The sequence below is a fragment of the Mustela putorius genome, unplaced genomic scaffold (genome assembly GCF_011764305.1).
Source record: "Mustela putorius furo isolate JIRA1106 unplaced genomic scaffold, ASM1176430v1.1 tig00000196_pilon_pilon_pilon, whole genome shotgun sequence".
Classification (NCBI taxonomy): domain Eukaryota; kingdom Metazoa; phylum Chordata; class Mammalia; order Carnivora; family Mustelidae; genus Mustela; species Mustela putorius.
The window spans coordinates 15,201,492-15,262,439 of record NW_025421310.1 but is presented as its reverse complement, the minus strand read 5'-3'; the positions used below and the strand labels follow the sequence as shown (position 1 = coordinate 15,262,439).

At 48.3% G+C, this 60,948-nt stretch overlaps 3 protein-coding genes across 8 annotated transcripts in view; all 3 read right to left on the bottom strand.

Annotated features, from left to right (window-relative positions):
- Positions 1 to 1,638: 1,638 nt before the first annotated feature.
- Positions 1,639 to 7,223, bottom strand: LOC101672667 (carcinoembryonic antigen-related cell adhesion molecule 21). The gene is given in 6 exon segments (XM_013064087.2): positions 1,639 to 2,835; positions 2,837 to 2,913; positions 3,914 to 4,050; positions 4,052 to 4,187; positions 5,837 to 6,196; positions 7,006 to 7,223. Coding segments are annotated over 6 exon segments (873 nt in total). The 5' UTR covers positions 7,070 to 7,223; the 3' UTR covers positions 1,639 to 2,736.
- A 9,510-nt stretch (positions 7,224 to 16,733) lies between these two features.
- Positions 16,734 to 40,034, bottom strand: LOC101672382 (carcinoembryonic antigen-related cell adhesion molecule 1). 6 transcript variants are annotated; one of them, XM_045077220.1, is made up of 10 exons: positions 39,847 to 40,034; positions 38,661 to 39,020; positions 36,640 to 36,918; positions 36,012 to 36,266; positions 33,950 to 34,228; positions 19,090 to 19,210; positions 18,221 to 18,273; positions 17,870 to 17,901; positions 17,390 to 17,431; positions 16,734 to 17,087 (listed from the first exon to the last, which is right to left on the bottom strand). In XM_045077220.1, the coding sequence occupies exons 1-10, from the start codon at positions 39,908 to 39,910 to the stop codon at positions 16,773 to 16,775; spliced, it is 1,800 nt and encodes a 599-aa protein (XP_044933155.1). In that variant the 5' UTR covers positions 39,911 to 40,034; the 3' UTR covers positions 16,734 to 16,772. The 6 variants fall into 6 exon arrangements, 5 of the variants coding, with proteins under 5 accessions (XP_044933155.1, XP_012919538.2, XP_044933158.1 ...); XM_045077221.1 differs by having other exon boundaries at positions 17,038 to 17,153; XM_013064084.2 differs by lacking the exon at positions 39,847 to 40,034 and having other exon boundaries at positions 36,640 to 37,023; positions 38,661 to 38,789.
- A 19,548-nt stretch (positions 40,035 to 59,582) lies between these two features.
- CD177 (CD177 molecule) overlaps positions 59,583 to 60,948 on the bottom strand; it is a 6,335-nt gene continuing 4,969 nt past the window's right edge. The window contains exons 7-9 of the mRNA XM_004767714.1: positions 60,599 to 60,787; positions 60,331 to 60,465; positions 59,583 to 60,074 (exon numbers count right to left, since the gene is read on the bottom strand). Of these exons, the coding sequence (XP_004767771.1) occupies positions 59,839 to 60,074; positions 60,331 to 60,465; positions 60,599 to 60,787 (560 nt within the window). The 3' untranslated portion in view covers positions 59,583 to 59,838. The remainder of the gene's footprint in view (positions 60,075 to 60,330; positions 60,466 to 60,598; positions 60,788 to 60,948) is intronic.

The window sequence follows — 60,948 nt, the reverse complement described above, 5'->3', positions numbered from 1 at the left end:
TCAGTCTCACAGGCTTTGGCCAAGGCTGCGGGCACTAATTGGAAACTACATTGTGCCTACCGGCCCCAGAGCTCTGGGCAAGGAGAGAGAATGAAGCATACTCTCAAACAGACCTTGGCAGAGCTAATTCTGGAGGTTGGCAATGGATGGGTGGATCTCCTTCCTTTCTCCCTCCTCAAGGCGCGATGTACTCCCTGCTTAAACAAGGTGACCCCTTTGAAATAATGTTCAAGAGACACCCCCCTGCTCTGCCCTCAGCTACAAGAGGTTGTCCTAGCAGAAATGACTGATCAGTCTGTACTCCAGTCACTGCAGGCATTGCAGTTTGTCTTGGAAGGACTCGCCAACCCAGGCATTTGGTTTGGATGCGCTGCCGCCAAGTGGGAGGCTTGGAGCCTCGCTGGAAGGGACCATTTACTGTCATCCCGACCACCCCCATGGTGGTGAAAGTAGAAGGCCTCACTCAGGGCCTGGATTCAGGTGGGTCATGTCAAATGAGCCAAGGACGAGGTCGCCCCCAGAAGTGGATGCCACTGCCAGTGGACCCCGCCGATCATGGACTAAAGCTAAGACTCAAAAAACAATAAGTTCATTGAGTTCATTGTTGCTCCTATTGTTAAAATATAGGTGGGAAATATAGACAATTAGGGCTTGACATACTATTAATAAAAAGAGGGGGCTCTGCATAGCCCTAAGAGAGAAATGCTATTTTTGGGTAAATCACACTGGAGTCATTAAAAGGGACATAGAATTGGCTGAAAAGTCAAAGATTTGACTAATATTCAAGAAAAGTGGGGACTGTAAGGGCCTATTCAGCCAGAGCAGCCCCACCCGGGTTGAACTGCCATTTTGTTGTAAAATTTAATTTGACTTTGCCCCCCCACCCACCCACCGGGGGAACTTATTAAAAAGCAAGTCCCAGAAAACAGTCTCAGGTAACAAAGTCCAAGTACAAGGGTGGGTCAGGCCACATGGAGGTATTCAGTCAGTGAGGGCGCATACTGTCTCCTAGTTACCAAGGAGTATGGGCCCCGCCCTTTGGGAATCTTTTGACACGAATTCTAACCAAGGTGTGATAGGCTGGTTCAAACGTCTGCTAGGGTAAATTGTAATTCAGTTGGTCGCCTAGCATGACTGTGCAGCTTTCTCTGTGTGTTACAATCTCATTGGCCACCTGTGTGTGGCCAGGCCCAACCACATGGCCTTTGCTTTATAAAGGTTAGTCTGGAAAGCAGGGAGTCGTCGTCCTCTCTATAAGGGGTGGCCCCAACTGATCTGTTTGACGGTTGGCTTGATTCTTAATGCTTGGCACGAAATAAAGCTTTGCTTGACTTAAGCTTTGTATCAGTCTCACTCCTTTAATCCTGGACCCATTATTGGGGTACCCATTTTTGGGGGGACCCAACACACCTAAAACTAACAGTAGACTATATGTCAACTAACTGGAATTTATTTTATTTTATTTTTAAGGATTTTATTGTTGATTTGAGAGAGAAAGGGAGAGGGAGGAAGGACAAGCAGGGGGAGAGAGAGGCAGAGGGAGAAGTAGACTCCCTGCGGAGCTCCACAGGAGGCTGGATCCCAGGACCCTGGCATCATGACCTGAACCAAAGTAGACGCTTAACTGAATGAGCCACTCAGGCACCCCTGTTTCATTTTTAAAATTTTAAAGATTTATGTTTTTGAGAGCAAGGGAAGAGGGGAGGGCCAGAGGGAGAGGATCTCCAGCAGATTCCCCTTTAAGCACAGAGCCCCTCGAGGGGCTCAATCCCATGTCCCTGATATCACGACCCAACGGACCAGTAAGGAGACTGGCAACCAACTGAGCCACCTAGGTGTACCAGCTAACTAGAATTTAAATAAAAACCTAAAAAACTTGCCCACTGATTTACTTTTATGTCGCTAAAATAGTTACACGGCATAAGATCTAGACAACTAACTAGGATGTTCCTCTTGATATGATGTATATAAAATGCAACAAGGATTCTTCCCTCAAGAAATATAACCTGAAATCATTATCCAATTTGTAGGAAATACGGGGTTTGGAGAAGTAACTGAAATGACACCATAAGGAAACAGTCAGAATGTGGGTGATTTACAAGAAAACAGGTCTGCTCTGCTCTTTTTGCAGAGTCTGTATCATGGAAAAAAACTGAGGGGGTAAGAGGACTGTTCAGTATGAACAGTGTTGCTTACTGAATCTTCAAAAATCGAACAAACCCATGTATCTAGCAGCTAGGTCAGGAAATAGAACATTGCTGGCACCCTAGAAGTTGTTACTCTCTTCCACTTATAAATGTCTTATGTTAAAGATTTATTTATTTATTTATTTATTTGAGAAAGGCGAGGGGCAGTGGGAGAGGGAGAGAAATCCTCAAGCAGACTCCCTGCTGAGCACAGGGCCGACATGGGGATCAGTCCCAGGACCCTGAGATCATGACCTGAGCCACAATCAAAGGCCAGCTGCCTAACTCACTGAGTCACCCCAGGTGCCCCCCATTTATAAATTTCTAATGTTGAATCACCATTGCTTTGCTGGTACAATTGGAACTTAGTTGCGGTGTACTGTCTTATTCTATACACTGTTGGATTTCGTTTGAGAATAGCTTGTTTAGGATTTTTGCTTCTCTGTTCATGAGTATGATATTTTCATCTTTTTGTACTTTTGTTGTTCCTATTTCAATTTAAAGGTTTTACTAACCTCAGAATGAGTTGGAGCAATATTCCTTCTCTATTCTATGTATGAATTTGTATGGTTTTGAGATGATCAGTCTTGAAAATTCTGTGGAACTCTGAGAAAACTGTGTGGAGCAGGAGACACTCCAGGAGGGAACTATAGTGCCAGTCCGACCAGGACCCCGATTGCAATGCCAATGGTGGACCCCACAGGGAGGCCTGTGGAGCTTCTTCCATCTGAAATAAAAAGAAAAAGGGAGGGGTATGAGTCCAAAGTCAAATATGTGGAAACCAGGAGTGGCCATGTGGGAAGGGCCTGGTTAGGGAGGAAGGAAAGGCCACTGAGGTCTGGGTGGCATGTGTGTTGTCACCACAGTATCCCCAATCCCCTTGGTTGCTGCATCATTTCTGTTCCTCACAGTGAAACTCTGGACTTGCTTCAATTTTCACATTTTCTCCCCACCCATGGGGGCCAAGGACAGAATCCCGTTTATTTTCCTCTCAGGTTATGCCTCTTCCTCATGTCTTCTGTTCCATCCTCATTAATGGTCTTAGAGGGAGGCCCTTACCTGTCCACTCAACACTGATTAAGGAGAATAACACCAGCTGACTGCGTTCGAGGTCTGCTCTGTGCCAGGCACGAGGGAAATATTTATGTTGACTCATCTGCTGCTTCCCTGCCCACGAGGGGCCAGGTGTCATGCCCACTGTGCACAATGAGCAACTCAGTGTGTAAAGGGCTTCACTAACGAACAACTGAGTGTTTAAAGTGAGTACTGTAATCAGTAAACCAGTGAAGGTCAGAGAGCTGGAAAGTGATCAGATAACACTCATCCCAATTCCCTGAGACATTACAGCTGGCAACAAAAATGTTAATAACCAAAGGACAATTGTTGCTAAATTTGACTGAGCCCCGAGTCTGAGTGTGACTCATGAGTTCTCATGAACTCACACTAACTATACTAACTACTCTCACAACTTCCCTGAGATCCAGCTATTCTTTCCAGTTTTAGAGAAGAGGAAAATGAGTTTCAGGGGGTTGAACGTCTTGCCCCAGTTCTAACTGGTACAAATCAGAACCAAGATGCTAACAAGATTCATCTGATTCTGGGGAATTTTATCCACATTGCCCTAGAGGCCCTGAAGGAGGCTCCCACCTCCTGCAGGCCGCCAACCATTTCACACCGCCTGCCATGAAATATTAGGGAGGAAGGGGGAGAGTTTGAGGGTCACTCACAGCTCACAGCCAGCCTCACAGGGTCACTTTTCCTGGAATCGCCTGGGTTGGAGACCTCACACTGGTAATTCCCGGCATCCTCCTTCCTGACAGGGCGTATGGTGAGGGTGCTGTTGTCTTGGGACAGCATCATCCTCTGTGAGCTTTAGACTCTGGCCATTGAAGAGCCACCCGATAGAGACCCCAGTGTTATTTGTGGAGCCAGTCAGGACCACAGAGTCATCTTCTGTGACTGTGGTGTTGCTGGCACGGAGAGTGGGCTGGGCCAAGGGCTCTGTGGGGAAACCCAGGAGGTGGCTGATGAGAATGGGCCTCAGGCCTGGGGCTAAGTTCCTTCTTCTGAGGTGCCAGCCAGTCCGAGGACCCCAGTGAGCTCTGTGAAGGTGCCCCCGAGGATGGCCCTGTTGTCTGCAGAAGGATGAGTGTCTGTGTTCAGGTGATGATCTGTAAGGAGAGGGCTGTCCCTCCCCCTCTGACCCTCAGGTTCCCTCTGGCCCTCAGTCATGTCCACCCAGACATCATGGTGGCATCAGCACCAGGAACCTCGAGCTCATGTGGCCAGCAGCCTCGGTATCATGAGCAAGAGCCGGACCAATGACCAGCGGAGAGCAAGGGGATGATCAGGGGGCAGGGGAGCTGAGGGAATGAATGACCCATCGTCTCTTCAGAGAGGCATCTGAGGTGCAGGATCCTGGGAAGTCTGACCACCAGGCTCCCTGCCCTTGTTGGGAGAAATTTCCACACCCTTCCCTCCTTCCTTCCCAAACTAAAGCAACTCAACTGAGTTTCCTACATGTGGCCCCTGGGCTGGTTCTAGGGGCATGATGGGGAGCAGAAGGCCAGTCCTTTCCCTGACACCCCAGTGGGAGGGCCAGGAAGACAGCAGGAAACAATCAGATCTCAAGTCTAGAACAGGGAGGTGAGGCTCGGGCATCTGAGGGCGGCCAGCTCGTTCTGACAAAGGGTGTTGGGTTCCAGAGCAAACATGGAGGGAGCCTCTGTTTGCTCTCACCGCGCACACCAGCATCCCTCCCTCTGATGGAGGAGAGGACGGGGCTGTTTCTGCACACAGAACCGGGGTCACTCCCATCTGCTGCTCCTCAGTCTGTGTGACCCTGGTTCAGTGACTGTATCTCCCTGTGTCTTGGTTTCCCCTTAATGCACCAGGAATAATGATAAATGACCTCTACTTGCTAGGCCTGTGAATTATCCTTTAAACAACCCCAAATACCTGACATTAGTTTGGGCTATAGCAGCTGGGGAATCAAAGGGCAGCTGTTACTACTTTGCTCCACAAGAGAAGGTTCCGTGGGCTTGATTCTGGTTGGAGGAGGGGTGGTCTGGAGCCTCTCTTTGCTCTGTTCCTCTATGGTGGTGCTGCCCTTCCTCTGGGGTCCCCCAAGTCCTCCAGAGCAGTTGGCTAATGGACTGGGGGCTTTTTAGGTCTGTGCTGTCCATGCTGAGCCTTAGGTGAAGGACCAGCTGGCCCCTCCCCAGATGTGGCTCTTGAGACTGAACCCTGGCTGAGGACCAGCTTGGGCAGCTAGAAATGGTTGTTCACAGTCAGCTCTGCCCAAGGGCCCCAACCGCATCTTGGCACAGATGCCCCAGGGTCACTAGAGTCAGGAGCCCTGAGACAGTGGTCTGGGCTGAGCTCTGGTGAGGATATCAGGGACCCCCCAAGCTTGGCCCTGACTGACCCTGCAGAGTCTTTCTCAGATGATCCCAGAGTCTGGATTCCAGGAAAGGAATTCCAATCTTAGGAAGTTAGTCTCCACTGTGTGTCCTGCACTAAATCCTGGAACCCTCCCCCAACATGGGACATAATGCAGAGGGGGAAGGAGGCCCAGTCCCAGCCTGTTCATCCTCTGTGAAGCAGGAATTCACCCCACCCAGCACCAGAGGTGAGAGGTAATTACTCACTGAATATGCGGACCTGTCCAGTTACTTGTACCACTTCAAAATTTCTATTTATGAATTGTAGGGTGTAGTATCCTGTGTCCTTCAGGGTGATGTTCCGGAACAGCAGGGATCCGTTGGGGTACACTGTCTCTCTGCCGCTTTGTGCAGGTCCTGAGATAGTTTTTTTTGTATCTAGTATACATGATACGATACGATGGTTCTCCTCTGTTGTGGCCCCTTTGAACCAGTTGAAGCGTCCAGTATACCCAGGCAGATTGTGGACTTGCAGAAGGACGTCCTTCCCTTCGGTAGCACTGGGCGGCACGGACTCCACAGTGACTTGGGCAGTGGTGGGCGGGTTCCAGAGGGTTAAGAGCGAGACTAGGAGGGAAGGGAGCAGACTGATCAGGGTCTGGACCTGGGTGTCGGAGGGAAAGCTGGGGCCCTGCAGACGGAGCAGGTCCGCATCCCCTAGCCCCCTAGCCTCGGGGTGTGTGTGTGTGAGTGTGCACGGGTATCTGTGTGTCTGTGTGTGTCTCTGCTGGTCAAGGTCAGCGGCATGACCGCACTGCTTCATCTCTGAACTTACTTCCTCTGTTTGGAACAACTTCCTCCCATGTCTGTGGCTCACTCCCTCACTGCCCTCAGATACCTGCTCACGCTCAGGGGCTCCTCGGGAGAGGCCTGCCCTGACCGCCTCCTCTGAAGACCCTCTGTCTCCACGTCCTGACCTTTCCCTGTTCTGTTCCCTTCATGATGCTTGTCAGAACCTGACCTCACATTCTAGACGTCTTGGTCCCCACAGAAGTGAGCCTGGGGAGCAGGGACTCGTCTGATGTGTGCTGTACTCCCGTGGTGGGGCAGGCGGCAAATACCGGGCTGAATGAATTGTCCCCAGGGCCCTCCAAGTCTGGCGCTTGTCAAGATCTCAGGTTGGTGGGAAGGGACAGCAGTTAGGGTCCCTGGTTGTTGTTATCATCAGTTTTCCAAATTCAGTGCTCAGTGATGAGTAACTTGGGGAACAGCCCGTGGCTCACCACTTCCAGATTCTGAGACAGTCCTGTCGCTGAGCGGCTCCCCCAGTCCTGCCCTGCTCCCTTGTCCCCTCTCAGAGCCCTGTCCTCCCAGAGACCCCAACTAGCCTCTCTCTCCCACCCTGCAGCCCCTTCCCAGGGAACAGGGGCACTCACCTGCCAGCAGGAGGTCCTTCCAGGGAATACGTCCTCCTCGTGGAGGGCCTGAAGGGGGCTCCATGGTGCCTGCTGCCAGCTCTGTCCCTCCCTAGGTGAGAAGAGATTCTGTTCCAGAAACGCTCAGGAGGGGTACTGGTGTCCTACTGTACCTGGCCTGCCTTCCTTCCTGCCTTTCTATGGTGCTGCACCAGGGGTAGGAAATATGGGCTGGGTCACATGGGCAGGGGCGGGGATTCTGCAAGGGTCCCTCCCCTCTCCTCCTCTACCTCTTACTCCCCTCCCCACCTTCTCCACTTCCTTGTCCCCTACTTTCTTTTTCATTTCTGTCTACATTTCCGTTCTGCGGCAACTGCTGCGGCCTCTCCCTCTTCAAGTGTGATTTCCCAGCTATTTGGGGAGCGCGCACTTGCCCTTATTTGGACAAGCACAAGCTTGTGGCATCGGGTCTAGAAACCGACACAGATTGGGGTTAAGGTACAGGGTCAGCACCCCCACAGCTCTCTCTCCTCCCCTTGTGGCTTTCCCCTTCGGAGCAGGAGCCTGGGGGCTGCCTCAGGAGCTCCTGTCACTGGGATGTCACCCCAACTGTGCGCTGGAATCACCTGTGGAATTGTATCAAGACAGTGAATGCCCAGGGGACACCTAGAAATGCTGCTTCAGCAGATGCACAGCCAGGCTGAAACCCCATGATGTGGGGGTGGGGCCACCTCTGCCCCTCCTGCGCCCACGGAGGGTCTGCAGATCCTGTGAAAATGCAGAGTCTGACTCAGCGGGTATGGAGTGGACCCCAGAGTTTGCCTCTATTAAGCCCTCAGGTGATGCTGACCGTCCTGGCCCAGAGAGCACACTGTGAATAGCAAGACTGAGGGGACCCGGTTCCCTTAGAGGATGGCCCTTCTCCCCACTCCCCTGCTATGTCCTGGTCTTGAGTCTGTGGGCACCACACACAGAGCCCCGGGGTCCCCAAATGAGGTCTTTTTGACCACTTACACTTGTTTATATAGTAGGTTAAATTACCTGGAAAGCAGGTCAAGTGAATAACGATAAGACTTACCTTATGTTATCTGGGTAAATGCTAAAACTGTCCTAAAGATGATATGCATTTCTTAGACTTTTAATATGTTTTAGCCATAAGGTTATTCCTTAACATTCAAATCATTAAAATGTTCTATGTCACAAAAATAATTAAATTTCCTTGTCAATTACATTTCAGTCTTTTGTCATTTACAAAATGAGTTTCATCTTCAAGAACATTCACAGAAAAGACTTTTAGCCCAAAGAGAGGTTTTTGATATCTTTAAAATCCCAAACTAAAATGGGTAAGAATTTCTAGAACTAACTAAAAGCTGTATTTAAACTAAACAAGAATTAGTAACATGGGACTAAATAAACTAAGAAAATGATTATGCTTTGGGGACTGTTGTAGAAAACATTGCTGCTTCTCTAATATTTGGTCTTCCATATTAAGAAAACTTTCTCTTACCATAAGGATAATTTACAGAAATACAATAAAGCATGCATTTGTAAAGAAATGGAGGCATTTAACTTTTCTCTCTACCTGAACCCTCTGAAATCCAAAAGGTCTCAGTTAGCATTCTTTCTTCCATGGCAACTACAGTCATTTGCATGAGTTCAACAAGAATCTGCTCTCCTTGTGATCGGACACCATTGAAAACATTGGTCATTTTACCACGGCTTCGACTGCAATGGCATATTTGAGAAAGACGTGCATAGACTCAGATAGGACCAGACAGCTTTAAGGCACTGAGGTTGACTTTATGAAACCTGGAGCCATAAAGCCCCTTGGAACTGCTGGCCTGATACCTTGCTTCCTGAGTTCACAGCAGTCTCACCAGTTCAATAAAGCATGTCATTTCCTGGCAGGTACAGGAATCTCAGGTACTTTGGGGGCCTCAGGAAGAGGAATTCACCTGCCCAGGTATTGCAGGCACGTCTGAAGTACTAGGCTTGGCTTCGGGCCTGGCGAGGCTGCTGAAAGTTCAACCTAGAGATTCCTTGGAAAAAATTCCAGCAAAGCCAATTTAAAAAGAGCTCCATGGTCAATTGTTATTCTCGCTGAGCTTCTGTAAATAATTAGGACTAGTTTGTTAAAATTGGACTTGTCTTGCAAATACATTAGTCTTGATTCGACCATCTCTGAAAATGAGGGGTATGATAGAGAGAAATTATGTTTCAGTAACCCACCTTTGTGGATGTTAAATCCTAATTCTGATTATCTTGAAATGTTGTTTGCCAGCACTGTGAATTGTCCAAGATGGTTGAATCACAGACCTATACCCTGAAACAAATAACACATTATATGTTAATAAAAAATTTTTGTTTAAATGTTGTTTGCCTAAGCTAGACAAGTGAGATCAACTTTGGAGAAGCAAACACAATAGTTTTGGTTGCCTCTTCGGTGGGACTTTGGAGACTTATGCTGGGACTAAAACATGAAATAAGGCAAACAGTATGTTTAATCAGCAGGGTTCTAAATAAAACTTCCCGGGTGCTAGATAGACTTAACCAAGAAGTAAGTGAAGCCAGAAAGACACTTCTCAAAAACCCGGCCCCTTCTGATTATCTACTATGGGCACACCACTTAGGAAGCAAGAAGGTTCTTCACACATGTTGTTTTAACGTTATAGATAACTCTCACTGAGCATCCCACTTCACAGGGGACAGTTGTGATCAGTTAAATAAGATCAAAATATCCACTGGTCTGTTTGGTAAAATCAATAATTGGAATCTCATGTTAGAGAGATGATCCAGGTTTTAAGCTTCCTATTTGTTTTATGCTTATCCTTTGGCATGTGCTGATGCCTGTATCATCTGCTGTCCATCTTGAACCCGGAGCCGTACCTTGGGCCACTAGACTGACCCTGGATGGATTCAGACTGCCACCACCCCATTTCAGCAGGAAGCAGCCAGAGTGGTGGGTTGTAGTCCCATTCCCTAAGGGCACTTAGGGTGACTCTTCTAGGGGGAAGAATGAATAGGCAAAGGGTTAAGGTACAGACAGGAGGAGATAGGGAGTCCCTGGTTAGGCTCTGAGACTATTCCTGGCAGGCAGATGCACTAAAACAGAGTGAACAAGAGAAGGAAACAGATCCCCTGACCATGGATGGTCGGGAGTAGTTTCTTTGGTGGCTACAGTGTATCACAGAAAATGACCACATCTCAGAGAATTAAATCATGAAGGGTGCTTCCAAAAGTCCATGCTCATTCCAAGATGGCACGAGCATCTCAAGGCCACAGGCTTCTCAGTCTGTTCTCAAGGAAAGACTGCCACAAAAAGCCCTCATGGCAACCCATTCAGGACCCCCTCACTCTAGAGAGCTTCTTTCCTTTCTGTTCTCACCTTCACTTAATAAACTTTATAGTCACTTCACCCTTTTGTGTCTGTGGGATTCACTCTTTGACTTTGTGAAACAAGAACTCTGTGATCTTGTAACAGCATCACATTCATGAAGTCATTGCCGAGACCAATGTCATCACATTTTCCCCTATGTTTTCTTTTAGGAGTTTTATGGGGTCATATATTTAAGTCATTCATCCATTTCAAGTTGATTTTTGTGGATGTGTAAAGTAAGTGTGCAGTGTCTTTCTTTTGCACGTGGATATCCACTTTTCCCCACTCATTATTGAAGAGACTGTCCTCTCCAACTATGTATTCTTGACACCCTTGTCAAAGATCTGTGGACCATATATACATGCGTTGAGTTCAGGACTCTTGCTCTGTTGCATTGTTTTGTCTCTCTGTCAATACTGTTACCAGACAAGGTAACACAGAGTCTATATCGAAAAAGAAATTGAGGGAGTAAGGGGACTGTTACAGGATGAAGTGTTTTGCTTACTGTGTTTTTAAATTTGAGCACACCCATGTATCTGGCAGCTAAATCAGGACACACAACATTGCTGGTGCCCTGAACGTTTCTGATGCCTTCCATGTTTAATTTTCTTTATAGAAAAATATTAATTAATTAATTAATTAATTAGAGATGGGGGAGGGGCTGGAGGAGAGGGAGAGACATCATTAAGCTGACTCCCCACTGAGCTTGAGACCCCATCCCAGGGATAAATCCCAGGACCCTGAGATCATGAACTCAAGAGCCACTTACTTAACGTTGAACCTTGCACGTGCCCCCATTTATAAACCTTTAATGTTCAGTCAGCACTGCTTTCCTGGGACCAACCTGACTTTGTCATGTTGTACCATCTTATTCTATATACGGTTGGATTTGGTTTGCGAATACCTTGATTAGCATTTTTGCCTCTCTGTTCATGAGCATGAATCACCTGATATTTTCATCTTTTCTGTACTTTTGTTGCTATTCCTATTTCAATTGAAGTTTATACTAACCTCAGAATGAGTTGGGGCGATATACCTTCTCCATTCTATGGATGAATTTCTGTGATTTTGAGATGATCTCTCTTGAAAGTTCTGTGGAACTCACTGATAAAAACTTCTGTGCAGGAAATCTTTTCTCTCTTTCCTTAAATATTTTCACATGGAAAATTTCAAAGACATACAAAGAGAATCTGAATACAAACATATAAAAGTGGACTGTACTTCATTTTACTAGAGAGAATGGTATCGTAACCTCCACGTACTCATCTCTAGATCAAAGTATCAACATATGGAAACTTGTTGAGCCTGTCTCCCTTCTGCTCCTTCACCCACTGAATTAAAAATTACAAAGCATAAAATATTCTTTGCAAACACTTTAGTGTGTACTTCTAAAATATAGGTTGGCCCCCTCCAACTAAAAAAATATCAAATTTAGAGAAAACTTGCAAGACTGTGAGAGGGGACTCCCAGATACCTTTCATGCTTATTTACTAATGCCACATTTGTATTCTATCTGTATGGAGCTAATTGCACACATGTGTATGCATTCAAATCCTTTTACAGATAGATAGATATAGATATAGATATAGATATCTATCTATCTGTAAAAGGATTTGAATCATATATATATCATATATTATATATATTATATATATATATATGTTTTTGATGACTTACCTGAAAGTTATACATATCATATTACTTCACCCTAACTACTTCAGCCTGTATCCCAAAAGAATCAGGATTTTCTCCTTATAGCCACTGTATGATAATCAAGCTCCCCTCATTTGATATTAGTAAAACAATATAATCTAATATACAGTCTATTTAGCTTCTTATTACTGCTGTAACAAATGACCAAGAAGACGGTGGCTTTAACTCTATTACAAAGCTATCATCATCAAGACAGCATGGTACTGGCATAAAAATAGACATGTAGATCCATGGAACAGACTAGAGAGCCCAGAAATGGACCCTCAACTCTATGGTCAACTAATTTTCGACAAAGCAGGAAAGAATACCTAATGGAAAAAAGACAGTCTTGGGCACCTGGGTGGCTTAATGGGTTAAGCTTCTGCCTTTGGCTCAGGTCATGATCTCAGGGTCCTGGGATCAAGTCCTGCATCAGTCTCTCTGCTCAGTGGGGAGCCTGCTTCCCTCTCTCTGCCTGTCTCTCTGCCTACTTGTGATCTCTTCCTCTCTGTCAAATAAATACATAAAATCTTTAAAAAAAAAAAGTCTAGGGGCACTTGGGTGGCTCAGTGGGTTAGAGCCTCTGCCTTCGGCTCGGGTCATGATCCCAGGGTCCTGGGATGGAGCCCCGCATTGGGCTCTCTGCTCGACAGGGAGCCTGCTTCCCTTCCTCTCTCTCTGCTTGCCTTTTTGTCCACTTGCGATCTCTGTCTGTCAAATAAACAAATAAAATCTTTAAAAAAGAACACAACCAGTCTCTTCAACAAATGGTATTGGGACACTTGGACAGCCACATGCAGAAGAATGAAACTGGACCATTTCCTTACACCACACACAAAATAGACTCAAAATGGATGAAAGACCTCAATTTGAGACAGAAATCCATCAAGATCCTTGAGGAGAACACAGGCAGCAACCTCTTTGACCTTAGCCATGTTTCTTCCTAGAAACATCACCAAAGGCAAGGAAAGCCAGGGCAAAAATGAACTATGGGGACTTTGCAAAAACAAAAAGTTTTTGCAGAGCAAAGGAACAGTCAACAAACCAAAAGACAACTGACAGAATAGGAGAAGGTATTTGCAAATGACATATCAGATAAAGGGCTAGTATCTAAAATCTATAAAGAACTTATCAAAGTCAACACCCAAAGAACCAATAATCCAATCAAGAAAAGCGCAGAAGACATGAACAGACATTTCTGCAAAGAAGACATCCAGATGGCCAACAGACACATGAAAAAGTGCTCAATGTCACTCGGTATCAGGGAAATACAAATCAAACCACAGTAAGATACCACCTCACATCAGTCAGAATGGCTAAAATTAACCAGTCAGGAAATGACAGATGTTGGAGAGGATGCGGAGAAAGGGGAACCCTCCTACACTGCTGGTGGGAATGCAAACTGATGGAGCAACTCTGGAAAACAATATGCATGTTCCTCAAAAAGTTGAAAATAGGGCTACCCTATGACCCAGCAATCACACTACTGAGTATTTACCCTAAAGATACAAATGTAGTGATCCAAAGGGGCACGTGCACCCCAGTGTTTGTAGCAGCAATGCCCACAATAGCCAAACTATGGAAAGAGCCTAGATGTCCATCAACAGGAGGAGATGTGATACATATATAAAATGGAATATTACGCAGGCATCAAACCCCACAAAATATTGCCATTTGCAACGATGTGGATGGAACTAGAGGGTATTTATGCTAAACAAAATTAGTCAAGAACAGAAAGACAATTATATGATCTCACTGATATGAGAAAGGGAGGGAACAGAGGGAAGGGAGGGAAAAATGAAACAAGACAAAACCAGAGAGGGAGACAACCATAAGAGACTTAATCTCAGGAAACAAACTGAGAGTTGCTGGAGGGGAATGGGGTAGTAGGGATGAGATGGCTGCATTATGGACATTGGGGAGGGTATGTGCTATGCTGAGTGCTGTGAATTGTGTAAGACTGATGAGTCACAGACTTATACCCCTGAAACAAATAATACATTATATATTAATTAAAAAACAAACAAACAAATGATAGTATCAAGCAACTGACATTTATTATCATACAGTTCTGGAGGTCAGAAGTCCAACATAGGTGTTACTGGGCTATAATACAGACATTGGTGGGGTTACATTCCTTTCTGGAGGTTCTGGGAATGGATCAATTTTCTTGCCTTCTCCAAATTCGGGTCAGCCCATACTCCTTGACTTGTGGTCTCTTACTGCTCAGCAGGGAGTCAGCTTGAGGATTCCACCCCTCCCTCTCCCTCTGTCTCCCTCTGTCCCTCTCCCCAATTGTAAGCACACTCTCTCTCCCTCTCTTTCTCAAATAAATAAATAAATCTTAAAAAAAAAAAAAAGAGAAGATTGACACCACTGGATACCAGAAGTAGGAAAAAAGTATGGACTGAAAAAGGTACCTGAAGAAATAATGGTCCCAGAAGCTGAGGGAACCTTGAGCATGATAAGCAATCACAGTAAGACACATGCAAACTTCTGGAAATTAAAGACAAAGAAAAAAGAAATCTTGAAAAACAGCCAGAGAAACAACCCATTGCATATTAAGGAACACTGATTGAAGTGATGGTAGGTTTTGTGCCCGACAGCCTGGGAAGCCAGAAGGGTGGCAGGGTTTTCAAGCTGACTACAAATCCTGATCTGGCAAAATGATTTTCAGGAGGAAAGGGGAACTAAAATAATATTGTGATGAAGGAAAAATATGAGAATTTGTTGCTAGCTGACCTACTATTAAGGAATAGCCAAGGGAAAAGATGTCCAATTAATTCATCCTTCTCTGTGGCTTATGTTTGGTGTCATATCTAAAAGCTAACCAAATTTACTTTGTTTTGAAGTCAACTCTACTCCCAACATGGGGCTAGAACTCATGGCCCCGAGATCAAGAGTCATAGGCTCCACCCCCAAGCCAGACAGGTTCCCATAACCAAACTTAAAATAATTGAAAGAGGAGTCAGTTCTCTGAAAATAGGAATCAAACTAGACACCAGTAATAGAAAGACAACAGGAAATCTCCAAAACACTTAGAAAGCAAGCAGGACATATCAAGGGAAATAGAAAAATAAAGAGATTTTTTTTAAAAAGATCTTATTTATTTATTTATTTATTTATTTGACAGACAGAGATAAGAAGTAGGCAGAGAGAGGAGGAAGCAGGCTCCCTGCTAAGCAGAGAGCCCGCTGCGGGGCTTGATCCCAGGACCCTGGGACCATGACCCGAGCCAAAGGCAGAGGCCTCAACCCACTGAGCCACCCAGGCGCCCCAAAATACAGAGATTTTTAAAAGACTTTTTAGTTTTTTATTTGGTAGGGGAATCACTGAGGGAGAGGGAGAAGCAGGCTCCCCGGTGAACAGGGAGTCCAACACAGGGATTGATCCTAAGACCCTGGGATCATGACCTGAGCTGAAGGCAGATGCTTAACTGACTGAGCCACCCAGGTGCTCCTACAAAATACACAAAATAAAATAAAAACACACACACCCACCATTTGGGGATGCCGCTTATGCTGTACTGAGAGGGGAATTTGTAGTATGAAATGCTTACATTATAAAAGAGGAAATATCTCAAATCAACAATCAGAGTTCCTACCACAAGAACTAGAAAAATAAGAGCAAAGTGAACCCAACTAAAAGCAGAAGGAAAGAAATAGTAAAGATAAGAGCACCCAGGTGACCCTCATGTTGGTCACTGTGAGTGGACATAATGGACCTGAGCCCCACGAAGGGCAGGGCTGGGTCTGTAGCATTAGAGTTGGTTCTGTGGGTGGGATGTGGATGGGAAAGAGGAAGATGGGGGTGACTGTGAGAGTCCTAGCATTTTCTCTTCCTCTGAGGGGGTCGCAGGGAGATGCAGAAACTCTCAGATGTTGGATTCTACCCTGGGAGATCTTCAGGCCCCTTTTGTCCCTTGGGTGGAATGTTTGCTCTGCTGGGAAGGGCAAGCAGATGGCAAAGGACCCTGAAATCAGACACAGGGCTCAGCTAGGAGCAGCTGGGAGAACAGCCCAGGGTTCTGTTCAGCCTTGCTGCCTGGGGGGCTCAGCTGGGGCTTGGGAAACAGGACCCTGTGCTCAGGGATGCTCCAGGCTGGCTGATGGGTGTGTTTCCAAGGTCATGCACCAAGGGTCCGAAGATGCCCATGAAACATTCCTTCCTTATTGTAGACAAGAGAGGAGCCTGGCCCTCAGGGGCTAGGATGTTCCCCCAGGAGGCTGGAGCTCACTCCCAGCCTCCCAGAGGCCACCCTCTGGGGGCAGCAATCAGCCAAGCAGGGAGCTGAAATGGGTGTGCCAACAAGTAACAGCTGGACATGTGCAAAGGGTTTATGATAGAGCCGAATCATTCGGCCTCATGGCATCCTTCTGTAGAACACAAATGTGCAGCCTCTCCGGCACTCCCTCATGTCTCCTCCCAGCTCAACTCCTGGGAGGAGCTTGGCTGGGATACTGTCCATGGTGCTGATACCCCCAGGGCTTGGGAGTCTTGCTCTAGTTCTGTCCCACACTTTCCATTCATGACAAGGAGCCTTACAAAAAAGGAAGGGGTGGGGCGCCCGGGTGGCTCAGTGGGTTAAAGCGACTGCCTTCGGCTCAGGTCATGATCTCAGGGTCCTGGGATCGAACCCCACATCAGGTTCTCTGCTCAGCAGGGAGCCTGCTTCCTCCTCTCTCTGCCTGCCTCTCTGCCTACTTGTGATCTCTGTCTTTCAAAAAATAAATAAATAAAATCTTAAAAAAAAAAAAAAAAAGGAAGGGGTGGAAAGGGCTGCAGGGAGTGTGCACTGGCCTCTGTCTCCATCACTCAGGGCAGTGAGGGTGCTGTGGACATCACTGCAGGAAGTGACTCCACGTTCAAAGGACCAAGTCCAGGCTGCCCCCATCGGTTGGTAGAGAAGGAAGGTGATGAACCTGACCCTGGGTCCATGTTCCTGAATATCCTCAGGGCCTAGAGCTGGTTCTCTGGCACAGGCTGTGGCTCCTGACCCCACCTGGGTCTCAGCGGCCCCCAGGACCTGCGGAAACTAAGAAGACATTTCTGCTTTGTGGTTGATCTGGCAGTATGTGTTTGTGTCTGGGTGTCGTAATTCCTGTAAAAGAAGAAGAGGCCTCTGAGCCCCTGTCACCTTCATAGAACACATCTGGGTGACTTTCAGCTTCTAGGTCAACCTGGGCTGCTCTATGGGAGCCTATTTCCTCCCAGTATCCCCTGTTCCTCTCTGCACTGCTGTTTCCTGAACCTCAAAGCACAGTCAGGGGCAGGCTGGGGGCAGATCTTCAGCCCCCTTGGGCTTTGGGGACCAGAACATTAGGTGCCCACACTCACCTGGTAGATAGGAATGGCTGTTGTGGGGCCGGGCAGGGAGTCCTAAACAGGAGAGAATGGGTGTTTGTAGACAGAGCGGGAGGGTCATTTTTCTATGGGAGCGACCAGTTCTGTCTCTTGAGCAGCCTTCTCCAAGCCTGCTGGCCCACACCCCAGTCCCAGACCACTGCCCACTGCCCCCTTTGCCCCATTCCTGTTATCCCAGGACCCCTGGCTGATGCCCTCAGTGCCCACCCTGCCCCTCGCTGGACTCCACTGTTCCCACTGGCCAGCTCAAGGGAGCAGGGACAACTCAGGACATGGTAGGAGGGTGATCCTGGCCCAGAAGAGGGTTCAAGCCTGGCCAGAACAAGTAGCTTTGTCCTGGCTACCCTGGGAGAAGCAAGGTCCACTCTGTGCTGCTGAATTGGTTGGATGCCCTGCCTCGACCCTGCACAGCCTGGACCCCAGTGGAAAGAGTGATGGAAGGGGTGGACTTACCTGGGATTTGGAGCTGCTGGTTGGACCATGCCCTGGGAACAGGCACAGGAGTTAGCACCAGAATTGTGAAGAAATTTGGGCTCACCCTCCCCAGAGTGGACAGGTCTGTAGCTCTCAGACAACCAGGGAAGCAGGAGCACCACCCGGGGGGAGACCATTTTAGGGTCTGGTGAGGGCCAGGTATTGACCTATGATCCAAGCTCCACAGGCCAGGGAGTACAGCCAGCTGAGATGCCCAGGGTTAAAGTCCTAGAGAAAGGTTCAGAGTCTCCAGGGGAATGACTGGTAGGAGTGGACACTGGGGCAGGACCATGGGGCTCCTAGTCCTGCCTGGGCGGAAGAGATACTCACGGGGTTTGGGAGCCGGGCAGCAGAGCTCTCTGAGGTCACGCCAGCCACTGGCCCTAGGAAAGATCAGGCTTAAGTGTGAGGGATGCTGGGGTAGGTCACAGCTTTGGTGTTAGAGCAGGGAACGAGCAAGGCAGGGCTTAGAGAACCCCTCTCTCCACCAGTGCTGTTTAGCAGAAGATGGGCCCAAGAGAGGGGATAAGGAAAGGCCTTTGAAGCCCAGAGGGGAAGACCTGCAGCCTGATGGGTGACTAGGAGAAAGTGTCCTGAAAATGGGAGGAATCAAATCCAGGAAGGAAAAAAACGAGGGTTTGACTGCGTGGAAGGGTCAAGGCTGCAGTTCTGTGTATGGGACACTTGGGCTTGGGGAGCCCCGGGTATGTTGGGTCCCTGAATGTGGTTTCTGCTGTGGCCAAACTCTTGCCCCCTCAGGCCAGGAGATGTTGAAATGGGATAGTGTCCCCCTGGCCTGTCAGGGTGTTCCCCTCTCCATTGCGTGGCCCTGACCAGGAGCACCCTCAGATCCTGAGGCTGCAAATCCCCCTCACAGAGCGTGGGGACTGAAATAAACCACAGGAGGTGCCCTTTGCTGAACATTTAGTCGTGTCATCACTGCTGCAGATTTTCTAAGTGACCAAGACAACCCTGATAGGCTGTTCCCTAACTGTCCCTAATCTATACCCAAGGAGGCTGTGAAGGAAGCACCCCAGTCAGCAGCTGGCGAGAAAGGAGCCAGATGGAATGGGAAGGAAAATCCAGGGGCAGCTGGGAGCCTGGAAGAGCCCGTCCAGAATTCTAGGTCAGGACAGAGTCTCCCTCCTGGCTGGGGACAGCTGCAGAACAGGATCAGTGTGTGGGAAATGTCATTGTACCTTCCAGTCCTTGTGCGGAGCAGGAGACAGCCTAAGGTGGCCACCAGTGCCAGTCCGACCAGGACCCCAACTGTAATGCCAACTATGGACCCCACAGGGAAGCCTGTGGTGCTTCCTTCATCTGAAGAAGAAGAAACAGAGGGGAGTGAGTCCCAAGTCAAATCTGGGCAAACCAGGAGGGGCCATGGGGGAAGGACCTGGTTAGGGAGGAAGAAAGGGCATTGAGGTCTGGCTGGTGTGTGTGTGTGTGTGTGTGTGTGTGTTGTCACCACAGTACCCCCGTACCCTCGGTACTTTGTCTAATCTCCAATTTTCTCACCACCTCAGGGCCAAGGCTGGCATCCTGTTTATTTTCTTCTCATGTTATGCTTCTTCCCCATGTCTTCTGTTCCATCCTTATTGATGGTCTTGGAGGGAGGCCCAAGACCCAGTTCCCTGAGACTCATCCCAGTTCCCTGAGACATTACAGCTGGCAACAAAAATGTTAATAACCAAAGGACAATAGCTGCTAAATTTGACTGAGCCCCAAATCTGAGTATGACGCTATCTCAGGATTTCATCTCATGAACTCATGAGATCTCATCCCTGTGGTCCATTTCTTCTTTCCAGTTTTAGAGAAGAGGAAAATGAGGTTCAGGAGGTTGAATGTCTTGACCGAGTTACAACAACTGGTACAAATCAGAACCAAGATGCTAACAAGATTCATCTGATTCTGGGGAATTTTATCCACATTGCCCTAGAGGCCCTGAAGGAGGCTCCCACCTCCTGCAGGCTGCCAACTATTTCACACCGCCTGCCATGAAATATTAGGGAGGAAGGGGGAGAGTTTGAGGGTCACTCACAGCTCACAGCCAGCATCACAGGGTCACTTTTCCTGGAATCACCTGGGTTGGAGACTTCACACTGGTAATTCCCGGCATCCTCCTTCCTGACAGGGCGTATGGTGAGGGTGCTGTTGTCCTGGGACAGTGTCATCCTCTCCATGAGCTTTAGACTCTGCCCATTGAAGAGCCACCCGATAGAGACCTCAGGGTTACTTGTGGAGCAGGTCAGGACCACAGAGTCCTTGTCTTCTGTGACTGTGGTGTTGCTGGCATGGAGAGTGGGCTGGGCCAAGGGCTCTGCGGGGAAACCCAGGAGGTGGCTGATGAGAATGGGCCCCTGGACGTGGATCCACACTCCTTCCTTTGAGATGCCAGCCAGTCCAAGGGCCCTGGCGAGCTCTGTGAAGGTGCCCCCAAGGATGGCCCTGTTGTCTGCAGAAGGATGAGTGTCTGTGTTCAGGTGATGATCTGTAAGGAGAGGGCTGTCCCTCCCCCTCTGACCCTCAGGTTCCCTCTGGCCCTTAGTCATGTGTCTGCTCCACCCAGACATCATGGTGGCATCAGCACCAGGAACCTCGAGCTCATGTGGCCAGCAGCCTCGGTATCATGAGCAAGAGCCGGACCAATGACCAGCGGAGAGCAAGGGGATGATCAGGGGGCAGGGGAGCTGAGGGAATGAATGACCCATCGTCTCTTCAGAGAGGCATCCGGGGAGCAGGATCCCAGAAGGTCTGGCCAAGAGGCCCCCTGCCCTCCAATGGGAGAGACACCCACACCCTTCCTTCCTTCCTTCCCCAACAAAAGCAACTGAGTTTTCTACATGTGGAACCTGGGCTGGTTTCAGGGGCAGAGAGGGGAGCAGAAGTTCAGTCCTTTCCCTGACACCCCAGTGGGAGGGACAGGAATACAGCAGGAAACAATCAGATCTGAAGTCCAGCACAGGGAGCTGAGACCTGGGCTTCTGAGGGGCCGCCAGCTCGTTCAGCCTCTGATTGCTGATGCAGGATGTTGAGTTCCAGAGAAAACATGGAAGGAGCCTCTGTTTGCTCTCACTGCCCACACCAGCATCACTCCCTCTGATGGAGGAGAGGATGGGGCTGTGTCTGCACACAGAACCGGGGTCACTCCCATCTGCTGCTCCTCAGTCTGTGTGACCCTGATTCAGTGACTGTGCCTTGGTTTCCCCTTAAAGCACCAGGAAGAATGGTAAATGACCTCTACTTTCTAGGCCTGTGCATTATCCTTTAAACAACCCCAAATACCTGACCCAAATTTGGGCTATAGAAGCTGGCCAATCAAACGGCAGCTGTTACTACTTTGCTCCACAAGAGAAGGTTTCCTGGGCTTGATTCTTGGAGGAGGAGGGGTGGCATGGAGCTTCTCTTTCCTCTGTTCCTCCCTGGCGGTGCTGCCCTTCCTCTGGGGACCCCAAGTCCCCCAGATCAGTTGGCTAATGGACTGGGTGCTTTTTAGGTCTGTGCTGTCCATGCTGAGCCTCAGGTGAAGGGCCAGGCTCGGCTCCTCCCCCGATGTGGCTCTTGAGACTGAACCCTGGCTGAGGACCAGCTCAGGCAGCCAGAAATGGTTGCTCCCAGTCAGGTCTGCCAAGGAGCCCCAACCCCATCCTAGCACAGATGCCCCAGGGTCACTAGAGTCAGGAGCCCTGAGACAGTGGTCTGGGCTGAGCTCTGGTGAGGATATCGGGGACCCCCAAGCTTGGCCCTGACTGACCCTGCAGAGTCTTTCTCAGATGATCCCAGAGTCTGGATTCCAGGAAAGGAATTCCAATCTTAGGAAGTTAGTCTCCACTGTGTGTCCTGCACTAAATGTTGGAACCCTCCCCCAACACGGGACATAATGCAGAGGGGGAAGGAGGCCCAGTCCTGGCCTGTCATCCTGTGTGAAGCAGGAATTCACCCCACCCAGCACCAGAGGTGAGAGGTAATTACGGAATATGCGGAGCCGTCCAGTTACTTGTGCCACTTCATAATTTCTATCTACAATTTGTAGAGTGTAGTATCCTGTGTCATTCAGGGTGATGTTCCGGAAGAGCAGGGATCCCTTGGGGTACACTGTCTCTCTGCCGCTGTGTGCAGGTCCTGGGATAATAACTCTTACATCTACTATATATGATACAATACGACGGTTCTCCTCTGTTGTGGCCCCTTTGAACCAGCTGAAGCGTCCAGTATCCCTAGGCAGATTGTGGACTTGCAGAAGGACGTCCTTCCCTTCGGTAGCACTGGGCGGCACGGACTCCACAGTGACATGGGCAGTGGTGGGCGGGTTCCAGAGGGTTAAGAGCGAGACTAGGAGGGAAGGGAGCAGACGGATCAGGGTCTGGACCTGGGTGTCGGAGGGAAAGCTGGGGCCCTGCAGACGGAGCAGGTCCGCATCCCCTAGCCCCCTAGCCTCGGGGTGTGTGTGTGTGAGTGTGCACGGGTATCTGTGTGTCTGTGTGTGTCTCTGCTGGTCAAGGTCAGTGGCATGACCGCACTGCTTCATCTCTGAACTTACTTCCTCTGTTTGGAACAACTTCCTCCCATGTCTGTGGCTCACTCCCTCACTGCCCTCAGATACCTGCTCACGCTCAGGGGCTCCTCGGGAGAGGCCTGCCCTGACCGCCTCCTCTGAAGACCCTCTGTCTCCACGTCCTGACCTTTCCCTGTTCTGTTCCCTTCATGATGCTTGTCAGAACCTGACCTCACATTCTAGACGTCTTGGTCCCCACAGAAGTGAGCCTGGGGAGCAGGGACTCGTCTGATGTGTGCTGTACTCCCGTGGTGGGGCAGGCGGCAAATACCGGGCTGAATGAATTGTCCCCAGGGCCCTCCAAGTCTGGCGCTTGTCAAGATCTCAGGTTGGTGGGAAGGGACAGCAGTTAGGGTCCCTGGTTGTTGTTATCATCAGTTTTCCAAATTCAGTGCTCAGTGATGAGTAACTTGGGGAACAGCCCGTGGCTCACCACTTCCAGATCCTGAGACAGTCCTGTCGCTGAGCGGCTCCCCCAGTCCTGCCCTGCTCCCTTGTCCCCTCTCAGAGCCCTGTCCTCCCTGGAGTCCCCAGCCAGCCTTTATCTCCCACCCTGCCGCTTCCTCCTCCCAGGGAACTGTCCCTCTCACCTGCCAGCAGGAGGTCCTGCCAGGGGGCCCGTCCTCCTCGGGGAAGGACCGAAGGGGGCTCCATGGTGCCCGCTGCCCGCTCTGTCCCTCCCTCTGTGAGAAGAGCTTCTGCTCCAGAAATGCTCAGGAGAAGCAGTTGTCCCAATGTTGGCTCTGTCTTAAGTGGCCCCGGAGGCAGGGGTGTGGGGCGGGGTATCTGCCAGGGCCCCTCCTTTCCCCTCCCCTCCCACCCCCACCCCATACCTCCTTCCCCACTTCCTTGTCCCCTTCTTCCCCTTTCACTTCTGTCTACATTTCGATTCCCTGACAAGGGCTGAGGCCTCTCCCTCTTCAGCTGTGATTTCCCAGCATATGGGAGCGCGGGCACATGCCCTTGTTTGGACAAGCACAAGCCTGTGGCGTTGGGGTCTGGAGACCCACAGAGCTCAGGGTCAGGGTGCAGGGACAGCGCCCCCACAGCCCTCTCCCCTCCCGGCCAGGGACCCGTCCTCCTCGGGGAATGGCTGAAGGGGACTCCACGGTGCCTGCTGCCCGCTCTATCCCTCCCTCTGTGAGAAGAGCTTCTGCTCTAGAAAAACTCAGGAGGAGCATTGCTCTCCACACTTGCCCGCTTGGCCGCCCTTCCTCCCTGGGCTCTGAGGGGCCCCTGAACGGAGGAGCACTGGGCGGGGCATGCGGGATGGGGGCGGGGTCTCTGTCCGTCCCTGCCCTTCCTCCCTTCCATGCTCCTCCCCGCCTCCTGACTTTCTTGGCCCCTACCCCTTTCATTTCTGTCTACGTTTGGGTTCCCTGACAAGGGCTGAGGCCTCTCCCTCTTCAGCTGTGATTTCCCAGCATATAGGAGAGCGCGCACATGCCCTTGTTGGGATATGCACAGGCTTGTGGCGTTGGGGTCCAGAGACCCACACAGCTTGGGGTTAAGGTACAGGGACAGCGCCCCCACAGCCCTCTCTCCTCCCCTTGTGGCTTTCCCCTTTGGAGCAGGAGCCTGGGGGTTGCCTCAGGAACTCCTGTTACCAGGATGTCATCCCCACTGTGTGCTGGAATCACTGTGGAACTGTATCAAGACAGTGAATGCCCAGGGGACACCTAGAAATGCTGCTTCAGCAGATGCCCAGCCAGGCTGTGACCCCATGATGTGGGGGTGGGGCCGCCTCTGCTCCTCCTGTGCCCACGGAGGGTCTGCAGATCCTGTGAAAATGCAGAGTCTGACTCAGCAGTTGTGGAGTGGACCCCAGAGTCTGCCTCTACCAAGCTCCCAGGTGATGCTGACTATCCTGGCCCAGGGAGCACACTGTGAATAGCAAGACTGAGGGGACCCGGTTCTCTTTGAGGATGGCCCTTCTCCCCACTCCCCTGCTGTGTCCTGGCCTTGAGTCTGTGGGCACCACACACAGAGCCCCAGGGTCCCCAGATCCCGGGGATGATTGCCTTTTGTAACAGAGAAGGCCAGCTGGGCACTGGTCTCCCCAGTGCTCTCACAGCCTTGGGGAGGTTGGACTGACTCCTGGCGGCAAGGCCCAGAAATGACTCTGAGGGTTGAAATGGCCAGGCTGGATGATGACTGGGGAGGGACTTACGGTCCATCCTTGGGTGTCCCCAGCCCAGCTTCTGCTTCCAGGGGCACAGACCCAGGACCAGGTGTCTCAGGAGCTCCATTCCCAGGTGCGAAGGGACTTCCCTGTGCGTTCTGAGAGAAGAGATGGTGGGAGGTCAGGCGGCCACGGCTCCTGGAAATGTTTCGAGGAGACCCTCCCTCTCTGTGTCCATTGGCTGAACTGTGGCCCAGAGACAGTCCATGTACTCCTGAGCATCCTGGGCAGTCTGTGTCCTCTGCCTGGGGGACCTTCCTGTGGTCACCCTGCTTTCCTGATAGGTGGTGCCAGGCAGGGCATGGGGAGCTGCACAGGGACCCCTGACAGATCAGTGTGCTGCTGGGGCCCTAGAAGGAGTGCGCAGGACAGAACAGGCATGTGGGAGGGACCCAGAAGAGTTTGTGGGAGAAAGGAATGGAACCAGGCTCCTCCTCCCCCTCCTCAGCCAAAGCCAGCTTCAGGGTTAAAGGTCCTGTTCCTTGCCTGCATGTCCCTATGTCGCCCCCCTGGAGGCAAGTCTGGGGGCAGCACAAGGGCTGCTGACCAGGCTGCAAAGGGTGAGGGTCCCTGAGCCTTGGGCAGAGGTGAGAGACTGGTCAGCCCGGATCCTGGTCCCTGTGGATCCTAGATTGCCCGACTCCATCCCAGGGCTGCATGACCCCAGGGAGAAGACAGGCACAGTCTAGAAGATTCCTGCTCTCATGTCAGGAGAATTGTCCACCCAGAGCTATTTGCTCCCTCAGCATGAGCTTTCTTTCCTCGAGATTGAGGGTCTCGAGGGGTCTCTTGAGCCTTTGGGCAAAAGGCACTGGCCTGAGGGGCTGGACCCCACAATGTCCTGTCTCCCCATCATAACAGGGAGGGGAGCCATCCTTGTCCCTCTCTCTCCTCTGTTCTAGGTCTCTCCCCAGGAACCAGGAGCTGGGGGAAGCCCTTCCCAGAGACTCTATCCCAGGGGAAACACAAGCAGATGCTGGGTTCTCCTGTCTCACCTTCCTGGGAAGTTCCCCCTCGCTCCCCAGCACACCTTGGGCTACTGAGACATCTTCAGGGAGACATAGCAGGTGCCTCCACAGACCAGGGGCCCTCAGGATGAGGAGTCAGCTCCTGATGTCTTTGGAGGTCAGGGTGGGGCTCTGAACTCCCCTGGTATTAACCACACCTAGGGTTTGTGATCCAGAATTTGTGTGAGGTCAGATCTCTGAGAGAAGAGGAATGACACAGACTGCCCAGCCAGGCCTTCCAAGGGAGAAGTCGTTCACAAGATCCAGATGGGAGGGGGTGTCCGTGTTGTGGGAATGAATGGGGGTCTGACCTCTAACTGTAGGAGGCCCCAGTCCTCCCTCCTGAATCTAGGAGGGGTAGAGGCCCGGCAGCTTACAAGGTCAGCCTCAGACACGTGCTGGCCTCCTCCCGTGCTGATGCTAGTGGCCTCAGTCCGCAGGGAAGAGGCTCTGACCCCAGGTTCACATGGGGGACATTGTGTGCTTTCCCTCAGGCCCTCAGTGAGTATTTACTGGGCATCTGTGACGTGTCAGGCTCTGGGCTGGATCCTGGGAACTCCACAGAGAACAGTATAGATGTGGGCTCTGGACTCGTGGGGTTTACCCTGTACCAGGGCCAGCAGCACTAGAAAGTCATGGCACTGAGGAGTCAACTATAATCAAGAGAAGGGCCAGGAAGGGAAAGTATCTGGGGCCTCTGGAGCACGTCAGGGGGTCTTAGCTGATGGGGATCCCATTGAGCACTCCTGAGAAAGTGACATTTTGGCTGAGACTGGAAGCATGAGAGGACCTTTGCCCCTTGAAAGACAGAGGATGTGGAGGGACGAGCTGTCCACAGAGGGACCAGTCTCAGCGGGCAGTTGCCTGGCTGGCCAGAGGGGCCGACCGGGTCCAGTGGGGGGAACCCGGGGAGACAAGAGGACTGTGAGTGAGTGAGGCTGGGGAGGGTCAGACCCTGATGGGTTGTGGGGCTGCTGAGGAAAGCTCCAGGCTGCGGTGTATCTCTAACCCCCTCTGGTGGCCCATGCCAGAAATGCAGAAGAAAAAGTCCTGTTATCCAATTATTTTATGTATTTATACATTAATATTTTATATATGGATGTAGAATTTTTAAACACAATTGAATATAATTGAAATATAGGAATTTCAACATATTGAAAGTGTAGAATTGAATACATTTTTCTACAGGCATGCAGAGAAGTCATTCCTACATGAAGATTCTGAGTATCTCCCTTCCTCTCAAAGTCTCCTCGAGGCCTCTTTATTCTTCATTCCGCCCCCTCTGACGCTCCTTCCCCATGTTCCCATGTAACCTTACATTTGCTTTTGCTGTTATCAATTAGTGTGCATTTTTTAGAATTTTGTGAAAATTTGAACCGTACACTATGATTTGGGCTGGGGCCAACTTTTTTACTCTTTGTGGTTTTTAAAATAACCCACAGCTGCATTTTATTGCAAGTACCCTCTTTTTTTTTTCTATCCTTTAATGTATCCCTTTTGTATCCCTTTTCTTTTTAAATTATTTATTTATTTATTTATTAACGATTTTATTTATTTGTTTGTCAGAGAGAGTGAGCACAGGCAGACAGAGTGACAGGCAGAGCCAGAGGAAGAAGCAGGCTTTTTGCTGAGCAAGGAGCCCGATGTGGGACTCGATCCCAGGACGCTGGGATCATGACCTGAGCTGAAGGCAGCTGCTTAACCTACTGAGCCACCCAGGCGGTACCTCCCTTTTCTTTTTTATCCTTACATTGGAAGGATTCAGAAAGTTGTTTTTTAATTTATTCCCTCATTTATGGTTTCCAACTCTGGGCTATTACAAGCATACCCGCCAGCAACTTTTGTGCTCGAGGCTTTGAAGCGGCTGGAGCTTTCATTTCTCTGGGATAGAGTCCCACTCACGAGTGCAGTGACAGGATCGCTGAGGAGGCACACCTTTAATGACTGGAAGAACACGCTACAGTTTTCCAAAGTAGCTGCAAGTATATTTTCTCCTAGCAGTGTGGGAGAGTTCCAATTGCCCCCCATCCTCGACACTTTTTTGGAAAGTCCTTTCACTATTTTAAAGCCAGTCTGCTGATTGTAAAGTGGCATCTCGGTGTGGTGTTCAGTTTGCTTTCAACTGTGAAAACATTTTTCATTTTCCTTTATCATTCTTCTACTTTATTAACAGTTCATAGGAGATCTATCCTCTGAATAGTGTTCCACTGTACGCGTGTGCTGCATTTTGCTCAACCATTTGTCTGTCGATGGACATTTGGGTTGTTTCCATACCTCGGCTGCTGTGAACATTGTTGCAGTGAACACAGGTGTGCCTATCTCCTTGAGGTCTTGATTTCAGTTCTTCTGGACAAATAAGCTGGGTCTTAGTGTAGCTGTGTGTTTAATTTTTTGAGGACCCTCCATACTGTTCTCAGAGTGGCTGCGGCTGTTTGCATTCTCATCATTGGGGTACAAGGGTTCCAATTTCTCAACATCCCCACCAATGCTTTTTTTTTCAATAATAGCCATTGCAACATGTGCAACATGTGTGTCATAATAATGTGTTTTAGATTTGCATTTCCCTTTTTCCATATATCCGTTGCCGTTGGAGAAAGGTTATTTGTTTGTCGCTTTTTACTATCTGGTTGTAGGAGATCCTTACATATGTTGGATATTAACCCCTTATCTGGTAACATGGTTTGAAAATATTCTCTCCCAGTTGGTAGGTTGCCTTTGCATTTTGTTGATGGTTTCCTTTGCTGTGTAGACACTTCTTCGTTTAATATGGTCCCACTTGTTGATTTTCCTTCCTGTTGCCTGTGCTTTTGGTATCATATGCATGAAGTCATGGCCAATGTCATCAAGGGTTTCCCCATGTCTTCTTTCATGACTTTATGGTTTGGGGGCTTATTATAAGTTGTTCACTCATTGTGAGTGGATTTTTGTGTATGTGTAAATTAAATGTGTAATTTCGTTCTTTGGCCACGTGGATACCCACTTTTCCCAACATCGTTTGCTGAAGAGACTATCCTTTCACACTGTGTATTCTTGACACCCTTGTCAAAGGTCTGATGACCGTATAAACAGGAATTTGTTGAGGGCTCTGTGTTCTGTTCCATTGTTCTGTCTTTCTGCCATACTGGTGGTACCTGAGACTGGCTGCAAACTCACATTTGGCTGCTCACACCCTGAAAATCAACACATGAGGGACAAGTGATGGTAGATGAGGAAGGTTGCTTTATACAGGAAGCCAGCATCCTGGGAAGACAGGGGACTAATGTTTCAAAGATCATGGTCCCCATCCAGGGGGCTTGGGATTGGAGGGTGGTTTAAAGGGGAAAACATGAGAAAAAGGAGGGTGGTTGCATGCAGGAGAAGCAGGTGCGCAGGCAGCTGGTAGTATGTGGACATGACACTCAAAAGACTTGCTGGCACCCAGGGCAGCTGTTTTCCAATATAGGCAGGTCTTATCTCCTGGGAAAGTTTGGTCCATCACTCCTTAAGGCCAGTGGTCTGCAAATCCCAAGGAAAGCAGCTTAGTTTTGCTACAGATCATGGGACTTAGGTCAGCAAGCAAAGGGTACACATGATTGGAGCAAGTGAACTCTTAAACCTGGTGGAGTATGTCACAATACCATATTGCTTTCATGACTGCCGTTTTGTCATGTAACTTGCAACCAGAAGGGTGATGCCTCCAGCTTCATTCTTCCTGCCCAAGATTTCTTTGGCTATTTGACATATTTTATGGTACCATCCAAATTTTAGAATTGCTTTTCCTCTTTCTCTGAAAAATGCTTTTGGAATTTTGATGGGGTTTGCATTGCATCTGGAGATCATGAGGAGCAGTATGGCTATTTTAACAGTATTGATTCTTCCAACCCATGGACAGGTGCTATCTTTTCATTTATTCACCTGCGCTCAATTTCTTCCATCAATGTCTCATGGTCTTCAGTCTAAAGATCTTTCCCCTCTTTGGTGATATTTAGTCCAAATTATCTTACCGTTCTTTTTTTAATTTTTTTTTTTTTTTAGAAAAGACTGAATTCTTTTACTTAGTTATAAACAAGTTACTTGCAACATAACTTCTCTTCCACGTGGAGAGCTCTTAGTAGGTTCTTAAACAATAGGAAAACATTTACTGTTAATTGCTTTGAGACTCTTCCACAGAAACCATGCCCATAGAGTGAGGTTATCACAGTGTTTCTCTCTGCTCTAAGTATATTATTTTAAAGTACACATGAAATTTTAAATGTGTACAAATTCAGAGATGTGAGAAACTTCAAAAGCCACAGATGCAGAGTGCAGGAAGGTGAAGGCTGTGAATGCCCCTTTCATTAAATGCATCTTTTATTTTGCCTTGTTGACAAATAAGCAGCAGTTGCTGCGATTCCCTGGGCCCAGAAAGTGCAGATTGTCCAAAGAATAGAATTTCCTCTGCCATTCTCCTACGTATGAAGCCTTTCCAAAGCCAAATGCCAAGATACCAGCAAGTGCATCTTTGGGCAGTGATCCAAAACAACAGACTCTGCTTTCTTGGTGGTGGCAAATGGGGACCCTTGTCTTGCTTCCCACGAGTAGACACTGAAGCCCTGGTGTCTGTCTTTGCTTCTCCTCTAGTTGCGTGTACTCTGCTTATTCCCTGACCCATAGTCTGTGGGGGTTGGGGGATGCCTCCCTGGTGGTGTCTTTGGGGCCCACAGATCAGAGCTCCCTCCCTCTGCCACTACGGACTGGTCTATTTCTTGCCTCCCCAGGGGCTTGGTTCCACCCCTCACAGCCGGGGCAGAGCAAAGCATTTCATCGTTTCTGACACCATTGGAAATGGGAATATTTTCTATATTTCTTGGCAGTTCCCCACAGGCTCTTTGCTGGTGTATAGAAGTGCCCTGATTTCTGCAGATTGATTTTGCATCTTGCAGCTTTCTTAAATTTGTATATTAGTTCAGAACATTTTTTCATGGAGCTTTTGGAGTTTTCTCCATATAAGATCATGTTGTTTACACACAAAGAGAATTTTACTTCTTTTTTTCTGGCATGAATGCCTTCTATTTATTTTTCTTGTCTAATTGCTTTGGCTAAGAGTCTCAGAATTCTGCTAAATAGAAGTTGTGAGGATGAGCACCCTTGTCCTGTTTCTGATTCTAATAGAGAAGCTTTCAGCCTTTCCTCACTGAATATGATGTTGGCTGTGGCCTTGCCATGAACAGCTTTCATTCTGTTGGGGAGCAGCATGGTAGATTGCTTTCTAATCTTGTAATTTCTGTATACACATCTGTCTTTGCACAAAAGATGCCCACTGATTAGGAAGGGGAGCACCCCTGCATGTTGGTGAGAATGTAAACTGGTGCAGTCCATCTGGGACACAGTCCAAAGCTTCCTCAAAATTTAAAAATAGAATTACCTGGTGATTCAGCAAGTGCTCTCCTAGGTGTTTACCCAAAAAACAGAAATACTAATTCAAAAGGATACCCACACCCGACGACGGTTATAGCAGCATTACTTACAATAGCCACACTATGGAAACAGCCCAAATGTCCATCAGTTGAACAGAAAAAGAGGGTGTGGTGCATATATGCAATGGAATACTTTTCAGCCAAAAAAAGAATTAAATCTTATTTGCAACAATGTGGGTGGAGCTGCCATGTATTATGCTACGGGAAATACATCAGTCAGAAATACATCAGAGAAATACCATACGATTTCAGTCATGTGGAATTTAAGAAACAAAGCAAGTTATAATAGGGGAAAAGGAGAGAGAAAGAGAGAGGCAAACAAAGAGACAGACTCTTAAATACCGAGAACAAGCTAATGGTTTCCAGAGGGGAGGTGGGTGGGGAATGAGTCAAAGAGGAGGTGAGGATTAGGGAAGGCATCAGGTGTTGTCTGGAATGTTCAATCAGTATAAAGTACACCTAAAACTAACAGTATACTGTATGTCAAATAACTGGAATTTATTTTATTTTTAAGGATTTTAAGGTTGATTTGAGAGAGAAAGGGAGAGGGTGGACGAGCAGGGGGAGAGGCAGAGGGAGAAACAGACTCCCTGCAGAGCTTGAGAGGAGGCTGGATCCCAGGACTCTGGGATCATGACCAGAGCTGAAGGTGGAGGCTGAACCCACTGAGCCACCCAGGTGCCCCTATTTTTTAAATTTTAAAGATTTATTTTTTTGAGAGCAAGGGAAGAGGGGAGGGGCACAGGGAGAGGATCTCCAGCAGATTCCCCCTTAAGCACGGAGCCCTTCGAGGGGCTCAATCCCTCGACCCTGAGATCAAGACCTAACAGAAACCAGTAAGCAGGCTGCCAACTGACTGAGCCACCCAGGTGTCCCAACTAACTAGAATGTTCCTCTTGATATGGTGCATATAAAATGCAGGAAGGATTCTTCCCTCAAGAAATATAACCTGAAATCTATTTAAGCTTTGAGATTCATTATCCAATTTGTAGGAAATACAGGGTTTGGAGAAGTAACTGAAATGACACCATAAGGAAACAGTCAGAATGTGGGTGTTTTACAAGAAAACAGGTCTGCTCTGCTCTTTTTGCAGAGTCTGTATCATGGAAAAAAACTGAGGGGGTAAGAGGACTGTTCAGTATGAACAGTGTTGCTTACTGAATCTTCAAAAATCGAACAAACCCATGTATCTAGCAGCTAGGTCAGGAAATAGAACATTGCTGGCACCCTAGAAGTTGTTACTCTCTTCCACTTATAAATGTCTTATGTTAAAGATTTATTTATTTATTTATTTATTTGAGAAAGGCGAGGGGCAGTGGGAGAGGGATCCTCAAGCAGACTCCCTGCTGAGCACAGGGCCGACATGGGGATCAGTCCCAGGACCCTGAGATCATGACCTGAGCCACAATCAAAGGCCAGCTGCCTAACTCACTGAGTCACCCCAGGTGCCCCCCATTTATAAATTTCTAATGTTGAATCACCATTGCTTTGCTGGTACAATTGGAACTTAGTTGCGGTGTACTGTCTTATTCTATACACTGTTGGATTTCGTTTGAGAATAGCTTGTTTAGTATTTTTGCTTCTCTGTTCATGAGTATGATATTTTCATCTTTTTGTACTTTTGTTGTTCCTATTTCAATTTAAAGGTTTTACTAACCTCAGAATGAGTTGGAGCAATATTCCCTCTCTATTCTATGGACGAATTTGTATGGTTTTGAGACGATCAGTCTTGAAAATTCTGTGGAACTCTGAGAAAACTGTGTGGAGCAGGAGACACTCCAGGAGGGAACTATAGTGCCAGTCCGACCAGGACCCCGATTGCAATGCCAATTATGGACCCCATAGGGAGGCCTGTGGTGCTTCTTCCATCTGAAATAAAAAGAAAAAGGGAGGGGTATGAGTCCAAAGTCAAATATGTGGAAACCAGGAGTGGCCATGTGGGAAGGGCCTGGTTAGGGAGGAAGGAAAGGCCACTGAGGTCTGGGTGGCATGTGTGTTGTCACCACAGTGTCCCCATCCCCTTGGTTGCTGCATCATTTCTGTTCCTCACAGTGAAACTCTGGACTTGCTTCAATTTTCACATTTTCCTCCCACCCCCAAGGGCCAAGGCTGGCATCCTGTTTATTTTCCTTTCACATTATGCCTCTTCCCCATGTCTTCTGTTCCATCCTCACTGATGGTCTTAGAGGGAGGCCCTTACCTGTCCACTCAACACTGATTAAAGATAATAACACCAGATGACTGCTTTTGAGGTCTGCTCTGTGCCAGGCACGAGGGAAATATTTATGTTGACTCATCTGCTGCTTCCCTGCCCACGAGGGGCCAGGTGTCACACCCACTGTGCACAATGAGCAACTCAGTGTGTAAAGGGCTTCACTAAGGAACAACTCAGTGTTTAAAGTGAGTACTGTAATCAGTAAACCAGTGAAGGTCAGAGAGCTGGAACGTGATCAGACAACACTCATCCCAGTTCCCTGAGACATTACAGCTGGCAACAAAAATGTTAATAACCAAAGGACAATAGCTGCTAAATTGGACTGAGCCCCAAATCTGAGTGTGACGCTGTCTCAGGATTTCATCTCATGAACTCATACTAACTATACTAACTACTCTCACAACTTCCCCGAGATCCAGCTGTTCTTTCCAGTTTTAGAGAAGAGGAAAATGAGGTTCAGGAGGTTGAATGTCTTGACCGAGTTACAACAACTAGTAAAAATCAGAACCAAGATGCTAACAAGATTCATCTGATTCTGGGGAATTTTATCCACATTGCCCTTGAGGCCCTGAAGGAGGCTCCCACCTCCTGCAGGCCGCCAACCATTTCACACTGCCTGCCATGAAATATTAGGGAGGAAGGGGGCGAGTTTGAGGGTCACTCACAGCTCACAGCCAGCCTCACAGGGTCACTTTTCCTGGAATCGCCTGGGTTGGAGACCTCACACTGGTAATTCCCGGCATCCTCCTTCCTGACAGGGCGTATGGTGAGGGTGCTGTTGTCCTGGGACAGTGTCATCCTCTCCGTGAGCTTTAGACTCTGGCCATTGAAGAACCAGTGAATGGAGACCCCAGTGTTGTTTGTGGAGCAGGTCAGGACCACAGAGTCCTTGTCTTCTGTGACTGTGGTGTTGCTGGCATGGAGAGAGGGCTTGGACACTGCCTCTGTAGGGAAACACAGGAAGTGATTGAATGAGAATGGGCTTGGGGCCCAGGTTATGCTCCTTCCTTTGAGATCTCTGCCACTCTGAGGGCCCCCATGAACTCTGTGAAGGTGCCCCAGAGTATGGCCCTGCTGTGCAGAAGGATGAGTGTTTTTGTTCACGGACAGTCTGTAAGGAGAGGGCTGTACCTTCCCCTCTCACCCTCTGTCACATGTCTGCTCTGCTGAGACACCGCTGTAGTATCATCAACAAGAAACCTCGTAGCCCATGGGGCCAGCAACCTCATTATCATGAGGAATTTTTCCCCATGGGCTTCTGTGTGGTTTTCTTGAACTTTTGTGACATTAAAAGATAGGGCCTCATTCCTTATATTCCTTTCCATATATATTGAAGGAGGAAGGTTCACAGCCCTTCTTATCTCTGTGTCCAAGGCAGCTTCATGTAAGGTAGGGAAGGCATTTACACTGTTATAATTTACTAGGAAATGAGAACCTCCTGCCCCATCTTCATTAACTTAGGAATCAAAGTTTTCAATCTACAAGATTTCTCACTCTGATGAAGACTTTTACTTACAGATCTGTGGCTTGACTCTCATGGTGAAGCACTTCTGCAGAGTGGTTACTATATACAGCATATTGGCACCCTTACAATATAAGGAAACTACTGCCTCATAAAAAAGGCCTTATATTAAACACACACAGCCAGTATCATCCCCCATGATGAAACATGGAAGCCTTTACTCTAAGATCAGGTAGGAGATAAACATGACAATTTCACTGCCTGTATTTGACACAGTACAGAAGTCCAGGCAAAAATAATTAGGAGGAGCACCTGGGTGGCCCAGTGGGTTAAAGCCTCTGCCTTTGGCTCGAGTCATGATCCCAGGGTCCTGGGATCGAGCCCCACATCCGGCTCTCTGCTCAGTGGGGAGCCTGCTTCTTCCTCTCTCCCTGCCTACCTTTCTCCCTACTTGTCACCTCTGTCAAATAAATAAATAAAATCTTTAAAAATTTTAAGAGTCAAATAGTAAAAGTCTAAAAACAAATGTAATACAAAAACTTACTGAAGCTGAATTTCCCAATGATTTTTTAGATATGATACCCAAAGCAAAGACAACAAAAGGAAAAAGCAGATGAATTGGATTACATCAAAATGGAAAACTTCAGTGCATCAAAAGACAGAATCTGGAGAGTGGTAGTACTAGTTATGGAATGAATAGGATATAGGGATGAAACGTACAACATAGGAAATACAGTCAATGGTATTTTGATCAGGCTGCATGGGGACAGATGGGAACTACACTGTATTGAATGAGTATAACATACAGAGTTGTCCAATCATTATGTTGTACACCTGAAACTATGTCACATCGTGTGTCACATAAAGGTCACTAACAAAGAAAATGTGAGGGCAAGGAAACATTTGCAAACCATATCTGTAAGAGGTTAATATCCGGATTACAGAAAGGACTTCTGCAGTTCAACAACAAAAAACAACTTGACTAGAGGATCATTCTTCTCCATTTGCGAAGCCCCATTTTGTGCCTGGGGCTTTCTGGAACTGAGAAGCCCCTCCCCACATTCCAGGCTGGACCCAAGGTCTGCCTTGAGAAATCAGAGAGCAAGGGGAGGAAGCACCTGCAGACATGTAAAAGGAGAGGTCAGAGACAGACTTGGTATTTGCTTGTGACATAGCAAATGGGAAATAATTTCTATGCTCTTTTCCGAGAGACAGACAGACCTTCACCACAGCAATCCATGCAGATGCTCCAGGGACCCACTTACCAGAGACTGTGATAGTCTTGACTGTGGTCTTCTTGAGGCGAGTGCCAGAGTTAGAGGCAAGGCAGGTATAGAATCCGCTATCATTCGCAGTGAGGTTGGGGATAAAGAGCTCCTGTGTGTCTGTCTGGGGCCTCCCATTGATAAGCCAAGAATACTGTGCAGGTGGGTTAGAGGTTGCGTGACAGGAGAGACTGAGGTTGGCCCCTGGATGGTAATAGGAGTCTGAGGGGGAAATGGAGGGGGCATCCGGGCCATCTGGAGCAAACAGAATAAAGCCACAGTTGATGAAATGCAAGGGAAGGGGAAGCTCCTGGTCTGTACAAGGGCCACAGTGTCCCTCTGAGCTGGGTCCCAACCTCATTTTATAAAGTCCCAACCAGAAACCCCCTGTGTTCAGCCTGGTCCCCTCAAAGGCTGGTGACCCTCTCAGGGAGGAGCAGCCTGTTCCCTCCTAGTCTTGGCTTAGGCCAGGCTTGCCCAGGTTTGCGTGGGACAAGCCGCTATGGCCAGCCTGGGGGTCCAGCTGAGAGTCATGGACTCGGACCCCAGAAGGATGGATGTGGGCTGGCCCCTGGCTGTGTGGATTTGGGCTGGCAGCCCGGGTTTGGGAGGAACGGAAGCTACTCACAGAGAACATTCAGGGTGAATGGGTCACTACGACCGTCACTCACTGGGTTCCGAGTTTCACACACATAGGGTCCTGTGTCATCCCTTATGACACCATGTATAGTGAGAGTCCTGTTGTCCAGGGATAGCTCCAGCCTGGTGCTGGCCGGGAGGCTCTTACTGCTTTCTGACCACAGGTAGCTCGTGTCCTGAGTCTGAGGTTCACAGGTTAATAGCACAGAATCCACATTCTCCACGGGGTCGGAGTTGTTGCTTGTGATGTGGGGTTTGGGTAACTCCGCTGCGCAGACAACAGAAAGAATATTGCCCGAGGTGGTACCTGTGATTCCTCCACAGGCATCTTGAATCAGAGTTGGCATCTCTCACCTCTCAGCCAACTGGAGTCCTTCAAAGAATAAGGCAGATCTGTGTATCTCAAGACAAATGCATGAGGACCTGAGCCTCAGAGAAAGTAAACCCCATGGTCTGTGTGTCTGAGAGCACAGGCTGTCTCCAATGTCAATACAGAGCAGCCTTTGGTTGTGGAAGACACAGGACAGAGTCAGAGACAGCCGTGGACCCCTCCTGGCTCCTCACTGATCTGACAACAGCACGGTGATGGGATCTGAGCAGAAATGATACTTGGAGACAACAGGAACAAGCTGGGAGGTCATGAGGAAGTGACACCTTCCATGGCAGAGCCAAGTCCAATGACCGGCAGAGAGTGAGGGGATGAGCAGGAGGCAGGGGTGTTGAGGGAATGAACGACCCATCATCTCTTCAGAGAGGTGCCCTGGGTGCAGGATCCTAGGAGATCTGACCACCAGGCTCCCTGCCCTCATTGGAAGAAACTCCCACACCTTTCCCTCTTTCCTTCCCAAACAAAAGCAACTGAGTTTCCTACATGTGGCCCCTGGGCTGGTTTTAGGGGCATGATGGGGAGCAGAAGTTCAGTCCTTTCCCTGACACCCCAGTGGGAGGGCCAGGAACACACCAGGAAACAATCAGATCTCAAGTCCAGCACAGTGAGGTGAGGCTCAGGCATCTGAGGGGCGGCCAGCTCGTTCTGCCTCTGATTGCTGACAAAGGGTGTTGGGTTCCAGACCAAACACAAACACGGAGCGAGCCTCTGTTTGCTCTCACCGCCCACACGAGCATCCCTCCCTCTGACGGAGGAGAGGACGGGGCTGTGTCTGCACACAGAACCGGGGTCACTCCCATCTGCTGCTCCTCAGTCTGTGTGACCCTGATTCAGTGACTGTGCCTTGGTTTCCCCTTAAAGCACCAGGAAGAATGGTAAATGACCTCTACTTTCTAGGCCTGTGCATTATCCTTTAAACAACCCCAAATACCTGACCCAAATTTGGGCTATAGCAGCTGGCCAATCAAACAGCAGCTGTTACTACTTTGCTCCACAAGAGAAGGTTCCCTGGGCTTGATTCTTGGAGGAGGAGGGGTGGCATGGAGCTTCTCTTTCCTCTGTTCCTCCCTGGCGGTGCTGCCCTTCCTCTGGTGTCCCCCAAATCCCCCAGAGTAGTTGGCTAATGGACTGGGGGCTTTTTAGGTCTGTGCTGTCCATGCTGAGCCTCAGGTGAAAGACCAGGCTGGCCCCTCCCCCGGTGTGGCTCTTGAGACCGAACCCTGGTTGGTGACCACCTCAGGCAGCCAGAAATGGTTGCTCCCAGTCAGATCTGCCCAGGAGCCCCAACCCCATCCTGGCACAGATGCCCCAGGGTCACTAGAGTCAGGAGCCCTGAGACAGTGGTCTGGGCTGAGCTCTGGTGAGGATCCCAGGCAGCCCCTCAGGTTGGCCCTGATGGACCTTGCAGAGTCTTTCTCAGACGATCCCAGAGTCTGGATTCCAGGAAAGGAATTCCAATCTTAGGAAGTTAGTCTCCACTCTGTGTCCTGCACTAAATGCTGGAACCCTCCCCCAACACGGGACATAATGCAGAGAGGGATGGAGGCCCAGTCCTGGCCTGTCATCCTGTGTGAAGCAGGAATTCACCCCACCCCGCACCAGAAATAGAAGGAATTACTCACGGAATACGCGGAGCTGTCCAGTTACTTGTTCAACTTGAACATTTTTATTCACAGTTTGTAGGGTGTAGTATCCTGTGTCATTCAGGGTGATGTTCCGGAAGAGCAGGGATCCGTTGGGGTACACTGTCTCTCTGCCGCTGTGTGCAGGTCCTGGGATATTTACTTGTATGGCTACTACGTATGCTACAATTTGACGGTTGGGCGCTATGCTTTCCCCTCTAAACCAAGTGAGACCTACAAGATCCGCAGGCAGATTGTGGACTTGCAGAAGGACGTCCTTCCCTTCGGTAGCACTGGGCGGCACGGACTCCACAGTGACTTGGGCAGTGGTGGGCGGGTTCCAGAGGGTTAAGAGCGAGACTAGGAGGGAAGGGAGCAGACGGATCAGGGTCTGGACCTGGGTGTCGGAGGGAAAGCTGGGGCCCTGCAGACGGAGCAGGTCCGCATCCCCTAGCCCCCTAGCCTCGGGGTGTGTGTGTGTGAGTGTGCACGGGTATCTGTGTGTCTGTGTGTGTCTCTGCTGGTCAAGGTCAGTGGCATGACCGCACTGCTTCATCTCTGAACTTACTCCCTCTGTTTGGAACAACTTCCTCCCATGTCTGTGGCTCACTCCCTCACTGCCCTCAGATACCTGCTCACGCTCAGGGGCTCCTCGGGAGAGGCCTGCCCTGACCGCCTCCTCTGAAGACCCTCTGTCTCCACGTCCTGACCTTTCCCTGTTCTGTTCCCTTCATGATGCTTGTCGGTACCTGACCTCACATTCTAGATGTCTCTGGGTATCTGTTTTCGTCCCCACAGAAGTGAGCCTGGGGAGCAGGGACTCGTCTGATGTGTGCTGTACCTCCGTGGTGGGGCAGGCAGCAAATACTGGGGCTCAATGAATGTGTCCCCAGGGCCCTCCAAGTCTGGCACTTGTCAAGATCTCAGGTTGGTGGGAAGGGACAGCAGTTAGGGTCCCTGGTTGTTGTTATCATCAGTTTTCCAAATTCAGTGCTCAGTGATGAGTAACTTGGGGAACAGCCCGTGGCTCACCACTTCCAGATCCTGAGACAGTCCTGTCGCTGAGCGGCTCCCCCAGTCCTGCCCTGCTCCCTTGTCCCCTCTCAGAGCCCTGTCCTCCCTGGAGTCCCCAGCCAGCCTTTCTCTCCCACCCTGCCGCTTCCTCCCAGGGAACTGTCCCTCTCACCTGCCAGCAGGAGGTCCTGCCAGGGGACCCGTCCTCCTCGGGGAAGGACCGAAGGGGGCTCCATGGTGCCCGCTGCCCGCTCTGTCCCTCCCTCTGTGAGAAGAGCTTCTGCTCCAGAAATGCTCAGGAGAAGCAGTTGTCCCAATGTTGGCTCTGTCTTAAGTGGCCCCGGAGGCAGGGGTGTGGGGCGGGGTATCTGCCAGGGCCCCTCCTTTCCCCTCCCCTCCCTCCTCCACCCCTTACCTCCTTCCCCACTTCCTTGTCCCCTTCTTCCCCTTTCACTTCTGTCTACATTTCGATTCCCTGACAAGGGCTGAGGCTTCTCCCTCTTCAGCTGTGATTTCCCACTACATGCAAAAGTACACATACCCCCTTATTTGGACAAGCACAAGCCTGTGGCGTTGGGGTCTGGAGACCCACAGAGCTCAGGGTCAGGGTGCAGGGACAGCGCCCCCACAGCCCTCTCTCCTCTCCTTGTGGCTTTCCTCTTCAGCAGGAGCCTGGGGGCCGCCTCAGGAACTCCTGTCACGGGGATGTCACCCCTACTGTGCACTGGAATCACTGTGGAACTGTATCAAGACTGTGAATGCCCAGGGGACACCTAGAAATGCTGCTTCAGCAGATGCCCAGCCAGGCTGAGACCCCATGATGTGGGGGTGCGGCCGCCTCTCCCCCTCCTGTGCCCATGGAGGGTCTGCAGATCCTGTGAAAATGCAGAGTCTGACTCAGCGGGTGTGGAGTGGACCCCAGAGTCTGCCTCTACTAAGCCCCCAAGTGATGCTGACCACCCTGGCCCAGGAAGCTCACTCTGAATAGCAAGACTGAGGGGGACCCAGTTCCCTTAGAGGATGGCCCTTCTCCCCACTCCCCTGCTGTGTCCTGACCTTGAGTCTGTGGGCACCACACACAGAGCCCCAGGGTCCCCAGATCCCGGGGATGATTTCCGTTTGTAACAGAGAAAGCCAGCTGGGCACTGGTCTCCCCAGTGCTCTCATAGGCTCTGGGGAGGTTGGACTGACTCCTGGCGGCAAGGTCCCAGAGATGACTCTGGGGGTGAGAAAGGGGCAGGCTGGATGATGACAGGTGAGGGACCCATGGTCTATCCCCAGGTGTTCCCAGCCCAGCCTCTGCTTCCAGGGGCATAGACCCAGGACCAGGTGTCTCAGGATCTCCAGTTCCAGGTGTGAAGGGAGTTCCCTGTGTGTCCTGGGAAGAGAAGAGATGGTGGGAGGTCAGGCGGCTGCGGCTCCTGGAAATGTTTTGAGGAGACCTTCCCTCTCTGTATCCTTTGGATGAACTGTGGCCCGGAGACAGTCTGTGTGCTCCTGAGCTTCCTGGGCAGTCTGTGTCCTCTGCCTGGGGGACCTTCCTGTGGTCACCCTGCTTTCTCCATGGGTGGTGACAAGCAGGGCATGGTGAGCTGCACAGGGACCCCTGACAGATCAGTGTGCTGCTAGGGCCCTAGAAGGAGTGCGCAGGACAGAACAGGCATGTGGGAGGGACCCAGAAGGGTCTGTGGGAGAAAGGGATGGAAACCAATCTCTTCTCTCCCTCCTTAGCCAAAGCCAACTTCAAGGTAATGTCCTGTGTGTTGTCTGCATGTCCCTATGTCGCCCCCTAGAGGCTAGTCTGGGCATAGCACCCGGGATGGTGACCAAAGGATGAGGGTCCCTGAGCCCTGGGCAGAGGTGAGGGACTGGTCAGCCTGGATCTTGGTCCCTGTGGGTTCTAGACTCTCTGACTTCATCCCAGGGCTCCATGAGCCCAGGGAGAAGATAGACATAGTCTAGAAGATTCCTGCTCTTGTGTCAGGAGAATTCTCCACCCAGAGGGATTTGCTCCCTCAGTAGGAGCTGTCTGTCCTCGAGATTTTGAGAATGACCTAGTAGGGGGTCTTTTGAGCCTTTGGGGGAAAAGCACTGTCCTGAGGGGCTGACCACTCCAATGTCCTGTCTCCCCATCACAACAGGGAGGGGAGCCATGTGTCCCTGTCTCTCCTCTGCTCTAGGTCTCCCCACAGGAACCAGGAGCTGGGGTGGCCCTACCCAGAGACTCAGCCCCAAGGAAATACAGGCAGATGCTGGGTTCTCCTGTCTTTTCTGCCTGGGAAGTTCACCCTTGCTCCCCAGGACACCTTGGGCTACTGAGACATCTTCAGGGAGACATAGCAGGTGTCCCCACAGACCAAGGGTCCTCAGGATGAGGGGTTAGCTCCTGATGTCTTTGGAGGTCAGGGTGGGGCTCTGAACTCCCCTGGTAGTAATCGCACCTAGAGTTTGTGATCCAGAATTTGTGCGAGGTCAGATCTCTGAGAGAAGAGGAAGGACACAGACTGCCCACCCAGGCCTTCCAAGGGGAAAAGTCGTTCACAAGATCCAGATGGGAGGGGGTGTCCGTGTTGTGGGAATGAATGGGGGTCTGACCTCTAACTGTAGAAGGCCCCTGTCCTCCCTCCTGAATCTAGGAGGGATTAAGGCCTGGAAGCTAATGGGGTCAGCTTCAGGCACATGCTGGCCTCCTCCCATGCTGATGCCAGAGGCCTCAGTCTGCAGGGAAGAGGCTCTGACCCCAGGTTCACATGGCGGGACATTGTGTGCTTTCCCTCAGGCCCTCAGTGAGTATTTACTGGGCATCTGTGACGTGTCAGGCTCTGGGCTGGATCCTGGGAACTCCACAGAGAACAGTATAGATGTGGGCTCTGGACTCGTGGGGTTTACCCTGTACCAGGGTCAGCAGCACTAGAAAGTCATGGCACTGAGGAGTCAACTATAATCAAGAGGAGGGCCAGGAAGGGAAAGTATCTGGTGCATCTGGAGCACGTCAGGGGGTCTTAGCTGATGGGGGTCCCATGGAGCACTCCTGAGAAAGTGACCTTTTAGCTGAGACTGGAAGCATGAGAGGACCTTTGCCCCTTGAAAGACAGATAGGGTGGAGGGACGAGCTGTTGTTCACAGAGCGACCAGTCTCAGCGGGCAGATGCCTGGCTGGCCAGAGGGGCTGGCGGGGTCCAGTGTGGAGAGCCTGGGGAGCCAGAAGGACTGTGACTGAGTGAGGTTATAGTGGCTCAGACATGCTAGGCCGTGGAAGAGCTCTGCTGCCTCTGGTGAACTAGGACAGAAATGTGGGAGAAAGTCCCTGCTATCCAGTTTTGAATTTCAAAAAATTTGTACTTCATGTAATATTTCATATACAATTTTACAACTTTTTTGAGTTATACTTGACATATAAGAAACTCAACAGTGGGGGAGGAGTCAAGATGGCGGAGATGTAGCAGGCTGAGATGACATCAGGTAGCAGGAGATCAGCTAGATAGCTTATCAAACCATTGCAAACACCTACAAATCCAACAGGAGATCGAAGAGAAGTAGAGCAACAATTCTAGAAACAGAAAATCGACCATTTTTTGAAAGGTAGGACCAGCGGAGAAATAAATCCAAAGTGACCAGAAGATAGACCGCGGGGTGAGGGGCCGGCTCCTGGCAAGTGGCGGAGCAATGGAGCACAATATCAGGACTTTTAAAAGTCTGCTCCATGGAGGGACAACACTCCAGAGGCTAAACCGGGGGGAAGCCCACGTGGGGTCAGTGTGGCCCCAGGTCCCGCAGGGTCACAGAAGGATCAGGGGTGTCTGAGTGTCGTAGAGCTCGCAGGTATTAGAGCGGGGAAGCTACAGCTACAGAGACAAAGCTGAGGAGTGAGCTCTCAGATCGAGGTTACCTTGAACCAGTCACAGGCTGGGTGAGCTTGGAGCGTGGCTGGAGGCCACGGAGACAGAAGCGACTGGGTGCTTTTCTCCAAGTGCGAGCAATTGAGCACTTTCCTCCAAGCGCAACCAGAGGCCAGGGAGATGGGGGTGGTTGGGTGCTTTTCTCTGAGGGCGCACTGAGGAGCAGGACCCCGAGCTCTTGGCTCCTCCGGGCTGGAGATTGGGAGGCCGCCATTTTCATTCCCATCCTCCGGAACTCTACGGAAAGCGCACAGGGAACCAAAGCTCCCGAAAGAAAACCCGAGTGGATTACTCAGCCTGGCCCCTGGTGAGGGCTGTGCAATTCCGCCTGGGGCAAAGACACTTGAGAATCACTACAACAGGCTCCTCTCCCAGAAGATCAACAAGAAACCCAGCCAAGACCAACTTCACTTACCAAGGAGAACAGCGGAATTCCAGAGGAGGAGAAAGCAAATCTTATCTGGACAAAATGACAAGACGGAAAAACTCATCGCAAAAAAAGAACAAGAGGCAGTACCGAAGGCTGGGGACCTAATCAATACAGACATTGTTAATATGACAGATCTAGAGTTCAGAATGACGATTCTCAAGGTTCTAGCTGGGCTCAAAGAGAATAGATAGAGAAGATATTAGAGAAACCCTTTCTGGAGAGATAAAAGACCTTTCTGGAGAAATAAAAGAACTAAAATCTAACCAAGTTGAAATCAAAAAAGCTATTAATGAGGTGCAATAAAAAATGGAAGTTCTTACAGATAGGATAAATGAGGCAGAAGAAAGAATTAGTGACATAGAAGACCAAATGACAGAGAATAAAGAAGCTGAGCAAAAGAGAGACAAATAAATACTGGACCACGAGGAGAGAATTCGAGAGATAAGATGACACAACATTAGAATAATTGGGATTCCAGAAGAAGAAGAAGGAAAGAGGGTAGCAGAAGGTATATTGGAGAGAATTGTTGTAGAGAATTTCCCTAATATGGCAAAGAGAACAAACATCAAAATCCAGGAGATGCTAAGAATGCCTCTCAAAATCATTAAAAATAGGTCCACACCTCGTCACCTGATAGTAAAATTTACAAGTCTTAGCGACAAAGAGAAAATCCTGAAAGCAGCCAGGGAAAAGAAATCTGTAACATACAAGGGTAAAAACATTAGATTGGCAGCAGAACTATCCACAGGGACCTGGCAGGCCAGAAAGAACTGTGTGATATATTCAGAGCACTAAATGAGAAAAACATGCAGCCAAGAATACTATATCCAGCTAGGCTATCACTGAAAATAGAGGGAGAGATAAAAAGCTTCCAGGACAACCAAAAACTGAAAGAATTTGCAAACACCAAACCAGCTCTACAGGAAATATTGAAAGGGGTCCTCTAAGCAAAGAGAGACCCTAAAAGTAGTAGATCAGAAAGAAACAGAGACAATATACAGTAACAGTCACCTTACAAGCAATAGTTACCCTGAATGTTAATGGGCATTTATGCCCCAATCAAAAGACACGGGGTATCAGAATGGATGAAAAAAAACCAAAACCCATCAATATGCTGCCTACAAGAAACTCATCTTAGACCCGAAGACACCTCCAGATTTAAAGTGAAGGGGTGGAAAACAATGTACCACGCTAATGGACATCAGAAGAAAGCTGGGGTGGCAATCCTTATATCAGATCAATTAGATTTTAAGCCAAAGACTATAATAAGAGATGAGGAAGGACACTATATCATACTCAAAGGGTCTGTCCAACAAGAAGACTTAAAAATTTTAAATATATATGCCCCTAACATGGGAGCAGCCAACTATATAGACCAATTAATAACAAAATCAAAGAAATACATCAATAATAATACAATAACAGTAGGGGACTTTAACACTCCTCTCACCGAAATGGACAGATCATCTAAGCAAAAGATCAACAAGGAAATAAAGGCCTTAAATGACACACTGGACCAGATGGACATCACAGATATATTCAGAACATTTCATCCCAAAGCAACAGAATATACATTCTTCTCTAGTGCACATGGAACATTCTCCAGAATAGACCACATCCTGGGTCATAAATCAGGTCTCAATCGGTACACAAAGATTGGGATCATTCCCTGCATATTTTCAGACCACGATGCTCTGAAGCTAGAACTCAATCACAAGAGAAAATTTGGAAAGAACCCAAATACATGGAGACTAAACAGCATCCTTCTAAAAAATGAATGGGTCAACCAGGAAATTAAAGAAGAATTGAAAAAATTCATGGAAACAAATGATAATGAAAACACAATGGCTCAAAATCTGTGGGACAAAGCAAAGGCAGTCCAGAGAGGAAAATATACAGCGGTACAAGCCTTTCTCAAGAAATAAGAAAGGTCTCAAATACACAACCTAACCCTACACCTAAAGGAGCTGGAGAAAGAACAACAAAGAAAGCTTAAACCCAGCAGGAGAAGAGAAATCATAAAGATCGGAGCAGAAATCAATGAAATAGAAACTAAAAAAAAAAAAAAAAAAAAAAAAAAAAAAAAAAATAGAACAAATCAATGAAACTAGGATCTGGTTCTTTGAAAGAATTAATAAGATTGACAAACCCCTGGCTAGACTTATCAAAAAAGAAAAGAGAAAGGACCCAAATAAATAAAATCATGAATGAAAGAGGAGAGATCACAACCACACCAAAGAAATACAAACAATTATAAGAACATACTATGAGCAACTCTACGCCAACAAATTTGACAATCTGGAAGAAATGGATGCATTCCTAGAAACATATAAACTACCACAACTGAACCAGGAAGAAATTGAAAACCTGAACAGACCCATAACCAGTAAGGAGATTGAAACAGTCATCAAAAATCTCCAAACAAACAAAAGTCCAGGGCCAGACGGCTTCCCAGGGTAATTCTACCAAACATTTAAAGAAGAATTAATTCCTATTCTTCTGAAACTGTTCCAAAAAATAGAAATGGAGGGAAAACTTCCAAACCCTTTTTATGAGGCCAGCATCACCTTGATCCCCAAACCAGACAAGGATCCCATCAAAAAAGAGAAGTACAGACCAATATCCTTGATGAATACAGATGCGAAAATTCTCACCAAAATACTGGTCAATAGGATCCAACAATACATTAAAAGGATTATTCCCCACGACCAAGTAGGATTTATTCCAGGGCCGAAAGGTTGGTACAACATCCGCAAATCAATCAATGTGATACAACACATCAATAAAAGAAAGAACAAGAATCATATGATACTCTCAATAGATGCTGAAAAAGCATTTGACAAAGTACAGCATCCCTTCCTGATTAAAACTCTTCAAAGTGTAGGGATAGAGGGCACATACCTTAATATTATCAAAGCCATCTATGAAAAACCCACTCAATGGAGAAGAACTGAAAGCTTTTCCGCTAAGGTCAGGAACATGGCAAGGATGTCCATTATCACCACTGCTGTTCAACATAGTACTAGAAGTCCTAGCCTCAGCAATCAGACAACAAAAAGAAATTAAAGGCATCCAAATCGGCAAAGAAGAAGTCAAACTATCACTCTTTGCAGATGATATGATACTATATGTGGAAATCCCAAAAGGCTCCACTCCAAAACTGCTAGAACTTCTCCAGGAATTTGGTAAAGTGTCAGGATATAAAGTCAATGCACAGAAATCAGTTGCATTTCTTTACACTAACAACAAGACAGAAGAAAGAGAAATTAAGGAGTCAGTCCCATTTATAATTGCACCCCAAACCCTAAGATACCTAGGAATAAACCTATCCAAAGAGGCAAAAAATCTATACTCAGAAAACTATAAAGTACTCATGAAAGAAATTGAGGAAGACACAAAGAAATGAAAAAATGTTCCAAGCTCATGGATTGGAAGAACAAATACTGTGAAAATGTCTATTCTACCTAAAGCTATCTACACATTTAATGCAATACCTATCAAAATCCCATCCATTTTTTTCAAAGAAATAGAACAAACAATCCTAAAACTTATATGGAACCAGAAAAGACCTTGAATAGCAAAATGAATATTGAAAAAGAAAGCCAAAGTTGGTGGCATCACAATTCCAGACTTCAAGCTTTATTACAAAGCTGTCATCATCAAGGCAGTATGGTACTGGCACAAAAACAGACACACAGATCAATGGAACAGAATAGAGAGCCCAGAAATAGACCCTCAACTCTATGGTCAACTAATCTTCGGCAAAGCAGGAAGGAATGTCCAATAGAAAAAAGACAGCCTCTTCAACAAATGGTGCTGGGAAAATTGGACAGCCACATGCAGAAAAATGAAATTGGACTATTTCCTTACACCACACGCAAAAATAGACTCAAAATGGATGAAGGACCTCAATGTGAGACAGGAATCCATCAAAATCCTTGAGGAGAACACAGGCAGCAACCTCTTTGACCTCAACCGCAGCAACTTCTTCCTAGGAACATCACCAAAGACAACAGAAGCAAGGGCAAAAATGAACTACTGGGATTTCATCAAGATCAAAAGCTTTTGCACAGCAAAGGAAACAGTTAACAAAACCAAAAGACAACTGACAGAATGGGAGAAGATATTTGCAAACGATATATCAGATAAAGGGCTAGTATCCAAACTCTATAAAGAGCTTAGCAAACTCAACACCCAAAGAACAAATAATCCAATCAAGAAATGGGCAGAGAACATGAACAGACATTTCTGCAAAGAAGACATCCAGATGGCCAACAGACACGTGAAAAAATGCACCACATCACTCAGCATCAGGGAAATACAAATCAAAACCACAATGAGATACCAGGTCAAACCAGTCAGAATGGCTAAAATTAACAAGTCAAGAAATGACAGATGCTGGCGAGGATGCACAGAGAGAGGAACCCTCCTGCACTATTGGTGGGAATGCAAGCTGGTGCAACCACTCTGGAAAACAGTGTGGAGGTTCCTCAAAAAACTGAAAATAGTGCTACCCTATGACCCAGCGATTGCACTACGGGGTATATATCCTAAAGATACAAACGTGGTGCCCCGAAGGGGCACGTGTACCCGAATGTTTATAGCAGCAATGTCCACAATAGCCAAACTATGGAAAGAACCTAGATGTCCATCAACAGATGAATGGATAAAGAAGAGGTGGTATATATACACAATGGAATACTATGCAGCCATTAAAAGAAATGAAATCTTGCCATTTGTGATGATGTGGATGGAACTAGAGGGTATTATGCTTAGCGAAATAAGTCAATCAGAAAAAGACAACTATCATATGATCTCCCTGATATGAGGAAGTGGAGATGCAATGTGAGGGGGTTGGGGGGCAGGAAAAGAAAAAATGAAAGAAGATGGGATTGGGAGGGAGACAAACCATTAAAGACTCAATCTGAAAAAACAGACTGAGGGTTGCTGGGGGGAGGGGGAACAGGAGAGGCTGGTGGGGATGTGGACATTGGGGAGGGTATGAGCTATGATGAGTGCTGTGAAATGTGTAAACATGGCGATTTACAGACCTGTACCCCTGGGGATAAAAACACATTATATGTTTATTGAAAATCAATTAATTAATTAAAAACAAAACAAAACACACAAAAAAAGAAACTCAACAGGGGCACCTGTGTGGCTCAGTTGATAAAAGTCTCCTTTTGGCTCAGATCCTGGGATGGAGCCTGTGGTGGGCCCCTGCTCAGCACATAGTCTGCTTCTCCCTCTCCCTCTGCCCCACTCGTGTTCTCTCTCTCTCTAAAAATAAGGAAATAAACCTTTAAAAAATACTATTGGGGGGGCTCCTGGGTGACTCAGTGGGTTAAGCCTCTGCCATCGGCTCAGGTCATGATACCAGGGTCCTGGGATGGAGTCCCACATCGGATTCCTTGCTCAGCAGGGGGTCTGCTTCTCCCTCTGCCTCTGCCTGCCACTCTGCCTGCCTGTGTACACACATACACACACACTCTCTCTCTCTGACAAATAAATAAAATAAAATAATAAAAGTTAAAAATTAAAAAAAAAAGAATCTTTCTGGATTCTGTGTGCAGAAGATACACTGCAGAGAGGCTAAGGCCACCAGTAAGGAGACTGTTGCAATTTAATCCAGGTGAGAGACACAGGTGTTTTGGACCAGAGTGGCACTGGTGGAGGTGGTGACAAGTGGTCTGATTCTGGGTATACATTGAAGATGGGAGTCAAATAGGATTTTCTTGCAGATTATATGTAAAATGCAAGAGAAACAGGAGTAGGGATGACTCCAAGACTGTTGGCCTGAGTAGCTGGAGGAAATAAGTGGCCATTTATCTGGAAATGAAGAAGACAGCAAGAGGAACACACTTGGGGTGTAGGTGGGGGGAGGCGAGGAGGGATATTAGGAACTTAGCTTTGGGTATGTTAAATTTGAGCTTTTTGGACATCCAAACATTGATGATAAATAGGTATTTGGATATATGAGGTTGAAGAGGTACTGTTTGGAGAGAGAAATGTGGAAATGCAGGTAGTATTGTAGGTAGGTAGTATTGTAGGTAGGTGGTATTGTAAAGCCTTAAGATGGGCCAGCAGCATGGAGTGCCGGTGGGGCTGGGTAATAAAGAAGAGAGGGCGGAGAACTGAGCCTCAGGGCTCTCCAGCATCTAGAGAGTGGGAAGATGATAAACATGACAAAACGTTTGTTCTTCACAGGGCAACTGGAGAGGCAGGAGGAAAGCCAAGCGTGCTGGCAGGTAAACACGTGGCAGTGTAATTCAGGTTAAGATGAACACTCAGAATTAGACATCAGCTTTAGTAACAGGGAGGCTACCTTTCAAGGAGTTTTACTAAAAAGAGGTGGAAGGTTTAGGAAGGAGTGGAATCAAGACAGGGTATATTTTTTTAATAGGATGAGAGAACTGGTAGCATGTTTGCATTCTGATGCGAATCAGTCAGTAGAAGGGAAAACTGAGCTCCAGCAGATAACTTCCCAATCTGAGTGGCAGGAATCCAAGAAGGAGACTGGCTTCTAATGGCCCTCCCATGTGGGCATCCCCTCCTTACCCTTGGGTGCAGGAGATATAGCCCCTTCCTCATCCTTTTCAGGAGCCATGGCATTCTATAATGGTCATGTCTGTGCTCCTGACTAACGCACTCAAACAGAATGAAGTATGACCCAAATAAAGAGTCCTATTGAGAATGAACCAAAAACACTGTATCACACTAGGCAGGAAAGTACTACAGGAACAGAATCCATGACAACTGTGATTCCTGAGTAGTCACCCCACCTGATATAACCTGGCCTCCAGACTGGGGATAAGAAGGGAAGCTGGAACCCTTGAGCATGAGGCAGAGCCATCAGGATAGATGGGAGTCTGTGTCATTCCTGCTGCCTCTATCTTGGTGGTGTGGGTGTCCTGCAGGCGAGGCTGGCGTCCTTTGTCACATAGCTAAACACACACCTGGCCTAGGAGTTGGAGGAGCTGAAAGAAGGCGCAGGGCAAGGTGAACCAGCAGAAGAGCAACAACTGGGGAGAGCCGCACAAATGCCTACTTGGATCTTCCAGGTGAAACTGCAAGATGGCGGCCATTTCCAGCAAAAATGTCTCCTGTGGCCCGGCCTCGAGGGAAACCTCCAGGGAAGGGAATTCTGGGAGATGTAGTTCAGTCTAGCCAAGTCAACCTCTTACAAAGTCACTCCAGCTTTCACAGGCCTGAGTATCCTGCCCTGGGTGTGTGTTCTTGCAACCAGGAGTCCCAAGAGGCCAGGGATAGATGGCATTCTTATCTGGAGACTGGCACAGAGGAGGGGCCCAGCAAACAATAAGTAGGGGGTATAGCTCAATGGTAGAGCATTTGACTGCAGGAAACAATAAGTGAATTAATCAGTGGTTCTTGAAGAGACACAGAGTCCTAGATTCTACATTTAAATCAGAAACCTATCTAACAGTGTCATAGACTTTTACTATCACCACGTGTATTGAAAAAGATGAACCCTTCCATGGCCTGAAGAGGATCAGGATATGAGACAACCCGCCCCCCCCCCCGCCCAAAATGCCACTTCAGCATAAAGATTATTTTGAGCAGAGGCCAACTTGGAATCAGCACATGTAGGATGAGTTATCCATCCTCCCCTTATCTGCCTTAAAAACAGGGCATAGGTTTCCCCTGGGAAGTTGTGTCCCCATCCTGCTCCAGAAAGAGAAGAGCAACGTACATTCCACCTGTGACAGGGAGTCAGCACTGAGACAAGTCTGCATGAACAGACCTCCCTACAACAACCCTATTGTCCATTCTTATCCCCATTTGTTGGTTGCTTCTTCAAGATTTATCATGCCTTATAGAAGCCCCTGAGTCTAATTGCTTCAAATTTCACTTCTTTGTCAACTCCTGTGCATATAAATACAACTGACTCTTGAACCATGCAGATCTACTTTTATGTGGATTTTTTCAATAAATACAGTACAGTGCTGCAAATGTATTTTTTATTCCTTATGATATCTTAATATAATTTTCTTTTGGGGGCACCAGGGTAGCTCAATTTCCTAAGCTGCTGACTCGATTTTGGCTCAGGTCATGATCTGAGGTCGAGGGATTGAGCCCCACATTGGGTTCACATTCAGTGAGGAGTCTGCTTGTTCCTCTCAATTAGCATTGGCTGTTTTAAGTAACAACTCTCCTGGTAATGAACAGTGAGTCATCAGAGATCATGGTTACTGTTAGGATAACTGAGGGGGCACTAAGTGGGAGCACCCACCAAAGCGTCACCAGGACCCTTTGAGGTGAGTGTCTCTGTCCTGTAACTACAGTGTGGAAACTGCAGCTCATCTGGTCACAAAGGCCAGGGAATGATGGCTTGGGATCCAGGCTGTGAGCTCAACTTCTTTTCTGCAGTGCAGCTCAGGGCCATGGGGTGCATTCCCTCGTTCACAGTCAGACATTCTACCCATTTCCATATTGTAAATATTCTGGAATATTTACAATCCAGACCCATGTGGCATGATACAGACACATGTGCACACATAGAATATGTAAGCATATGGAAACCCAAGCAATGGGCAACCAGTCAAGGGTTAATCCAGTCTGGAAACATCTGACGGGCTTCCTGGAGGAGGTGATGTTGCAACTGAGTCTAGAAAGGGATCAGCTATGACGTTGGGAGAAAGAATTCCACGGGGAAAGACCTGGAGGGGAGAGAATGCTTGATTCCTTGAAGGACAGAGAAGAATTAGGTAAACAAGGAAATGCATAAGAAAGAAGGGAGTTCACAGAAAAGGAAGTGCAAATGACTCCTGATGCTTGGCGCCTTCATTAGAGACTAGAACTTAATTATTTCCATCACTAAAAAGAAAGGATAATTATGTAATGTGATCAAGGTGCCAAATACCACTACAATGGTAATCATATTACAAAACTTAAATGAATCAAGTTAGTAGTAGATTCTACATCTACAATTAACATTGTATAAATGTTAATAGGTCAAATATAGTCCATAAAAAGCAGGGGAGAGAAGACACAAACTAAATAAAGTCTTCCTCAACCAAGAAAACCTCTCCACAAGGTGGAAGAGAAAAAAAAAAAAAGAGTTTTATTTTTGAATAAGCCTTAAAGAAGAATGTGATGTGCACCACAGGCAACCCACTAAGAAATTGCACAGACAGAGAGAAAGCTCATCCCCTTACTAAGTAGCCAGGAAGTTAGGACTATTATATACATCTTTTCGGTCTGAACACTATCTAGTCCTCAAGTGAGAGGACTTGACAACACCATTTGTCACGCATAGTTCATCCTAAATTAGCCTGGTAATTGGAATGACCATCTGTTAACCGGTTTTATCTGAAGGAAAAATAAACTTCTCATATCTTTTTTTAAAGACCTTTCGAGAGGGAGGGAACATGAGCAGGGGGAGGGGTAGAGGAAGAGGAAGATGCAGTCTTCCCACTAAGCAGAGAGCTGATGCAGAGCTTAATCCCACAATCCTGAGATAATGACCTGATCCTAGGTTTCTGAGATTATGACCTGAGCCAAAGTAAGATGCTTAACCAACTGAGCCACATGCCCCTCAACTTCTCATATCTTTATGACTGGAGATAGTTCTGCAAAGTTGGGATGAGGTACCCCACCTCAGTTAGGCTCCTATCCTTGCCCAGAAACTGGGAGATAATCTGGGGGTACTATCTTTCTTGCTGATTCTGTTTCAAAGAGAAGGGTTCCATGTCCTTGAGAAAAACATCCCTGAGTTGTAAAGGGAGCAAGAGTCCTATTTGGATGTTTTCAAGATGTACATACATCTTGAAGGGACAGAGAAAGCATTTACTTACAACTACGTATTTCCTAAAGAAAATATTTCTGAAAGGAGGGCAGGGGTCTCTCTCTCTCTTTTTGCTCCAGAGAAAACTCATTTTTCTTTCTTTCTCGATTTGTATTTACCCTTTCAGGGGTGACTGCAGGAAAGAAGTGGTGTGTCCTGTCAAATGCTACAAAACTAGCCTGAGGAGCACCTGGCAGGATGTGATGACCTTGGTAAAAGCAACTTTAGCAGAAGGTGAAAATAGAGAGACAGATAGGTGAGTGGAAGGAAGAAATGTTAGGCTCCTATAGGCTAACAAATAGGCTTCCAGACAATGGAAGATGCTTGTCTGAGAAGAGAACAGGCAGAACAAGGAATGCAAAACCAATGAAGTGATTTTTTTTTTTCCAATGAGTGGCTTCAGAGGATGTGTAAGATGGGGACACAGCCAACACAGATGGGGGAGTGGAAGGCTGGCAGGGCACAAGGCTACCTCAGCCACCATTACCCTGAGAAGCACCATCTTAGGGAATCTCTTGGAGAAGTGGCCATCTTAGTTTCTATGAAGTTCAAGTCTACAGAAAAAATAACAGTGAAGGTTTAGGGTCAGGGTCAGGGCTCAGCCTGGTCAGAGTCAGGAACAGATTATGAGAAGATATTCATGGTCAGAATGTGGGCTTGGGTGGGGCGGGAGCTTGTGATCAGATTAGAGGTCAGTGTCCAGAGGACAGAGGCCAATCCTCAGATACTATAAATCTGAACTTCACTCCATCTCTTCCTACTCTTTGTTTCTCCTTCTCCATTCTGTAAGTTTCTTTTGCTCCTATATTTCATTTTTCTTTCTCCCTTTTCCTCTCTTTCTCCCTCACTTGAGACAAGAAAGGGGTTAAGAAAAATTGTCTCCCTCACCCTCACTTTTGCAACTCATGCCCACAGAATTTAAACAGCTTTAAAAGCTGGTTCTTGGGGCACCTGGGTGGCTCAGTGGGTTAAAGCCTCTGCCTTCAGCTCAGGTCATGATCCCAGGGTCCTGGGATTGAGCCCAGCATCGGGCTCTCTGCTCAGCAGGGGGCCTGCTTCCTCCTCTCTCTCTCTCTGCCTGCCTCTCTGCCTACTTGTGATCTCCATCTGTCAAATAAACAAACAAAATCTTAAAGAAAAAAAAAAGTTGGTTCTTTGTTGATTGAAATTGACTTTAGACCCAACATGAATAATTTAGCAATAGTTTAGAAAGCAAATGAACATAATCTGGCCCAAGTCTCTGCAAATAAGTAAAATCTAAATTCCAATTTCTTTGTCTTCTGGAGTAGCCCACAGTTGATTTTTTTTTTTTTTTTTTGGCAAGGGATAATTTACTTGAATTCAATTTTAAAATCTTATAACTGGTTTCATAAATAAAATTGTGCAAAAACCTTACTTCCTGTAAGGGGAAATCAGACTTGACTAATCCTCATGCTGGCGCTAAAAGAAGGAGAATTGCATGTTTTTTAAGTGCAGATACATTTGAATATCAAAATTGAATGTCAAAATGTCAGGGCAGCAAATGATAGGCCATAGAGGAAATAGCCATAACATAAAAAGGACAAACCATTAAAACCCCAAAAGAATTATGCTAGAAATTAACCCTAGCCTTCTCCCACCAAAGTCTTCCAGTTGGAAATATCAAAATCTTCTAAAATAACTCCTAGGTGATTATATTTAGGAATTAATGACACTGAGAGCATCTGTTTAAAACCCAGAATACTTTTTATGCAGTATCTTACAATCTCCAATAGGAGAATCACTGTGCAGAACTTCAGGTTTTAGAGAAAATCCATCTCCCTGTGCAGATATTGATTTGGAAAGGGTATTCTGGCTTGTCACTGGGCCTGGGTCGAATCTGGATGCCAGGTGCACTGGATTAAATGTGTGTCCCACCCCACAATTTGTATGTTGAAGCCCTAATCCCAGTGTGATGGTGTTTAATGCTTGGACTTTGGGAGGTAATTAGGTCATAGGGTGGAGTTCTCGTGAATGGGATTAGTGCCTGTGGTAGTCAGGGTTCTCCAAAAAGACAGGACCAATAGGATGTATATTGATATACATAGAGAGATTTATGATGAGGAATTGGTTCATGCGATTATGGAGGCTAAGAACTCCCATGATCTGCTGTCTGCAAGCTGGGGACCCAGGGAGGCAGGTGATGTCATTCTTTTCTTTTCTTTTTCTTTCTTTCTCTCTCTCTCTCTCTCTTTCTTTCTTTCTTTCTTTATAGAGTATGTGAGTGAATGGGGTGGAGGGGCAGAGGGAGAAGGAGAGAGAGAGAGAGAGAATCTCAAGCAGGCTCCATGCTGAGCATGGAGCCTGATATGGGGCTCAACTCACAACCCTGAGATCATGCCCTGAGGTGAAATCAAGGCCAGATGCTTAACCAGTGGAACCATCCATGCATCCCAAGGTGGTATCATTCTTCAGGCCTAAGAACCAGGGAGCCAGTGACATAAATCCCAGTTCAAATCTGAAGTCCAGAGAACGGGAGGGCTGATGTCCAAGGGCAGGAGAAGACAGATGATCCAGCTCAAGCAGAGGGCAAGTCCCTCCTTCCTCCACCTTTTTGTTCTATTTAGGCCCTCAAAGGGTTGGAAGAGGCCTACTGGATTGGTACAGGCCATCTTTGCCCAGTGTACCAATTCAAATGCTATTCTCTTCTGGAAACAGCCTCACAGAAGCACCCAGAAATAACGTTTTACTAGCTATGTGGTCATCTCTGAAGATAAAAATGAACCATTAGAGCCCCCTTATAGGAAGCAGCCAGAGCTGCTTACCTTTCCTTTGGCCATGTGAAGGCACAGTGAGAAGTCTGCTGTCTGCAGTCCACAAGACAGCATCCTGATCTTGGACTACCAGCCTCCAAAACTGTAAGAAATAAACTTCACTTACTGATAAGCCCTGGTATTTTGTTGTAGAAGGCCAAACTGACAAAATCACCTGGCCAGAAACACCAAGGACGTTGTGTCCCGAACTGCACATCACATACTGGGTGCAAACTAGCAAACCATGACACTGGGCAAGCACAACAGCAGCCACCATCCACAGAAAAGAAATGTATGGGGTTAGATTCAAGCAAGGGTAGAAGAGACAGGGGTATGCCTCAGCAGATGGCTGGGATGCCCATGGCACCTGCTCCTGGTGCATCTCTCTCCACCTACACCTATGGGCTTCCCTGTGATCTGTTTACAGAGAAAGGAAACAACAGGCCAGGTGTATGGACTGATCAGTATGATGGGCTGGCACCAGGCAGCAGGCAGATGCTGGTTAGGACTGCACCCATGTGGCCCTGAAAAAGCAATGCAGGGAAATCCTTCAGGTGATGAAACTTCTGGGACGCCTGGGTGGCTCAGTTGGTTGGACAACTGCCTTTGGCTCAGGTCATGGTCCCGGAGTCCCGGGATCGAGTCCCACATCGGGCTCCCAGCTCCATGGGGAGTCTGCTTCGCTCTCTGACCTTCTCCTCGCTCATGCTCTCTCTCACTGTCTCTCTCTCAAATAAATAAATAAAATCTTAAAAAAAAAAAAAAAAGAAACTTCAGAGGACCACCTTGCGGAAAAGAGAGATATCCTTAGGTCCCCTTATGCATATGTACCCCATATGAGCCACCTGATCAAGGACTTGGAAAGAATAAAAGTAGAAAGAAAAAAAAAGAAAAGAATGAAAGTATAAAATGAAGACAGGGAGGGTGTGGCTGGTCCTCAGGGGTTAGGCACAGAACGTGAAGATGTTTGTGGCCCCCACTCATGCCCACCAGAACGCAGGCACTGAGGAATGGCCATGTGAGCAGGTGTGGAAGCTCAAAGTGTTTACAACAAATAGGCTAACTCTCCGCAAGGCCAACCTGGCCGTTGACTGTACTTGGTGCCCAAACCAAAAGAGGCAGAGGCCAATGCTAATCCCATCATGGTGCCATTCTATAGCCCTATAGCAGGTGTGGAAGCTCAAAGTGTTTACAACAAATAGGCTAACTCTCCACAAGGCCAACCTGGCCATTGACTGTACTTGGTGCCCAAACCAACAGAGGCAGAGGCCAGTGCTAATCCCATCATGGTGCCATTCTATAGCGTTCTATAGTCCTGTCATGGACAGGACTGAGCTTTAGTCTCACAGGGTTAGACACATACTATGGGTTCCCATTCACCCTCCTTGTATACCCAATGCTTCTGTCAACACTGCCATTTGGAAACTCAGAAAATGTCTTTTCTAGTGCCATGATATCCCATGAGGTGGTGAGGTCATTAACTCATAGCCATGGAGCTTAGTGATCTTCCCAGGTGCTCCACGACACAGAGACAGTTGGCTTATTGGAGTCATGGAATGGCCCTTGAAGGCTTACGAGGGCACCAGTGAGAGACAGTACCCTGGCATCCATCAGGAATGTACATCTCAGACCAGCAGTGTCACATCCCCCACAGCCAGAATGCAGGAGGTCCATGAGACAAGAGGTGAATAAGGGAGAGCCACTCCCACAACTGCATACTCTCACCGAGAGCCCACTTAAAGAATTCTTGCTTCTTGGGATTGGGGTAGGTGAGGAACCCCTTGCAGCTCCAATCAACTGGAAGCCATGCCTACAGCCCAGACATTTTGTGCTTCTCCACACGTTGAGGAGGAGGGGCATTCTGCTGATGGCCAGATGGAACGTGACCGCCGAAGGGGGGTTGGGTCACTGGGTCAGGGAGGACTATGTTTGGAAGCCAGGTGACATGTGAGGGGTACATCTTCATATTTCCAAGGCCAGTGGCCCTGCTCCATGGAAAACAGCAGACACTCAATAAATATCATCAAATACCCACACCTCCTAGGAGGTGTCTGTCCCATGACAATTTTCTTAAACTAGGTGTTGGCAGGTAGTAAGCCAATATGGAATGGGTGGAGAAAGGAGCACCCTTCCACACGAGGAACTTTGCAGCTTGGTTTTTACATTATTTCCTGTCCCCATCTTCCTCTCACAGTGCATATCAAGAACTAGCTGTCTACTGCCTTGAGCCTCTGACTCACTGTCGTCAGCACACCATGTTGCTGTGATTAAGTAACAGATGGGAATTGTGTGTCCTTTATACTGAGGACTCCAGTTTTCATCTGGACAAGGGGAATGGGTGGATGTGAGGAGGAAGAGGGTAGATTGGGCTGGGCACTGGACTTCCTTCTCCCCCTGTTCCCCCCTGTGGGCGGCAGATCTATGGGGCTGCACCATGATGCCTGCCCTCCAGCTGGGTTCAAGTCAAGTCAAGAGGAACCCCAACAGGAGACCAGAAGAAGGACATTGAGTAAGACTGGGGTGCTCGCTCCCCAGCTCCCTCCTTATGGTATGGGCTGGGTGGCTTTCTCAGCCTGGGATCAGAGCATGTAGCAGGCAGCCCTCTGAAAACCTCCCCACACACCTTTCCCCCTACAGATTCTAGTAATGGTGAGGACTTTTCCTCTCCCTTCTCAGACCTTGGATGATCACAGAGACCCAAGGAGATCAGCCTCAGGAAACTGCAAACCTTCTATGTCAAGTTTCTCAGGTAGGATGAGTCCCCTTTTGTACTGGGGCCCTGCTAGCTAAGAGGAAAACCTCATCAGTGGTACACCACCACATCAGGTCATGGTATCCACATACCTCTGGCCCAAGCATCCTGAAGGCTCTGCTACCTCTAAGCTGGAATGGGGACATGCACCAGAACAATGAGATGGACTCTTTGTCCTGAGAGGTTCCTCCTCTCCCTGCAACAGATCTGAGTGTGTCCTGCCCTCCCCTGCACACAGAGAAACCCCAGCATCCAGGGAAAGGACGATGTCTTTATTATCAGACACATGTGGCCACTCCTGATCTCTCCCAGAGGTCAAGTTCAGCTTTCCCCAGCTGCTTCTGTATGTTGTTATCAGGACATTGAAGTATATGGCTGTGCCTGCAGATGATGATTCTCAGAGAGGGCAAGGAAATAATTTAGTGGCCAAAGCTGTTTGGATTATGAGGTCAGAAGAAAGGCTGGGTAGGGCATCAGCAAGGAGCTAAGAATCATAGGGAAATGGGGTCAGCAGTGAGGTATTTCACACCAGAGGGCTAGGGATAGCCCAAGCCCCACCACCCAAGCCAGTAAGGGCACAGGGGCCGCTCCAGCTTGGAGAACAAGGTTCTTATTCTCAGTCACCGGCTCTTCCTCAGAGTTTTCAGTCACCGAGAAGACCCCGATTTTCCGTTTATGGTTCAGCAAGGAGCTGGAAGCTTGGGTCACACAGCCCTGAATATACAAGTTGGAGTAGACCCCACCTAGAGAGTGAGTCAGAGAGGTTTCAAAGGACAGCATGCCTAAAGCCCCAAGACCCAGGAACCCCCAATCCCCCAACCCCCTCAGACTGGGAGACTGTGTTTAGTCCTCTCCTCCCTCAGACACCTAGAAATCTGAGTCCCCAAGCCACCCCACCCTCAAACCCTTGAGTCAGGGCCTCAAGTATGCTCCCACCTCAGAACCAGTGAATCCAGGCCCCCAACCCTGCACTCTTGGGACCCGGCCATCAGCACTCACCTTCCTGGATCTTAATGTAACCACTGTAACAATGAGTGGTGCCAGTGGGGCACGTAATATGTTCTGGGTTTTCTGGGCAGGATCCAAAGAGACTCACACAGACAGGACACTGCAAGTTTCCTGGGGCAGGAGCAGCTGAAAAGTAGAGGGAAGGCTGGGGTGCACAGCTCTGCTCCTAGCAGGAGCCACCCTCCTCGGTCCCCAAAGTCTCTGTGTCTCCCCATCTCTTGGTGTCCCCGGTCCCACCCAACCCACTGGGCCTCCATACCCAGAAGAGGGAGAGACTTTAACAGGACGTCGGTATTGCTGGCCCTGTTGCACCTGTTGGAGGAGCAGAAATGGGCATAGGAGGCCACCAGCACTCCAGGGGGCCCCGAGTGTACGGTGATGGTCAGGGCATCCTGCGTCTTCGCCTTGCTGCTGCAGCCTTTGCTTCCCACTATGATTGATTTTTGTCCTGTGGGTCGGGGGGCAAGACAGCAAAAGCTGAGCTGGGGGAGTGGGGCTCTGATGATCAGAGGCAGGAGACGGAACCCCCCGATGCTCAGCAGGCAGGTGGAGAGTGAGTGCAGGTGCCTGGTTTCTAGATCACAGGGCACACTGAGGGTAGGGGGAAGG

Coding starts and splice junctions, on each gene's coding strand:
- LOC101672382 (XM_045077220.1), bottom strand. CDS start 39,910: ATGGAGCCCCCTTCGGTCCTTCCCCGAGGAGGACGGGTCCCCTGGCAG. Junction 36,919..38,660: donor TGGACAGCTCCGCGTATTCC/GTGAGTAATTCC, acceptor TTGTCTGCGCAG/CGGAGTTACCCAAACCCCAC. Junction 17,088..17,389: donor CAGCCATTCCTATCTACCAG/GTGAGTGTGGGC, acceptor ATGTCTTCTTAG/TTTCCGCAGGTCCTGGGGGC.